This window comes from Vombatus ursinus, unplaced genomic scaffold, assembly GCF_900497805.2.
Source record: "Vombatus ursinus unplaced genomic scaffold, bare-nosed wombat genome assembly UNPS02014170.1, whole genome shotgun sequence".
Lineage (NCBI taxonomy): Eukaryota > Metazoa > Chordata > Mammalia > Diprotodontia > Vombatidae > Vombatus > Vombatus ursinus.
This window is the reverse complement of record NW_020953948.1, coordinates 320,010-392,098: the sequence shown is the minus strand read 5'-3', so window position 1 is coordinate 392,098 and position 72,089 is coordinate 320,010.

Genomic DNA, 72,089 nt, shown 5'->3' with positions numbered 1-72,089 from the left:
GATTGAAAACATCAAGGAATATAGTAGCCAAATTCCAAAATTGCTAGGTCAAAGAGAAAATACTGCAAGCAGCCAGAAAGAAACAATTTAAATATCATGGAATCACAGTCAGGATTATACAGGAGATCAAAGCTTCTACATTAAAAGATCTTAGGGCGTGGAATACAATGTTCAATAAGGCAAAGGAGCTTGGATTACAATCAAGGATCAACTACCCAGTGAAAATGAGCATAATCTTTCAGGGGAGAAGATGGATATTCAATGAAATAGGGGACTTCCAACCCTTCCAAATAAAAAGACCAGAGCTCAACAGAAAATTTGGTCTTCAAATACAAGACTCAAGAGAGACATCAAAAGGCAAACAGGATAGGGAAAAAAATGAAACATTATTAATAAGGGCAAACTGTTTACATCCCTACAAGGAAAGATGACAGTTCTTGAGAACTGTATTGTTATTACACCATTTTAAAGGAGTATACATAAAGTGGGTGGATATAAGTTGACTTTGATGTAATGACAAAAAAATTCTAATCAAGTGGGTCAAATGGAAAAAAAAAGAATCAAAGGAGATAATGGCGTGTTTAGCATGCTGTCTGAGACATAATATTCTCTATATAAATGCTAGCTATTTTATTATAGTTAATCTTATATTATAATACTTACTACTAATTCACAGCTCCATGAAAAACATATTAATGTTCCTGCCTTTCTACAATCCTTCTAACACAAATACACCCATATTAGGCATGAGAGTTTCTAGCAGATTCACTCTTGATCAGGGCAGCCAAAAGTAGAGGAACAGAAACAAAGTGAAGGGTTATTTAATTACTTTATTCTTCTCAAGGGGTTGCTGATAATGGGAGCGCCAACTCCTACAGCATCCTCTAATTACTCTTCTTGAAGGGGGAAAGGGTGAGAATATACAAAGTAGGAACTCCAACTCCTGCAACATTCCCCTAAGTCTCCATGGTGGCTAATTGAGATACGCATAGCATTCCAACTTGTGCATTCCCCCTAAGCCTCAATGGGGGTCAGTTGAGGAAAGGACAGCATTACATTGTCACATTCTCCACTTACTGACTAGTGCTCACTTGATTTATAGAGGAGCACACAAAGAAGACATTTTGCCATCAATAGCCTCACCAGTTTACATTAACTTTAGCAATATCATGCTGACTTAGCTCAGTGCATGTGCAGTAGGTGTTTACAATTTTAAGCACAAATATTTATATTATGCAAGGTTATATAATAATGCACAGTCACAGTAGAAATTGTTTATAACCATGTATCCTGGGAACTAGTATCTATAAAGAAATAACAAAATTCACCTTACAAACAATCTATAAATGTTATTTTTTATCTTTGCCATTTTTCTGTGTGCTCTGTTTGATCTGTATTATCATTCATATATTTTATGATTGTTTCTATGGTTCTTTTTCTTTAATCCCTTTATTTAGGAAATATTAAGTATCCAAATATAAGTCTTTATCCTTTTTTACTCTTTATATTGTTGTGACATAGTATCTAAAATATGTATTTAACATATCCCTTTTTATATCCATTTGAAATTTTTCTCTCCCCTAGCTTGAAATGAACATAAAATTGTGTCAGAACTTTTTCTCATACATATTTTTTTCTTATTCCTAGTGATTCCTCCTTCATCCTGTACTGATTCAATTAACATTTGTGTAATTTGTAAAAAAGAGATGTAAATAAATTATAGTCTCATTTCATAGAGGAAAAAGTTGACATGTCACACAATTTTCCAATATAAATGTAACTTGTAACTCAAAGGGTCATTTTTGCAAGACTCTCTTCATTGGTGCAGATTGATTATTCAATATACCACGCCTGCTGATGAGAACTACAGAGAAGAGAAAACTTGTTTGTTTGTTTTGGCTTCAAGCTTGGAAAGAAAATCATGTTGTTTCAGACTCTCTTCAGACACTTGAAATGAAAAAGTAACTGGAAGGAAACCAATATGTAACAGAGCTGACACCTTGATAGTATTTCTATACCATTTGGGAAAGGTCTAAAACTCTCTCTCTCTCTCTCTCTCTCTCTCTCTCTCTCTCTCTCTCTCTCTCTCTCTCTTTCAGTTGAGCTGTTATTATGTTCCCAATGACACAGGTCATTCATTCTGTATTGTCTAAATTATAGTCTCATATTTATAGTTTCTCTGATTTCTCAGTTGCTATTGATTTGGTTAAATTGGTTTATTTAGTTTATTGTGAATATTTATTGTGGAACTGGCCCTGGTGGGAAGAAAGTCTAGTCTTGGATACATAATTTCAGACAGTCCTTTCTTATTAAGTTATAACAATCAGAAGGAGAACTTGAACCTAAGAATTACTTCCCCTAGACTAATCAATTTTAAGGGAGTAGACAGATATAATTTTAGCCCTGCACTACCTCTCTGTGAGTAGAGCATATTGGCCAACCTCTGACCTCAACCTCCTGCTTCTCTTTAGGAAGGGAATCACAGTCTCCTTTGAGAAGGACAGAGGAAAGAGACTAGATTTATGTATTCTTGCTTCCCTGCAAGCCACAATTTGATTCATGTGGACACAGATAATCCATATGTCAAAATAATTCAATACACACATACACACACACATGCACACACACATGCACACACACATGCATTACTTAAGAGATAAGCCTATATGAAAAGGCCCACAAACTAATCATTCTTTTGACTGAATTATAATGTCTTTCAGAAAAAAAAAACTTTATCAGAGATTGAAGAAAATTGAACCCTTACTGAGTTGTGTGTAACTTTCCCTACTGACAATAAAGTGTATTTCTTGATGGTGATCATTGTAAGGGAGGGGAAGGTCAGGTAATCAGACCCTGGGAATTTGGACAGAATAAATGTAAAGGCACAAAAAAGGAACCACTACCATACTTAGGAATATCAGCTTTATGCAGGAATTCCTATTCAGAGACTGCATTAGGAGGCTGAGAACTGGAATGAAAAAGAGTGAGGATGCAGAACCTAGAATCCCTCAAAACAAGCCCAAAGTCTAAGCCAGGCCAAGGCTATTAATGGAAGAACCGATAAGGTTTAGTTCTCCTCCCTCTACCTGTAACAACCTCTTTAACAGATACAACCCTAGTCTCTTGGAGCCCAGCAAAGTTTCTCTCCTCTTTGAGTTGAGTTAATGATTTGGTATTCATTAGTAATTGCAGATGGGGAATTCTTAATCAGTAGGAATCCTTGAAGATATTTTCATCTAGGGTAAAACTTTAGTCTTTTAGACATCCCTTTTTCCCTTGGCAGACTAATGTCACTGGTGCTGCCCATGACATGATAATCACAGATCTGGAGGCAGGTGTGCTTATAACTAGTATCTGCCTATGCCATCACACATACACACACACTTATAAAGGGACATATTCTGTTTTGTGTGTCCCTTTCCTCCATCTAGAAGCAGAGAACAATCAGGTGAGTATCTCTTCCTATAACTCAATTTTACATCTAGGGGCTTAGAAGCAGAAAATTTCTTCCAGGAAAGTTAGAGTGTTGTTCAGGCCCTGTCAGCCTGGGGACAGGAAAGGGACCTTAGAAAGACTGTGGAACAGGCCTTGGAATTTTTCTTTGGTGTCTTAGTGCGTCCTTGTCTTTATCGCAATTCCCTCTCCTATGGCCCATGACCTCATCACCTGTCACAGGTGATTTTTCAACATTGATTAACCGTTGTCCCTGGCTTGAAAGCTTCTGAGATGTTTATTCAGCACATGTTGTGCAAGGGCATTTTCCCAAACCCCACTCTCCTGATCACTTCTCTGGTCTTTTTGGCTTCTACAATCTCTGTTCCTACTTTCTTTCATTCTGACTGTTATGTTAACCCTTTTCTTTCCTGGGAAACAGAACCTTTTGTTTTTCTCCTTCCTTACACTCTTTCCCCTCCTCTCCCCTTCCATGCTCTATTCTTTCTTCTTTTAGGCTATCTCTTTGCTCTGAATCACTGTAATGTCTATCGCTTCTCTCTCTTATTCCTTCTTTGACGAACCTCTGAGACCTCTGTCTTTTTTCCTGTTGACGCTCTCCTTTCCTCTCTTTTATTTCCTACCTCTGATCACTGACCTTTTAGATCTCTAATTGCTTTCCCCTCTTTTCTCTTTTATGTGTCTGGGATCATTTCTTCCTTATCTTTTCCTTTCCTTTTTATGAGACCCCTGATCTTTCTGACGTACATACTTCCCATACCATCTGAGATCTCCTTTCTTATCTCTTACTTCTTTGCGTGCAATTAAGGACTCTTTTCTCCTCATCTTTTTCTAACCACTCCTAGAGCTGGGTTGGCCTAAGGAATGTACAGAAAAGGAGAAAGCTGAAGGACAAGGTGATGATTTAATATTTTCACAGTCCTAGCGTTAACCTCTCTAATCATATTGTCACATTCTATGTCATAAACCCAGAAATCTTGGACTATGCTCAAAGAATGGAAATCCTTCAGCTTTTTTCCAGGCTTTTCTTTTTAGTGAGTAAGGGAAGCTGCCCATTTTATTCCTGCCTGTGCAGAATAGAAATTAGGATGCAGAACATAGCACACAGTTTGGCGATGAGTCTGGAATACTCCGTTAGGATTCAGTTCTTTTGCATACACCAGTGGGAATCTTTCTTAATTGCTTTCATTTGAATTTGGGTTCATTTTCTGGGAACAGTTTGTACAATGGTTTTTACAAGAACCCACAGTGCAAAAATGAGGTATCAATTTGCATCATTGAGCAGAAGGAAAGTGAATTATTGGGGGAAATGCAGTAATACCTTTAGATCACACACACACACACACACACACACACACACACATATGCCCTGCCTACTCAGTTCAAAATGTTTATTAAGGGGCCAGTAGGTAAAAGGCAGTGTGGTATGTGCTAGGGATTCAAAGAAAGGTAAAAGAGCATCCCTGCTCTCAAGTGGCTAACAGTGTAATGGGAGAGAAAACATAAAAACAAAAATATACAAACATACTATAGACAGGACAAAACTTCCTAATATTGCAATATTTATTTCTCTTTTCCCAGTAGCGAATATTTTTGAGGGTATCAACATCTTCCTAGTCATCCTGGTTCACAAACAAGTTCTCATCTTTATACCTATACTCTCTCACTCCTCATATCCAATCTCTTGCCAAGACATCTCCCCAGTCAGACTGAGAGGTGTTGGAGAGCATGGACTATCTTTTTCCTTTCTTTGCATCACCAGCTTTTAGCACTGTGTTTGGCACATAATAAATGCTGAATAAATATTTATTGAATGACTGATTGACTAAATGGCCTGTATGGGTATGGTCCATTTGACCTCTAAATATATGATAAAAGATGATCCTTGGTAGCTGGTGCACAAGCTCCAATTACTTTTCATGGTGGTCTTATTGCTTGTATATATTGAAGATGATAATATGTGCCATGAGCTGATGTTTCCTGTCCCTGGATATACTTTGTCACCTACTTCATTTATATCATCATAGAGCACCTTTGACCCAGTCTTTTATTTAGCTCCAATTTCCTTTTTGTCTTTTGGCTTAATTTATAGGAATAATAGCTTTATTAATACAATCCAGTTCTATTAATACTGAACCTTTTTTTCTGGTTGCTGCTTAACCATCTCACATTTAGAGTAATAAGATATAAGTTAATGGGTCCAAGTTGTCTAAAACCTTTGTAATTTTTAACACATGTAGCCCCACTGTCCCTCACTTTCTTGGTGTCATCATTGCCACAGAAATTATTTGACAATGATGAGGGACACTTTGTATTTTCTTCTTTTATGGGTTTCCATGACCAAAGAAAGATTCATTCTATTTCTAGGACATTATGTGAAGATTTTTCAGTGTAGTAGAATCAACTAGAAAATATGTTCCTTTTTCAAAGACCTGGAGAATTCAGTCTTACTTCTACACCACAATGAAAATGAGCAATTTAAAAGTAATTATATACACAACAATAATGGAATGCTATATATGTATAAGCTATGCACTTGCTCAGTACTCTATGAGATAATATTTGAGAAGCACTTAGCGGAGTGGTAGGCACTGTTTAAATGTTACTGTTATTATTATTGGTGGTGGTGATGCACTGCTATTTTTATTATTGCTCTTCCATCTCTTCTGCCCTTTTTGTTTCTGTCTTTCAAAAAATAGACACCATTTTTATGCTACTATGATTCTCATATGTATCACTTTTCTTATATTTCTCTATTCTTGTTAGACCTTAAACTAATTGAGAGTAGGAATTATCTTTTTTGTTATTTGCATCCCTAGCACCTTGGACATTACCTGGTATATAATTTGCATCTAACAAATGCTTGCTTGTTAACTCCTTGATTCTTTATATTTTTCTTGTTTATAGAACATTGATATTTTTATATGAATATATCAAAATTTACAAAACACTACTAAAAAGATGAACTTGGTTTTTGTTTTGGGATTTAAATAAAATTAATCAACGATTAATATTTTGGGGGATGATAACATTTCCTGTTTTTAAAGACATTTTATTTGATTCAATTGTTAAATGATTTATATGATTTCTAAAGTAATTTCAACTGAGGGTGCAAAATATTTCTCACAATCTTTATTGCAACAAAAATGAAATAGATTGTCTTTTTCCCCACATCCCAGCTTAACATTTTCATATTTTTTGCTGAATATAAGTTGCTAGGTTATAGCTAATAAAGATAATGCTTATTAATGAATAATTAGAAATGAATATAATTTGTAATGTTTTAAAGCTTGTAAACCACTTGTCATATTACCTCATTTGATCCCCACAGCTTGCCAAATACCTACTATTATAATTGTATTGAATGGGAAAGGAAACTGAGGACGGGAAAACTTGATTGTCTTGCCCCAGGTTACCTGATTTTCTGTGGTAATTTCTCATTTTCAGCTGTCATTTTTTATCTTATTTTTTATTGATCACATTTCAGTAATTCATCGTCAAAACATTTCTACAATCTAGCATTTTGGAAGTAAACTTGTGAATTCATTCTTCTACCATGACAGTCACCAAAAGAAAAAAAAAGGCAAGGCTCTGGGTTGCAAGATGGACTTCTGGCATCATATCTGTGTTATTTCTGAATAATTTGGTAACTTTCACATCCTGGATACCAAGGGAAAATACAGGAAATACAACCAATTTCAGTGGTTTAAGATCAATTATATCAGAATTCAGCTCAACACAGAGGCTGTCCTAATGTTGCCCAAATGGAACTGCATCCCATTCAGTACCAACATTTATAAATTTTACAAATCTCTCTTTTTTCCCTAGGATTTGTCAGCACTGACCAAAGTTATCGTTCTCAGGACTTGGAGAAAATGATGCTTAGTGACTTGGTGTTGGGCATTCTCTTCCTAATTCAGATGGGAGTTGGGATTCTTGGAAATTTCTTCCTCCTGGGCTTGTATTGCCTTATTTTACTCAACGGCCATAGGCTGAGGCCCATAGAGTGCCTTTTTGCCAACTTAGCCTTGGCCAACTCAGAAGTACTTCTCTCCAAGGGAATTCCTCTAATGATTGCCTGTTGGGGCATCAAAAATTTCTTGGATCTTGTTGGGTGTAAACTTGTCATTTATCTTTACAATGTGGCCCGGAGTGTTTCCCTCAACATCACCTGCCTCGTGAGTGGTTTTCAGGTCATCACCATCAGTCCCAGTAACTCCAGGTGGGCAGAACTCAAAACCAAAGCCCCAAATTGTATTGTCCTTTCCAGCTTCTTCTGCTGGTGCTTCTACCTGCTGGTAAATTTCACTTTGCTTGGGACTATGCATAACTCAAGATATCTGACTAATAACACAGAGATGTGGAATCTAGGCTATTGTTTGGTTTTAGCTCCTGCCTCTTTTAATGCCATATTTTTTGCAATTGTCTTTTCTATTCCTGATATTATGTGTGTGGGATTCATGATCTGTTCCAATGCCTATTTAGTGCTTCTCCTACACAGACATCACCAGCAAGTGAAACATATTCATAATCTTCATCTCTCTCCCAGAACTTTGCCTGAGAAAAGAGCCACCCAGGCTGTCCTCCTACTCGTGAGTACATATGTCTCCTTCTATTCTATTCATTCCATCTTATCATTTTACCTCTTTAAAATTGACAAACACCACCCCCAGCTCCTGACTATCTCAGATCTTATGGCAGCATGGTTCCCAGTCATCAGCCCTTTTGTGCTTATTTTTTATGATTCTCAAGTCCATAAGTATTGGTATGCTTTTTGGCAGAAGAGAAGTTTCTGCCTCCAGTGTGACACTTTCCCCAACTGTACACCCTTCCAACATTCTGCCCTAACACTATAATAAACAAATATCTTTCAGAAGCAGGTAGGAGAGGGGAAAGTACACTGGAATCTAAGCATTATAGGACCATTAGGTCCCATTGGAAAGGATATCTGTGATCATGTATTCAAACTCTTTCTTCTCTTAGAATAGACTGTTCTAGTCTAGACATTGTATGTTCTGCTCTTAGTGACACATATTATAAGTGACATATACAATTCTTAAACTCATGTCTCATGATTTCAAATCCTCTTTTCTTTCCGTTAGAATAGCAATGTCAAACTCTGATAGAAACAGAGGCAAATGAGGCAAATATAAGTTTCCCTATGGGTCACATAATAATTTTGTTTTAAAATGTGATATTATCTGTATTTTATTTTAGTTTTACTAATTTTGTTAAATATTTCTCAATAATGCTTTAATCCAGTTAAGTAATACCCAAGAGTGTCAAGACTCACAATGTGACACTCTGGCAGTGTTTTTGAAACTTCTGTATAAGATCATATCAGTGCTCATTTTGTATGAACAATATTTTTCATTTCTTTGCAAATCAAAACAACTCTGAGGTACCACATCATACCCATCAGATTGTCCAACATGACAAAACAGGAAAGTGATAAATGTTGGAGAAGATGTGGGAAAATTGGAACACTAATGCATTGTTGGTGGAGTTGTGAAATGATCCAACCATTTTGGAGAGCAGTTTGGAACTATGCCAAAAGGGCTATAAAAATGTGTATACCCTTTGACCCAGTGATAGCACTTCTAGGGCTATATCCCAAAGATATCATACAAATGGGAAAAGGACCCGCATGTACAAAAATATTCATAGCAGCTCTTTCTGTGGTGGCAAAGAATTGGAAATTGAGAGGATGCCCATCAGTTCAGGAATGGCTGAGCAAGTTCTAGTATATGAACGTAATGGAATACTATTGTGCTATAAGAAATGATGAACAGGCTGACTTCAGAAAAACCTAGAAAGACTTGTATGGTCTGATGCTGAGTGAAGTGAGCGGAACCAAAGAACATCATACACATTAACAGTCACATTGTGCAATGACTAATATTGACAAACTTAACCTTTCCCGGCAATACAAGGATTGAAGACATCTCCAGAGGCCTTGTGATGGAAAATGCTATCCACATCCAAAGAAAGAACTATGGAAGTTGAATTGCTATATTTTTTCTCTTCTGTTGAGTTTTGTTTCCTTTTTCTGATGGTTCCCCCTATTGGTTTTAATTTTTACTTACAACATCACTAATGTGAATATATGTCTAATATGAATGTAAATGTATAGCCTATATCAGATTGTGTGCTGTCTTGGGGAGGGTGGTGGGGAGGAAGGGGGAGAAAAATTTTAAACTCAAAAGCATATGGAAGTGATTATTGATAAATCAAAAAAATTAATTAAAAAATACATAAAAAGTAATAAAAAAGGGAAAAAATATTTTTCATTTCTTTCTCCTCATCTTGAGCTCTCTAGGTTGCAAAGGTGTCTAAATATTTTGGGAGACAATATGATATTGAAAATAAGGTACTGAAATTAGAGATAGGAATGCTTGGGATTTAATGCTGACTGTCTTTTAGGAACACTTATATAACATTTTTAAAGTCTTGAACTTCCTGAATCTCAGTTTTCTCATCTATATAATTGTAATAATAACACTTTTTGTAATGTCATTGCAAGGTTACTTTTGAGGCCAAAAAGGCCTTACTTAAAAAAACAAAAACAAAAACTTGAAAATTAAAAAAACTAAGTAATTATTCATTATCATTATTATTATTAAAAATAATAATTTTAGTTGGATTTTGCATTTTCAACTTCCCTTGAACTCAATTTTTAGTCTGTTGTAATGTCAACCTCATGTTATACATATGTGAGAATCATGCTAAACAGCTTTTTACTGAGAGGAGAGAGATTGCAAATACAAAATTATATAATAGAGATAGATTGATACATACATACATATTTACATAGACACACATTAAGAGTTAGATAGACATGTAGATCTTGATATTTGTGCTCATATATAGGTATAAGATACATATACATATAAATAGATCCATAATTAATACATATAAATATATTAACAAGATTTAGGTATTTCTCTAAATCTACTTATTATGAAAAGATCAAAATTAATAATACCTCTGATTTCCTCTCTATTGATTCATTCTCTATTGATTCTACAATGTAACTTAATTTTATGTCATATTGATTTTATAATTGGGTTTTCATATATCTGGCTGGTATTAAACTCAGGAATCCAGCTGAGCTAATTCAAAGATAGTTTAGTTTAAAAAGAAAAATTATTATCTCTCATTCTGGTATCCCCTAGGATTCTTTATGGATATCCATTTCTTTAGCCTCACAAAAATCATCGTCCTCAAAAGATATATTGTCTGTTTTTTCCTTTTTTTTGTGTAGCTAAGGGACTTTGTATCTCTTCCAAGGAGATCCCAAGTCTGTTAGTTGTGATCCATCTATAAGATATAGATGGGCCCTCTAAAACAATTAACATTCCTTAGTTGTTAGAGAGGGTCATGATTAGCCTTACCTGAATGCCAAGATACCTTAACTGAATGCCAGCCACCTTTCTCAGTAGAGCCAATCATAATGTTCCTGCCCCAACCCTAAAACCCAGAACTTTTTTCAGTGCCTACCAAAACTATTCTTTGTTTTGTGCTAATGAAAAGTGTCCCTTCCTTCTCTGGGAATCACTGGCTTTGCTGAGGTTTCCAGAGTGATCCACTTTGTTAAAGTTAAACACATCACCACCAAGAAACAGATCTAGCCCAGAGGCTGTACCTCAGTCTACCTTTACTGCATTTACTTACCACAATATCTATATATAAATCTCTACATAGTTATCTCTAACATCTGGCCATCATTTATTTAGATGAGCAATGCAGGAAACTTTTGGACATTACTTTGTATACTTTTATGAGTGTTTTCTGATGGAGCAGAGAAGGAAAAAATAATTTTAATTGAAAAAAGAAATAGTATTAATATAGGGAATATATAATAATATTAATATAATAATAATAATATAAAAATAAGGAGTACAAGTGAAAAAAGTTAGCCCTATGAAATGGTCTTGGTTTCATTTACACTTGAGCTTCAGTAACATAGCCAGAGAATTATGGTATTGGTGGGGATGAGGGGATAATAAATGCTTGGGAAGAGGTGTCAAAATGGATTATTTTTATTTATTTGGCACTGTACTCAGACTGGTAGTATAAGGGAATGACATTCTACAAAATTTTCAGATTGTTGCTGGCTATCAAATATTATTTTCTTTTAAAATTGTTTTCTTTTTTTAAATAAACCTTAGGAATTGAAGATACAATTCTGGGAAGGTGGCAGAGTGGTAGATAATCTGGACAGAGTCATTCCCTTAACCCCCACCGATAATATTAAAAACACCTTGCCCCCCAAAATTGTGAAGTAAAGGACTTTAGGAAGAGGGAGATTTAAACAATCCTCTACAAGGTAATTAATAGAGGACAAATAACTGAAACCTAAGTTACCAGAATAGTGATCTTTATGCTCCCACCTCCACCTACCCCTTTATAAATAACCTGTGTCCATTTTAAAAAAAGTTTGTTATACTTAGTTCACATGTTGTAGAGTTAAAAAAAAAAACCAAGAATCTTATTTTCTCTTTTTTAAAATTAATTAATTGATTTTTAGTTGTCAACATTCATTTCCATAAGCTTTTGAGTTTTAAATTTTCTCCCCTTCCCACCCTGCATCCCTCCCCAAGACAGCATGCAATCTGATATAGGCTCTCTCTCTATAAATATACATTCCTATTAACCATATTTTCACGTTAGTCACGTTGTAAAGCAGAATTAGAACCAGTAGGAGGAACCACAAGAAAAAAAGAAACAAAACAAAACAGAAGAAAGAAAAGATCAAATAGTATGCTTGGATCTGCATTCAGACTCGATAGTTCTTTCTTTGGATGTGGATAGCCATTTTCTATCATGAGACTTTTGGAGATGTCTTAGATCCTTGCATTGCTGAGAAGAGCTAAGTCTATCAAAATTAATGATCTTACAAGGTGGTTGTTACTATGTACAATGTTTCCCTGGTTCTACTCGCTTCACTCAGCATCAGTCCATACAAGTCTTTCCAGGTTTTTCTGAAGTCCATTTGATCATCATTTCTTATAGCATAATAATATCCCATTACATTCATATACCACAACTTGTTCAGCCATTCCCTAATGGATAGGCATCTCCTCAATTTCCAATTCTTTGCCACCACAGAAAGAGCTGCTTATAAATATTTTTGTACGTGTGAATCCTTTTTCCCATTTTTATGATCTCTTTGGGATACAAGCCTAGAAGTGCTATTGCTGGGTCAAAGAGTATACACATTTTTATAGCCCTTTTGGCATAGTTCCAAATTGCTCTCCAAAATGGTTGGATCAGTTCACAATTGCACCAAAAATGTATTAATGTTCTAATTTTCCCACATCTTCTCCAACATTGATCATTTTCTTGTTTTGTCATGTTAGCCAACCTGATAGGTGTGATGTGGTACCTCAGAGTTGTTTTGATTTGCATTTCTTTAAGTAACAGTGATTTAGAGCATTTTTTCATATGACTATAGATAGCTTTAATTTCTTCATCTGAAAACTACCTGTTTGTATCCTTTGACCATTTCTCAACTGGGGAATGACTTATATTCTTATAAATTTGACTTAATTCTCAATATATTTTAGAAATGAGGATGTTATCAGAGATATTGGTTGTAAATATTCTTTCCTAGTTTTCTGCTTCCATCCTAATCTTGGTTGCATTGGTTTTGTTTGTGCAAAAACTTTTCCACTTAATGTAATCAAATTTATCCAATTTGGCATCTCATAATGTTCTCTATCTCTTCTTGGGTCATAAATTCTTCTGTTCTCCATAAATCTGACAGGTAAACTCTCCCTTGTTCTCCCAGTTTGCTTATAGTATCAGCCTTTATATCTAAATCATGTACCTATTTTAACTTCATTTTGGTATATAGTGTAACATTTTGGTCTATGATTAGTTTCTGTCATACTCTTCCAGTTTTCCCAGAACCTTTTTTTGTCAAATAGTGAGTTCTTATCCCAGAAGCTGGGGTCGTTGGGTTTATCAAATAGTAGATTACTACAGTTATTGACTACTGTGTCTTGTGTACCTAACCTATTCCACTGATTCTCTACTCTATTTCTTAGCCAACACCAAGTAGTTTTTTATTGTTGCTGCTTTATAATACAATTTAAGATCTGGTATTTCTAGGCCACCTTCCCTAGCATTTCTTTTCATTAGTTCCCCGGATATTCTGGAACTTTTGTTCTTCCAAATGAATCTTATTATTATTTTTTCTAGCTCTATAAAATATTTTTGGTAGTTTGATTGGTATGGCACTGAATAAGTAAATTCATTTAGGTAGAGTTGTCATTTTATTATATTAGCTAGGCCTACCCATGAACAACTGATGTTTTTCCAATTATTTAGATCTAACTTTATTTGTGTGAAAAGTGCTTTGTAATTGTGTTCATACAGTTCCTCGGTTTGTTTCAGCAGGTAGACTCTCAAATATTTTGTAATATCTACAGTAACTTTAAATGGGATTTCTCTTTCTATCTCTTGCTGTTGGGCTTTGTTAGTAATATGTAGAAATGATGATGATTTATGTGGGTTTATTTTATGGTCTGCAACTTTGCTAAAGTTGTTTATTATTTCAAGTCATTTTTCTTTTTACTTGATTCTCTAGAATTCTCTAAATATACCCTCATGTCATCTGCAAAGAGTGGTAGCTTTGTTTCTTCTTTGTCAATTCTAATACCTTCAATTTCTTTTTCTTCCCTTATTGCTAAAGTTAATATTTCTGGTACCATATTGAACAACAGTGGTGATAACGGACATCCTTGTTTCACCACTGTTCTTATTGGAAATTCTTCTTGTTTATCCTCATTATATATAGTATTTGCTGCAGGTTTTAGGTAGATGCTACTTATCATTTTAAGGAAGACTCCATTTATTCCTATGCTTTCTAGTGTTTTAATAGGAATGGATATTGTATTTTGTTAAAAGCTTTTTCTGCATCTATTGAGATAATCATGTGGTTTCTGTTAGTTTTGTTGTTGATGTGATCAATTGCGCTGATAGTTTTCCTAATATTGGACCAGACCTATTTTCCTGGTATAAATCCTACCTGGTCATAGTGTATTATTCTTGTGATAAGTTGCTGCAATCTTTTTGCTAGTATTTTATTTAAAATTTCTGCATTTATATACATTAGGGAAATTGGTTTATAATGAATCTTATTTATTCTTAATGTAAAAAGTAATAAAGAAGAAGCCCTAGCACTACCAGATCTCAAATGATACTAGAATGGAGTAATCATTAAAAGCAAAGTGCTACAGATGAATAAACATGGAGACTTATCATTATAATGAATTAAGTACAAACTGTACAGAAGCAAATGAACTTTTTAATATAGTGTTTGATACATCTAGAGATCACAATTACTTGGCTAAAGATTAGACTAAAAAAAGAAAATTAGAAAGCTGTTTGGAAAAAAATCAGGTATATATGAACATATCAAATCAAAAACTAGAATAAATAGCTAAAATATGTACAACTTAGATTTAGAAGGAGATATATAAACAACGGGAACAAGGAATAAAGAAACTTTTAAGTACGTTGATAAGGTATGAATTCATGTCTAAATAGAGAGCATTATTACAGAGAAAGGATACATTTATGATTTCATAACATGTGAAAGGTCTTATATAAAAAATAATGTAATTAAATTCAGGAGAGAAATGAGTAACTGGAGAAACAGTCTCTGCTGGGAAGTCTGTTTTATTTTAGAACAGTATAATATAAAATTTGCATAAGAAACTGATTACAATTTAAAGTGATATAGTGCTCTAAAGTTTCCAAAGAACTTCACAAATAATATTTTACTTGATTCTCACAAAATATTCTGGGAAGTAGGTGTTATTGTTATCTCAGTTTTATGAAGGAGAATACTGAGACACATATAGGTTAAGTGACTTGCACTGGAATCATACAGCCCTTAGTGTCCAATGCTGGATTGTAACTCAGGATTTGCTGATGTTCAATCCACCTCTCTATCCTCTGCACCACCTAACTTCCTAAGATAACAGATACTGGTGGGGAATCAGAAAAATCAGGCACCTCAGTGACTATGGTGGAGCTCTGGTGCAGCACAGAAGAAAGTAGTTTGAAACCCTCTTCCAGAAGTTGCTTAACAATTCACATGCTTTGAGCCAACAATGTCACTAATAGGTCTAGATAAACACTAAAATGATCAAAAAAGAAGAATATGACTGATATTTTCAAAAAACCTTCACTGCAGTTCTTTTTGCATTATTCTAAAACTAGAAAATTAGACCTATAAGAAAATGGCTCTTTTTTTGGTATAAGGATATAATGGGATATTGTTATATCATAAAAATTATGAAATGGATAAATTCACGGAGAATTAGAAAGATTTTCATGAATTGGATCAGAGTTTCAGTGAGCAGAGCAAGAGGGTTCATGTATATACAGTAACATAAAGAAAATAACTTTGAAAGACTTTAGAATTCTGAACAGTGCAATTAAAGCATAATGCCCAAGGATTCAAGATGAAGCAAAATGCCCACTTCCTGAGAGAGGATGGACTTCAAATGCATAAAGTGACACATTTTGGATGTGGTCATTGTAGAATTTTTTGATGGACTTTTAATATTTCTTATGAGTATTTTTTTTGTTGTTTAATTGGTGGGGAAAGTGGGAAAGTCTGATAATAATAATGATATGAAACAAATCAATTAACCAACAAAAAGAGAAATAACAATAAAAATAAAGATTAAATATATGTATGTGTTTTGGGTAGTTGGGAATGAAAAGTTTTCATACTTTATTTGCTAGGAGATTGATTGGTTGGTTGGTTAGTGGTTGCCCTTCATGCCTGAAAAGAACAAAAATGACATTACTATATTTGGATCAAGGAAGAGTGTGTCCAACTATGGAAGATTAAACCAACTTGAGTTCAAAAGACTCGACCACAAGTCATGCACAAATAGTCCATGTGAACATATTGAGTGCAGATGTCTTTAAATTGGCACTTGTCATATTTCTTTTGAGTCACTGAAATTCTGCTATGCTTATAGAGCACAGTGCCTTCTTTGATGCAGACATTCCACATTGACTAGTCCAGTGCCAGTGTTTCCCATGTCTCATAAAGACTGCAAAGTTCTTCGGGGAGACTTTGAGAGCGTTCTTGTATTGCTTCTTCTGATCTCTCTGTGAGCTCTTGCCTTGTGCTCATTGTCTCCAATTTATCTAATATGTAGCCTTTTTGTACATAATCGTATGCATGATGTCTCCCCCATCAGACTGCAAGCTCCTTGAGAGCAAGGACTGTCTGTTGCCTTTCTTTGTATCACCAGCTTTTAGCACAGTGTCTGGCACATGATATGTGCTGAATAAATGTTTATTGAATGACTCACTGCCTAAAAGGTCTCTAAGCTCCATTCCATTTCTAAATCTATGATACAAGATTATCCTCAGTAACTGGTGTACAAGCTCCAATAATTTTTTCATGGTGGTCTTATTGCCAATACATATCATGAGTACTGCCATGCAAAATGGTGACATGTGCCATGATGTGATGTTTCCTGTCCTTGGATACACTATGTCACCAACTTCACTTGTATCTTTATGAAGAACCTTTGAATCAGTCTTTCAATTAGCTCCAATTTCCTTTTTGTCTTCTTGTTAATTTTATAGCAAGAATGTCAAGATTGATACAATCCATTTCTATTAGCATTGAACCCCTTTTCTGGTCACCCTTGCTCATCACCCATTTAGAGTAGCAAGATGGAAGTTGATGGTTCTAAGTTGTCTAAAACTCTGTGATTTTTTAACATATGTAGCTGTACTGTCCCTCACTTTCTTGTTGTCACCATAAAAATGGAAGTTATTGGACAATGAGGAGGGGCAGATTTTATTTTCTTTATTTTCTGGGTTGCTATAAACAAAAACAACAACAAAAATTCATTCTATTTCTAGGACCCTATTTGAATTTTGGTCACAGGGGTCAAATCAACTAGAAGATGAGTTCCCCTTGCAAAGACCTGGGAAAGCTAGAGTTACTTCTACAACAGAATGAATTAAAATAGTTATATAGAGAAAAATGATAGAATGTTATATATGTATAAATAATACATTTGCTCAGTGCTATATGAGAAAAAAGTTATGAAGTATTTAGTGCAGTGACCAACTGGTAAATGGTAGGCACTTTTTAAATGCTAGCTCATATTATTCTCATTAATATTATTTTTATTGTTGTATTACTTTTTATTATTACCTTTCCACATCTTCTGACCTTCTATTTCTGTCTTTTATATATGTGATAAATATAATAATATATAATAAATAAATATATATAATATATAATGTATACTGCTGTGATTCTCATTTACATCAATTTTCATATAGTCCTGTATCCTTGACAGACCTTAACCTAAATGAGGGTAGGAATTATCTCTTGTATTTGCATTCCTAGAAACTTGTAAATTATCTGGCATATTTTGCATTTAACAAATGCTTGCATATTAACTATTTGGTTCTTTGTATTTGTCTTTTTATAAAACTATGATATTATTTTACATTAATATACCAAAATTTACAGAACAATACTAAATTAATAGACTAATAGACTTGTTAGTTGTTTGGAGATATAATTAAGATGAATCAACTACTAATATTTTGGGAGGGAGATAGGACATTTCCTTTTTAAAATATATTGTTTGTTAAAAATTTACATTTTTACATTGTTACAATTTTACATTTACATTGTTAAAAGTTTGCATGAGCTTTATGATTCCTAAAATATTTTCAACTTAAGGTTGAAGATATTCCTGACAATCTTTATTAAAGCAAAAAATATAACAGAATGTATTTTGCCCCACATTTCAGCTCTTAAATTTCTTCATTTTTCTAAGCTTAAGTTCCTAAACTAGCATTCATAAAGATAATAATAAATAATAATTATAAAGTGATATTTTTATGATACCTTCAAGCTTTCAAAATATTTGTCTAATTATCTCATGTAATTTCCACAAACACCTTGTAAAATAGATACTGCTATTCCATTTTAGGACAGAGGCAACAGGATGAGAGAAGTTGATTATTTTGAAAAAGATCACATGATTTTCTATGGTAATTTCTCATTATAAGCTGTCATTTTTATTATCTTATTTTTATTCATCATATTTTAATAAATGCATTTTGAAACCTGTGGATTCATTCTTCCATCAGCAGGTGAATACCACCAAGAAAAAAATCTCCTACTTACAAGGTGAATTTTCAGTGTTATATTTGTGTTCTTTCCTAATATTTTGCTAACTTTCAAATCTTGACTACCAAGGAAAAATACATGAAATGCAAACCAGTACCACTGCCACTTCCCCCCAAGTAGCTCAATTATATCAAAATTAAATCCAATACTAGAGTTACTCCAATGTTCCATAAATGGAGCCCCATTCCCTTCAATAACAAAACTCTAATTTTCCTCTAAGATTTGCCAGCACTGACCACAATTCTTTTTAGCTAGACTTGGAGGAAAAAATATGATGCTGAGTTACCTGGTATTGTGCTTGCTTATTCAGATGGGAGTTTGGATTCTTGGAAATTCCTTTCTCCTTACTCTATACCATTTCACTTTATTCACTGGCCATAGGCTGAGGTCCACAGAGTGCATTTATGTCCACTTAGTCTTGGCCAACTCAAAAGGGCTTCTGTGCAAGGAAACCCCTTGTACAATTGTCACTTTGGGTATAAAAAATTTCTTGGATGTTGTTTGGTATAAATTTTTCATTTGTCTTCAAAATGTGGTCCAGAGTGTTTCGCTCAGCATCAGCTGCCTCTTAAGTGGTTTTCAGCTCATCACAATAAGCAGCAGTAACTCCAGGTGGGCAGAACTCAAAATTCAAGCCCTAAAGTGTATCATTCCCTCCTGGTTCCTCTGCTCATGCTTCTTCTTGCTGATAAATTTAACTTTGCTTGGGACTATGCATAATTCAAGATACATGATTAATAATACAAAGATGTGGCATCTGGGATATTGTTAAATTTTAACTTTTGGCTCTTTTAATGCTTAATTTTTTGTTCCGATTATATTTTCTATTCCTGATGATATGTTTGTGGGATTCATGACCGAGGCCAGTGCCTTCCTAGTGATTCTCCTATACAGACACCATCAACAGGTCCAACATATTCACAGTCACCATCTCTTTCCCAGAACTTTCTCCGATAAAAGAGCCATCCATGCTATCCTCTTACTGGGAGCACATTTCTCCTTTTATCCCATCAATTCTACCTTGTCATTTTACCTCTTTAAAATGGACGATCATACCCAGCAAAACTGAGCATAATTTTTCAGGAGAAGAGATGGACATTCAACAAAATACAGGATTTCCAAACCTTCTGGATGAAAAGACCAGAGCTCAACAGAAAATTAGACCTTCAAATACAAGATTCAAAAGAAGCATAAAAAGGTAAACAGGAAAATAAAAGTATTTTTAATAAGGGCAAATTATTTACATCCCTACATGGGAAGATGACACTTCTAACTGTTAATAATTGTAATGTCAGGAGAAGAGCCAAGATGGCAGAGTAAAAGTACTAACTTGTTTGAGTTCTCCCCCAAACCCCTCCAAATGCCTCTAAAAATGATTCTAAACAAATTCTAGAGCAGCAGAGCCCACAAAAATACAGAGTGAAACAATTTTCCAGCTAAGACAACCTGGATAGTTGATTGGAAAGATCTATTGCACTGGGCTGGGAGAGGAACACAGTTCATCATGGGTGGACAGGCAAAGACCAGGCCTCAGCAAACCTGGAGCAGACCTCAGAGGACTGAATCCCAGGCAGCTGTGGTAGTTTCCAGACTTCTCAGAAAATAAACACCAAAGATAACTTGGAAGGTCAGTAGGAAAAGTCTGTGACTCCATTGAGAAAGAAGTTCAGTCCCAGCCCCAGTCCTGCCACAGCCCCTGCTTCTGCAGCTGTGGCCCATAGATACAGAGGGAGGTCAAGTGACTGATCAGAGGGGGATTGCAGGGATCTCTTTGATGGTGGTGAGGAAGGATACTCTTGCTTTGCCTGTGCTTGGATCTGGCTCACAGTTCTGGTGATCCTGCAGCAAGGAGGAGCACTAGCATGGTGGAGTTTATAGTGACAGTACAGAGAAAATCCTCCTCACAGTTCCAACACAGAAAAGAGTACTTGTGGTCACTAACAGACCAAAGCACAGTCCAGGAAAGGAGTAAACACCTCATCCCTTATCATATCACCTTGAAAGAACTGAAAATTTACACATCCTAGAAGTATCTCTGAAAACAACTGCACAAAACCCCCAAAGCTTGAGACAGTACATTATACACACTGGAAACAGACCCTTACCTTCACAAAGAGTTTAAAACTCAAGTAATTGGCCGGGATTATGAGAAAACTGCATAAAAAAGTCAGACCACATAATCTTTCTTTGGTGACAAAGAAGATCAAAATATACAAACAGAAGAAGACAACAAAGTCAAAGCTCCTACATCCAAAGTCTCCAAGAAAAATGTGAATCAGTGCCAGGTCATGGAAGAGCTCCAAAAGGATTTTGAGAAGCAAGTAAGAGAAGCAGAGCAAAAACTGGGAAGAGAAATGAGAGTGATGCAAGAAAATCATGAAAAACAAGTCAACGGCTTGCTAAAGGAGATTCAAAAAAAATACTGAAGAAAATAACATCTTACAAAATAGACTAACCCAAATGGCAAAAGAGGTCCAAAAAGCCAATGAGGAGAAGAATGCTTTCAAAAGCAGAATTGGCCAAATGGAAAAGGAAGTCCAAAACCTCACTGAAGAAAATACTTCCTTAAAATAAGAATGGAGCAACAAGAAGCTAGTGACTTTATGAGAAGTCAAGACATTGTAAAACAAAATCAAAAGAATGAAAAAAGTAGAAGACAATGTGAAATATCTCATTGGAAAAACAACTGACCTGGAAAATAGGTACAGGAGAGATTATTTAAAAATTGTTGGACTATCTGAAAGCCATGATAAAAAAAGAGCCTAGATTTAATCTTTCAAGAAATTATCAAGAAAAACTGCCCTGATATTCTAGAACCAGAGGGTAAAATAGAAATGGAAAGAATCTACCAATTTCCTCATGAAAGAGTTCCCCAAAGGAAAACTCCTATTGCAAGCAGCTGGAAATAAACAATTCGAGTATTGTGGAAACACAATCAGGATAACATAAGATTTAGCAGCTTCTTCAATAAAGGACTGGAAGGCTTGGAATATGATATTCTGGATTACAGCCAAGAATCACCTACCCAGCAAAACTGAGTATAATCCTTCGGGGGGAAAAATGGACATTCAGTGAAATAGAGAACTTTCAAGCATTCTTGATGAAAAGACCAGAGCTGAATAGAAAATTTGATTTTCAAATACAAGACTCAAGAGAAACATGAAGAGGTAAACAGGAAAGAGAATCATAAGGGACTTATTAAGGTTGAGCTGTTTACATTCTTACATGGAAAGATGATACTTGTTACTCATGTGACCTTTGTCAGTATCAGGGTAGTTGGAGGAGATAGATAGATAGATAGATAGATAGATAGATAGATAGATAGATAGAGGGCATATGGGGAGTTGAAGATGAAGGGGTGAATCCGGAGAATAAAATTAAGGGGTGAGAGAGGATTATACTGGGAGAAAGAGAAAGAGAGAGGTAGAATGGGGTAAATCATCTCACACAAAACAAGAAAATAGAGAGGAAGGGAATAAGGGAACAGGGGGATGATAGAAAGGAGGGCAGATTAGGGAGGGGGTAATCAGGAGCAAACACTTCTAAGGAGGGACAGAGTCAAAAGAGAGAATAGAATAAATGGGGGGGTGGAATAGACTAAAGAGAAATATACTTAGTTTTTCACAACATGACTACTATAGAAGTATTTTCCATGACTATACATGTATAACCTGTATCAAGTTGCTTGCCTTCTCAATGAGGATGGATAGAGAGGGAGGAAGGGAGAAAATTTGGAACTCAAAGTTTTAAAAACAAATGTTAAAAATCATTTTCACATGCAACTGGGAAATAAAATATACATGCAATGGGGCATAGAAATCTATCCTGCCCTACAGGAAAATAGAAGGCAAAGAGGATAAGAGAAGGGGAGAGGAGATAGAAGGGAGGGTTGATTAGGGGAAGAGGTATTTAGAATGTGCTCCATCTTGGGGTGGAGAGAAGGAACAAAATGGGGAGAAAATTTGGAACTCAGTATCTTCTGGAAGTGAATGTTGAAAACTAAAAATAAATAATTAATAAAATTACAGAAAAAGAAGAATTGTTATGTCTATGGCATTTAAAAGGAATATACTTAGACAGAGGACATAGGTTTTAGTTGACTTTGATGTGATGGTAAAAAAAACTTAATTAAGTGGTGAAAAGGGATTGTACTGAGTGAAGAAGAAAGGAGGAAGGAGACAAGGGTAAATTATATCACATGAAAAGGCAAAAAAAACAAATATAGTAGAAGGAAAGAAGGGAGAGAGATGAGCATTGTTTGAACCTCACAACACATTTGTTTCAAAGAGGGAATAACATAATCAGTTAAGTATTGAAATCTAACTTACCCTGTAGGAAGCAGAAAGTGTAAAGGGAAAAGAAAAGGGAGGGGTCTAATAGAAGGAAGGGCAGACTGAAGGAGGAGGTGGTTGAAAGCAAAATTCTACTGAGGAGAGAAAGGGAAAAAGGAATTAAAAAAACTATAAATGAGGGTGGAGGGGAATAGGATGGAGAGGAAGACAGAGATAGCAATCATAACTGTGAATGTGAATGGAATGTACTCTCCCATAAAACCAAAATGGATAGCAGAGTGGATTAAGAATCGTAATTCTGCAATATGTTGTTTACAAGAAACATATCTGAAGCAGAGGGCTAAACGCAGAGTAAAGATAAAAGGCTAGAGTAGAATATATTATGCTTTAACTGAAGTAAAAAAAAAAGCAGAGGTAGCAATCCTGATTTCAGACAAAGGAAAAGCAAAAATATTCCTCATCAAAAGAGATAAGGAGGTCAACTACATCTTGCTAAAATGCACCACAGACAATGAAGTAATACCCTTACTAAACACATATGCACCAAATGGTATAGCATCAAAATTCTTAGAGAAGTTCAGGGAGTTACAGGAAGAAATAGACAACAAAACTATACTAGTGGGGACCTCAATCTCCCCCTCTCAGAATTACCTAAATGTAACCACAAAATAAACAAGAAAGAAGTTAAGGAGGTGAAAAGAATCTTAGAAAAGTTAAATATGGTTGACTTTTGGAGAAAACTGAGTGGGGACAGAAATGAATATACCTTTTTCTTGGCAGTACATGGCACTTACTCAAAAAATTGACTAAGTACTAGGGCATAAAAACCTCACAATCCAATGCAGAAAGGCAGAAATATTAAATGCATCCTTTTCAAATCATGATGCAATAAAAATTACATGTAATAAAGGGCCATGGAAAGAACAAAACTTAATTGGAAACTAAATAATCTAATCCTAAAGAATGAGTGGGTCAAACAACAAATCATAGAAACAATCGGTAACTTCATCCAAGAGAATGACAATAATGAGACAACATACCAAAACTTATGGGATTTAGTAAAAGCAGTCCTTAGGGGAAGTTTTATATCTCCAAATGTTTATATGAATAAAATAGAGAAATAAGAGATCAATGAATTGGGCATACAGCTAAAAAAAAACTAGAAAAAGAACAAATTGGAAATCCCCAATTAAATATCAAATTAGAAATTCTGAAAACCAAAGGAGATATTAATAAAATTGAAATTAGGAAAACTATTGAACTAATAAATAAAACTAAAAACTGGTTTTATGGAAAAAATAATAAAACAGATAAACCTTCGGTTAATTTGATTAAAAAAAAGAAAGAAGAAAACCAAATTATCCCTATCAAAGAAGAAAAGGGTTAATTCACCACCAATGAAGAGAAAATCAAAACAATAATGCGGAGCTATTTTGCCCAACTGTATGCCAATAAATTTGACAATCTTAGTGAAATGGATGAATATTTACAAAAAATATATATAAATTACCCAGATTAACAGAAGAGGAAATAAAATTCTTATCCCCATTTCAGAAAAATAAATTGAACAAGCCATCAATGAACTCTGTAAAACAAAAATCTCCAGGGTCAGATAGATGTACAAGTGAATAATTATCAAACAATTAAAGAATATGTAATTCCAATACTATATAAATTATTTGGGAAAATATATGGAGTCTTACCAAATTATTTTTATGATATCAATGTGGTGCTGATACCTAAACTAGTTATAGTCAAAACAGAGAAAGAAAATTACAGACCAATTTCCCTAATGAATACAGATGGAAAATTTTTAAATAAAATATTAGCAAAGAGATTACAACAACTTATCTTAAGGATAATATACTATGATCAGGTAGGATTAATACTAGGAATGTAGGGCTGGTTCAATATTAGAAAAACTATCAGCATAGCTGACCATATCAACAAGGAAAATAACAGAAATCATATGTTATCTCAATAAATGCAGGAAAAATAATTTGACAAAATACAAAACCTGTTCCTATTAAAAATACAAGAGAGCATAGGAATAAATGGAATCTTCCTTAAAATGATAGATAGCATCTATCAAAAACAATCAGCAAGCATTATATGCAATGGGGATAAGCTAAAAACATTTTCAATAAGATTGGGGGTGAAACAAGGACGTCCGTTATCACCACTGTTATTCAATATTACGCTAGAAATGTTAGCTGTAGCAATTAGAGAAGAAAAGAAATTGAAGGCATTAGAATAGGCAAAGAAGAAACAAGAAGTTGAAGTAATTAGAATAAGCAAAGAAGAACCAAAGCTATCAGTTTTTGCAGATGATATGTTGATATATTTAGAGAATCCTAGAGAATCAAGTAAAAAATATGCTTGAAATAATAAACAAATTTAGCAAAGTTGCAGGATATAAAATAAACCCACACAAATCATTGGCATTGCTATGTATTACTAACAAAGCCCAGAAGCAAGAGACAGAAAAACAAATTCCATTTAAAATTACTGTAGACACTACAAAATATTTGGGAGTCTACCTGCGAAAACAAAACCAGAATCTATATGAACACAATTCTAATTACATATTACAAATTGTAATTACAAAACACTTTTCACACAAATAAAGTCAGATCTAAATAATTGGAAAAATATCAGTTGCTCATGGGTAGGCCGAGCTAATATAATGAAAATGACAATTCTACCTAAGCTAATTTACTTATTCAATGCCATCTCAATCAAACTGACAAAAATTAATTTATAGAACTAGAAAAAAATAACAAAATTCATCTGGGAGAACAAAAAGTTCAGAATATCAAGGGAACAAATGAAAAGAATTGCCAGGGAGAGTGAACTGGCTGTACCTGATCTTAAATTGTATTGTAATGCAGCTATCATCAGAACTGCTTGGTACTGACTAAGAAACAGAATGATGGCTAAGTGGAATAGATTAGGTATGCAAGACACAACAGTCAATGACTATACAAATTCACTATTTAATAAATCCAAGGACCCCAGCTTTTGGGATAATAAATCACTATTTCGCAAAAACTGCTGGGAAAACTGGAAAAAATGCATGGCAGAAACTGGGCATAGACCAACATCTTATACCCCATACTAAGATAAAGTCAAAATGGGTACATGATTTAGATATAAAGACTGATACTATAAGCAAAATAGAAGAACAAAGTATAGATTACCTGTCAGATCCATGGAGAAGGGAAGAATTTATGACCAAACAAGAGATAGAAAACATTATGGAATGCAAAATGGACAATTTTGATTACATTCAATTGAAAAGTATTTTTCACAAATAAAGACAATGTGACCAAAATGAGGAGGGAAGCAGAAAACTAGGAAAGAATTTTTACAACCAACATCTCTGATGAAAGCCTCATTTCTAAAATGTTTAGAGAACTGAGTCAAATTTATAAGAATACAAGTCATTCCTCAATTGATAAATGGTCAAAGAATATGAATAGGCAGTTTTCAAAGGAAGAATTTAAAGATATCTATAGTCATATGAAAAAAATGTTCTAAATCACTATTGATTAGAGAAATGCAAATTAAAATTACCCTGAGGTACCACATCACACCTATCAGATTGGCTAACATGATAAAACAGGACAATGATAAATGTTGGAGAAGATGTGGGAAAATTAAAACACTAATACATTGTTGGTGTCGTTGTGAAATGATCCAATCATTCTTGAGAGCAATTTGGAACTATGCCCAAAGGGCTATAAAATTGTGCATACCATTTGACACAGAAATACCACTTACAGGTCTGTATCCCAAAGAGATCACAAAAATGGGGGGAGGGAAGACACACATGTACAAAAATATATATCAGCTCTTTTTGTGGTGGCAAAGAATTGGAAATTGGGGGAATGCCCATCAATTGGGGAATGGCTGAACAAGTTGTGGTATATGAATGTAATGGAATACTATTGTGCTATAAAAAATGATGAGGAGGCAGACTTCAACAAAACTTATAAAGACTTACATGAACTGATGCAGAATGAAATGAGCAGAACCAGGAGAACATTGTACACAGTTACACATTATGGGATGACTAACTTTTATAGACTTGTCTCTTCACAGCAACACAAGAATCTAAGACAACTCTAAAAGATTTGTGATGGAAATTGCTATCCACACCCAGAGAAAGAAATATGGAGACTGAATGCAAATGGAAGCATACTATTTGCTCTCTTTTTTGTTTTGTTTTATTGATTCATTCTTGTGGTTCCTCCCATTAGTTCTAATTGTTCTTTACATCATGACTAATGGGAAAATATGCTTAACATGAATGTATATGTAGAGCCTATATCAGATTATACACCTTCTCAGGGGTGGAGGGGAAAGATGTGGGAGGTGGAGAAAATTTAAACCTCAGAATCTTATGGAAGTGAATGTTGAAAACTAAAAATAAATAAATTAAACAGATTTTAAAAAATAAAAAAAAATGGGAAATCATCAGCCCTGGTTGGTGGCCACCTTAGATTTCCCAGCACCATGTTTTCTAGGTTTTATGCCGATCTTCTGAGACTCCCAAGTTCTCAAATATTGGTGTGTCACACTTTTCCCGACTATACTCCCTCCCAGAATTCTTCCCTAACATTACGACAAAAAAGTATCTTTCAAAAGCTTGTTGGGGCAAGGTCACTGGAACCTAAGGGTAATAGGAACTAATGCTAGAAAAGACCTCTGTGATCATAAATTCAAACTCTTTCATCATTTAGAAAAGAGGGCTCTGGTACAGACTTTGTGTGTCTTGCTTTTAGTGACACAGATTAAAAGTCTAATAGTCTGTTCTTGAATTCATGTCTCCTGATTGCAAATCTACTTTTCCTTCCACTAGACCAATGATGTCAGACTCAAATAGAAACAGAGGCCACTGAGACATACATAAAGATCCCTGTGGGTTGCGTAATGATTTTATTTTACTATGTAATATATCTGTGTTTTAGAGATAGCTCATGGCTCAGTGGATAGAGCACTGGGCCTGCAGTCAGGATAGACCTAAGTTCAAACACAGCCTCAGACTCTTTCTAGCTATGTAACCCTGGGGAAGTCATTTAACCCCTGATTGCCTGACAAAATGCATTCACTGTATCCACTAGAATCTGAAATGCAAAACCACTTGAGTATCCTTGCCACAGAAACACCAAATGGCTTCACAAAGGGACAGACACCACTGAAATGACTGAAAAACAACATTATCTATCTTTAAGTGTACTTTTTATTAATTTTGTTAAATATTTCCCAATTAAATGTTAGTCCAGTACAAGTCAAACTTAGGAATGTCATAGGCTGCAATGTGGTCTGCTGGCAGCATGTTTCATGCCTCTGCCTTAGACCATACCAGTGCTCATGTTGGATGAACAAGCTTTCCCATTTCCGCAACCTCATCTTGAGTTCTCTAGGTTGAAAAGGTCTCTAAATATTATGTGAGGAACTATGGTGTAGAAAATAAGGTGTTGAATTTAGAAAAAGGACTACTTGGGATCTAATACTGTCTCTGTCATTTAGGAGCACCATGTCACTTTTAAAGTCTTAAATTAACTTGAGTCTCAGTTTTCTCATCTGTATAATTTTGATAATATTATTTGTTATAATGTTTTTGGCACAGTTATTTTTGAGGCCAAAAGGGCCTTACATAAAAATCTTTGAAAAATTGAAAACATAAAATAAATATTCATTATCATTTTTAATTACAACAATAGTTTTGCTTTGCTCTGACATCTTCAATTTCTCTCAGACTCATCCTTTAATGTATTATTAATTCAGCCTCATGCTGAAAAGCAAGACACATGCAATTTACCTTCCAACAGAGATGAGATAGGCTAAAATTGCAAAATTATATAATATAGATGGATAGATGCATTTAAAGGTAGATTTAGATAGATATGTAGATCTTGACATATGCTCATATATATGTATATATTAGAAATGCATATTATACACACACACAAATATAGTTACATAAGTAACAAGATCTAGGTATTTGTCTATATATATCTATTGTCTAAAGATTAAAATTAATATTACTTCTGATTTCTTCTATATTGATTGCTAATATATTGGTTCTACAATGAAACTTAATGCCATGTTAATTTTATAATTGGATCTGCAACCACGTGACTGAAGTTGAACTTGAGAATCCAGCTGAGCTAGTTCAAAGATCCTTTAGTTTAAAGGAAAGATCATCTGTCATTGTTATATCCCCTAGGATTCTTCATGGATAACCATTTGGTTAGCCACACAAAAATTATTATCTTTAAAAGATATGTTGTCTGTCTTTTCTTGTTTTTGTATATTAAGAGAGTTTTAATCTCTTTCAAGGAGATCCCGAGTCTGTTAGTTGTGATATAGCAAAGACAACAAGATACAGATGGATCCCCTAAAACAATTAACATTCTTTAATTGCTAGAGAGGGTAGTGATTAGGTTTACCTGAATTCCAGCCACTTTTCTCAGTATAGTCAATTGTAATACTCCTGCCCCATCCCTACAATCTATTAACTTCTTTTCCAGATCTGTCAAGAACCCTTCTTCATTGTGTGTTAATGAAGAGGGTCCTTTCCTTTTCTGGGGTTCTCTGGATTTGCTGACAAGAGTGACTTACTTTGTTAACAGTTATACAAATCACTATCAATAAACTCATCTAGCTTGGGAGCTGTACCTCAGTCTACTTTCATTACATTTACTTAGCATACTATCTACATATCAATATTTATATATTTATCTCTACCATTTATTTTTATGGGCAATGCAGGAAATGTTTTTGCATTACTTTTTCATAATTTTATGAGTTTTTTTTTCCAATGAGGAAGAGAAGGAAAAATAATTTTATTTTTTGAAAAAAGGAAATAGTATGAATAGAGGGAGTATATAATAATATTAATATAATAATATTGAAATAAGGAATAGAGGTGAAAAAGCTCACCTCATGAAGTGGTCCTAGTTTCATTTACACTTGAGTGTCGGTAAAGTAGCCAGTGAATCACAGAGCTGGTGGTAATATAGAGATAATAAATGGTTCGGAGGAGATATCAAAATGGATTACATTTACTCATTTGGTACTCTACTCAGACCAAAAAGTAAATGACACTCCACAGAATTTTCAGATGGTTGCTTGATATCATATATTATGTTTTTTTAAAATTGTGTGTTTTTTTAAAATTTAGAAACTGAGGGGATAATCCTCCAAAAATGACAGAGTGATAGATAATCTGGAAAGAGTCATTCCCTTAACCCCCACAAATAACATTAAAAGCAACTTGCCCCCTAAAATTGTGAAATAAGGGATTTTGGAAAGAAGGAGATTTAAGGAATTCTCCACAACGTAATTACTAGAGGACAAATAACTGAAGTCCAACTCATCAGCATAGTGATTGTGGTGATCCTCTCCCTCCATCCATCCCTAAACCAATGACCCACACAAGCCTTGAAAAGTTTGTGATGGTTATTTCACATTTTGTAGAAGTTTTTTTTTTAAATGAACAAGAACAGATATTTTTTCTCAATGAAAAAAAGTGGTAAAGTAGAGGGCCTAACACTATCAGATATCAAAGAAAACCAGAAATCAGTAATCATTAAGACAAACTAGCACAGTTGTAAACTTGATAGCCATATCATTTACCCTTTTATACAAGCAATTGATAAAAATGTTCCATAGCACAACGTCAAGTGTACATCTCTAGGGTACACCAGTAGAGACCTCCTTCCCAATTGATATTGAGTCACTAATGATTATTCTTTGGCTCCGGCCAATCAACAAGTTTTGAACCAAATGTGTGTGCTATGAGGTTGTACAGTAGTCCATGTGTAGCCCATTCATCTCCATCTTTTCCATAAGAATAGCATGAGAGATCCAATGCTTTGTGAAAACAGAAGTAAATTATATCCAAAACCATCCACTGATCTGCCAGTCTAGTACTCCATAAAAAAAAGTGATGTTAATCTGTCACAACCCATTCTAAATGAAATTATACCAACTATTTACAACCACCAGTTCTTTTTCTAACAGTTCATTAATCAGCATTTTGATAATAAGTTCTAGAATTTTGCCAAGATATGAAATCAAGCTTCTTGGCCTAGTTTGAAGATTTTCCTTCTTCCTTTTTTCTGAATGTCAGGACAACAGTTATTTTTCTTCTTTCCTATAGCAACTCTTCCATTCACCATAAATTTTATTTTTAAAGAAATGCAACTGTGAACTTCTGTTACAGTTTTTTAAGTGCATATTAAATTGAACAAGTTAGTAACAACACCAAAAAAATAAAAGACAAACGTCTACAGAAGAATAAACGTAGAGACTTATTGGAATGGATTAAGTACATAATAAACAGGAGCAAATGAACATTGTAAGACAGTATCTGACACAGTGAAAGATCCCAATTACTTGGCTAAGAACTTAAAAACAAAAGCTAAGAAATTGGAAAAGTGTCTGGAAGAAATCAGGTTTAGATGAACATCTCAAATGAAATACTAAAATAAACAGCAAAATGACATGCAATTTAGATGTAGAAGGACATATAAGCAAATAAAAGGAGCAAGGCACAAAGTACCGTTAGGTCTATGGATATGGGGTAATTTTACAACCAAAGGATAAAGAGCATTGTAGCAGAGAAAAGGAACGATTGTGATTTTATAACATTTACAAAGGTTTTATACAAACAAAACTAATGCAATTAAATTAAGAAGAAAAATGAGTAACTTGAGGAAAAGTCTTTGATAGGCATTTTTTTTGTTTGCTTTTTTGTTTTTAGAAAAGTTTGTTACAAAAATATACATAAGAAACTAATTAAAATGTATAATACTGTGAGACATTTCCCAATAGATAAATAGATAACAATACATACAAGAAGTTTTTAAAGAATGATATAAAAGTAATCAACAGCTATATGAAAAAATACTCCAAATATCAATAGAAGTAATTGAGTTTTCACCTCATACTTTTAAATAAGATAAGGAGGCAAAAGATGAAAATAAGCATCATAATAAAAGCTAGCATTGATATAATTGTCTAAGATTTCCAAAGTATTTAAAAATAATATTTTATTATATTCTCATAAAAAATCTTGGGAAATAGGTGCTATTGTTACCTCAGTTGTACAGAGGGGGAACCTGAGGCACAGATAGATTGTGGGACATGCACTAGAGTCACACAGTTATTGTGTCTTAGCATTTCTTTTGCTGCCAAGTCCACTTCTCTATCCCCTGCACCACCTAACTTCCTAAGAACACAAATGTTGCAGGGGATTCAGGAAAATAGGCACCTCAGTGCACTGCTGGTGGAGCTGTGAATTGGTCCAGTCATGAAGGAAGGTAATTTGGAACTCTTTTCCAGTAGTTATTAAACTATTCATGTGCTTTGAGCCAGCAATGCTACTTAATAGGTCTAAAAACTAAAAAAGATCAAAGGAAAAAGAATATGATTGATATTTTTGAAAATCTTTGCAGTAGTTCATTGCACATTAGCCTAAAACTAGAAACTCAGAGCTGCTTACCTACAAGAAACTAGCTTTAAAAATGTGTGTATATGAATGGAATGGAATATTATTACACCATAAAGATTATGAAATGGACAAATTCTTTGGAAATTGGAAGGATTTTCATGAATTAATTCAAAGTGAAGTGAGCAAAGGAGGCAGCATAATGATATACAAAAATATAAAGAAAAACAACAACTTTGAAAGACTTTAGAATTCTGAACAATACAAAGATAAAGCATAATGCACAAGAATTCAAGATGAAGCCCAATGTCGACCTCCTGAGAGATGATAAACTTCAAATACGGAGACACATTTTTGGACGTGGCCAATGTGGAAATTTGTTCTGGTAGACTATTTATATTTGTTATGAGTATTATGTTATTTATTGTTAAATCAATGGGGGAAATGGGAAGATTGGTAATAATTATGTGAAACAAACCACCTAACCAACCGAAAGAAAAATAAAAACAAAAATAAAGATAAATGTGTATGTGTGTCTTTAGGGCAGTTGCAGATGGAAAGCTTTCACATCTAATTCACTCATTTGGCTGGTTGGTTGCTTGTTACCCTCAATACTGGAAGAGGACCAAAATGACATCAGTATGTTGGGGTCAAGGTACGCACAGTATATCTAAGTATGACTGATCAGACCAATAAGAGCTCAGAAGTTTCTACCACAAGTTTACTCCTCCTTTTATGATACCTATTCTTTCTCTTTTTTAAAACCTCTCAACATAACCAATTCACCCCAATTCCTCTATTTTATTATTTAGATCTATGGGCCTCAATGTTCTCTGAAGATATTAAAGTTCTGGAAATTTGTTGTAACCCTTATTAGATTATTATCACTATATCATTCAAGTCCTGCCAATAGTACAAATAAATTTACTGTTTCACTCCATTCTTGTATTTGTTTTTAAAAGTTTCTACTCAAGAGCACATATCAGATTGCACACTGCCTTGGGGAGGGGGGAGGAGAGAGAGAGGGAGAAAATTTAAAACTCAAAATCTTATGGAAATGAATGTCAAAAACTAAAAACAAATTATTAAAAAAATAAAAGTTTCTACTCAGTTATAGTCTTTTCATTAAAAATACTTGGAAGTCAAGATAGCAGACCAGGCATTTTCTCTGATCCCCTGACAGCTCAAACCTCTCCCAAACAGAAATTATACTTCAAAGATAAAACAACTTCAGCTGGCTCCATGATCTAGGACACCAGGAATACAAAAGAAGGTTAAAACACTCCCAGGTGCTGATGTTTGCTGACCTTCAGATCATTCAGTCTGCTTCCCCCACCTCCCATGCTGCTGGCAGCAAGGCTGCACCAGCAGACCCAAGGATAAGACACAGGCTGTCATCAAAACTCACTCCTGCATCCAATTGTCCCTTCCTTCTTTACAGTAGTGTAGACCATGGCTCCAAGCTACAGAAGTTTGCTTGGGTCTCAACAGCCAGCTTGGCCAAAGCCCTCAGGAGCAAAAGCCTGCTGGGGTCTGAATCCTTAGGAGCTGTTTGCCCTGGAACAAATTACCCTCTGTTTGCTCCAGTTTCCTCAGTTATAAAATGGTAATAATAAGAGTCCCGACCTTCCAGCATTGTTTTTAAAATCAAAGGAGATAATGTAAAGTGTTTAGCATGCTGTCTGACACTTAAAATTCTACATATAAATTCAAGCTATTATTATAACTAACACTATACTATTATTGTTACTAAGTCATAACTATACCAACAATGCATTAATGTTCATGCCTTTATGCAACCTTTCCAACACTGACTAACCCAATAAATGTTATTTTTTTGTCTTTCTCATTTTTCTCTGTGCTCTGTCAGATCTGTATGACCATTCACACATTTTGTTGTTGTTTCTATGTTTGTTTGTTTGTTTGTTTGTTTGTTTTTTAGCCCACTCCTTATTTAGGAAATATTAAGTATCCAGATTTGGATTTTTATCTTTTTTTTTCTATTTATATTACTGTCATATTGTATGTAAAGTAAATATTTACCATATCTCTCTTTTTACATTAATTTATAATTTCTTTGTGCCATAGTTTGAAATGAAAATAAAATTATATCTGAACATTTTCTTGTACATTTTTTTTCTTTCTCCTAGTGTTTCCTCCTTTATCCTGTACTGGTTCCATTGATATTTGGCTAATGTGTAAAAAATTGTAAACAAAATATAATTATAATTTTATAGAGGACAAAACTGACATACCACAAAGCTTTCCAATATAAATGTAACCAATGATTCAAAGGGCCATTTTTGCAAAACTTTTTTCATTGGTAGAGATTGATTACCAAAACACCATGTCTGTATGACGTGAGGAGTTGATGAGAACTGAAGAGCAGAGAGATTCTGTTTTTTGTTTTTAGCATTGTTTTGTTTTGTTTTGTTTTTGCTTTCCAGCTTGGAGAAAAAACTGTTTCACACTCTCTTCGGACACTTCAAAGGAGAAAGTGACTGGGAGGAAACCAACATGTAGAAGATCTGACCCCTTGATCATATCTCTATTCCCTTTGGCAAAGATCTAAGACTTCCCCCTTCTGTTGGGTGAGCTGAGCTATCTTGCTCCCAATGGGACAGATCATTCACTTTTCATCATTTGATATATAGTTTCATGTATACTTTCTCTGATTTTTGTTCTGTTTTTGATTTGGATAAATGGGTTTACTTGCTGTTGAGGAAGGGTATTCATTGTGGAACTGGCATCTGGTGAGAGGGGAGTCCAGTCTTGAATATGTAGCTTAGCAAAGTCCTTTCTTGTCAATGGAGAAGAACCAAAAGAACAAATTGAACATAAAAATTGATATAATTCTAGCCCAGTAGGCCCTCTCTCTGAGTAAAGCAGAGTAGCCAAACTCTGGCCTCAACCTCCTGCTACCCTTTAGCAAAAGGATGAAAGTCTCCTTAAAGAAGGATGGAGGAAGGGTCAGCTAGGTGGCGCAGTGGATAGAGCACCAGCCCTGAAGTCAGGAGGACCTGAGTTCAAATCCAGTCTCAGACCAACCACTTGACATTTACTAGCTGTGTGACCTTGGGCAAGTCAGTTAACCCCAATTGCCTTAAAAAAAAAAGGATGGAGAAAGGTGATTTTGGAGCAGGCTGGTACAACCTGTGGCCTATGGGCCACTTGCAGCATGCCTAAGGATTTTGAGTGGCTAATCAAAAGTGTAGAGGATTTTTGTGGATCACCTGAAATCCTTTGGCATGCTATAAGTGTCCTGTAGGCCACAGGTTGTGTAGGCCTGCTCTAGAGATATGTATTTTTGCTTCCCTGCAAGACACATTCTTATTAATATGGACATAGATAAGCCATATGGCAATACAACTCAACATAGTATACACACACACACACACACACATTACATAAGACATAAGACTAACAAAGAGCCCCCAGCTTCATTATTCTTTTAATAATAAAAGTATTATTTTGTCTTCCAGAAATAAAAACTTGATCAGGAATTGAAAAAAATTGGGCCCTTATGGAATTGTATGTTACTGTTGTGACTTGGGTTGTTGGGAATCCCAAAATATAAGGGTACAAGGGATGTCTGACTCAAGAGAATTTAACCACTCAAGCCTTCTTACAGTCAAAGCAGTGATGTTTTATTGTAACACCAATAGAAGCCAGCAAGATTCTTAGACAGCCTGGACCACAATGGGGATAAACTGATATTTATATACTAGAAAAGGCATTGAGAAGATCTGGATGGGATTAAGGAGTGGCAGGTACCCTGGAGTAGGCCAGGAGCAGACAATGAAAAGAGTTAAGTGCTCTGGGCTGGGTTGAAGAGCCACAGGGAGCGGGTAGTTAAAAGGATTAACCAGTATCTAGGTAGGCCAAATACCTCATATGAAATGCCAATATGGGAAAGTTCAAGGCAAAGACAAGGTCTTATGCCAGTGTGGGAAAGTTCAGGTCCCAAAGACATGGTCTTTTCCTTTTAGGAGTTCTGGTCTCATAAACCCATCATAACCTTCCCTCCTGACAATAAAGTCCATTTCTTGCTGTAGATAATTGTAAGGGAGGTGAGGGGATTAGACACCAGGAATAAAATGGAAAAAGCATAATGGCACAAAAAAGGCAACACTGCCATACTTAGCAATATTAGCATTATAGAGGAATTCACATTCAGAGACTGCTTAGGAGACTGGTAACTTGAATGAAAAAGAGTGCAGATGCAAGGCCTGGGATCCTTCAGGACCATCCCAAAGCCCAATCCAGGCCAATATTATTAATGGAAGTGCCTACAGTGTGTTAGTTCTTCCTCTGCCTGTGAAAATGTCTTTAACAGCGGCTCCTCTGGTCTCTCAGAGCCCAGGAAAGTTTCTCTCCTCTTTGTATTTAGTTGATGACTTAAACGTTGTCATTATTCACTAGTAATTGCAGATGGGGACTTCTGAATTGGTGGGAATCTTTGAAGGTATTTTCACGTGGGACAAAAGTTCCCTCTTTTAGACGTGTCCCTTTTTCCCTTGGCAGCTCATGACATAATAATCATGGCTCTGGAGGCAGATATGCTCAGACAACCCAGTCCTTATAACTAGGATTCGCCTATGCCATTACACATGAAAACACACACATGTACAAAGGGGCATATTCTGTTTGGTGCAGCACTTTCCCCCATTCTAGAAGCAGGGCACAATCAGGTGAGCATCTTTTTATATCACAGGTTTACATTTAGGAGTTTAGAAGCAGAAAGTCTCTTCCAGGAGACAATTAGAGACTAAGTGTTCCCTGTCTGACTAGAGACACAAAAGGGACCTTGAAAAGGCTGTGACACAGGCCCTGGAATTTTTCCTTGGTATCTTAGTGCATCCCCATCTTTATTCAGATTCTGTCTCCTACTCCATAACCTCATCACCTCTCATTGGCAATGATTCACCATAGCTGTTGTCCCTGGCTTGAGAGCTCTCTAGATATTTATTCAATATGTATTGTCAGGGGTATTTTACTAAACCCCACTCTCCTTACATCATCCTTCAAATTTTTTGGCTTTTAAAATCTCTGTTCCTATCTTTTCTGAATTTTGACTATTATGTCAACTCTTTTCTTTCCTTTTGTTTTCTTCTCCCTGTTATTCCCTGCCAGTCACTGCTCTTCCCTTTCAGGTCACTAATTGTTTTCTTCTCTTTACTCTTTATATATCTGAGATAATTTCTTCCTGATATTTTCCTTTCTTTCTTTCTTGTTATTTATTTTTTTTTTGACTCAAAGCCCTTTCCATACTGTGGCATCCTCTTACTTCTTTGCTCAAGTCAAAGATCTTCTTTCTTTTCAGCCTTTTCGAACTGCTCAGAGTTAGATTGGCCTAGGAGAATATAGAAAGGGAGGGAGCTCAAAGGCAGGGTGCTGATTTAACATTCTCATAGTCCTCATCTAAGCCTTCCTGTTCTTAAGTAATTGTCATATCCTGTGTCATAAATGTGAAAATCTTAGGCTACACTCAGGGAATGGAAACTCCTCAGTTATTTTCCCGGCTTTCCTTTTCAGTGACTAAGAGGAAGTTACCCACTTCTCCTGCCAGTACAGAGCACAACTCAGGGTGCAGAACATAGGACAGAGGTTGGGGACCAGAATGGTAGTCTGGAATACTAGTTTAGGGTCATGTTCTTTTACATGCACCAGTGGGACCCTTTCCTAATTGCCTTCATTTGCATTAATCTGGGGTAGTTGTCTGGGAACACTTCATAGACTGGTTTCAGTAAGATGCCATGATCCAAGATTGGGGTGTCTTGTGCCTTTGGGCAAAATAAAAGTCAATTATGGAGGCCACACCAGCAACACATTTGTATCACCACTCATTTAGTCAGTCAGTTCAGAAATATTTATTAAATGTGTGTTAATGTGAATTTTAAATGAAAACAGTCTATACAACAACTTTCTCTTTAATCAGAGAAAGTGAGATGCAACCAGGGGTGCCATACAACAAGTGCTAACGTGTCCCTGAAGTGGGCTGGGTATAAGGTTTCTATAGGCTACTAAGGCAGAGAGAATGGCTAAACTGCAGGTGGGAGGTGTTAGGCATCTCAGCTTCACTAGGCAAGTTGTTTTACATAACAAGCAAGAGTCCTTAAAGAAAGTTGGGGAATCTGGGTAGAGTTTGGGGGAATCTACAAAACAATCAGAGTAATCAGGAAGCCTAAATCTAGCCCTGGCTATTAACCTGATGGGAGGCTTTGGATCAGTCATATCTGTCCACCTCAGTTTCCTCAACTCTAAAACAAAGTGATTAGCCTAAAAGAACCCTTTAACCTCTATCTAGTGTTCTATGATTCTAACTACTTACCAAGCACATACTTTATACCAGGAACTATGCCATGCAGAACAAGGGTTCGAAAGGAGAAAACGTAGACTTGACCTGCAAATCTAAGAAATCTGTTTAGGTGAATGAGGAATAGAAATTAAGGGTTTAATTTTGAATTTGAGCATATTTGCCATAATTTGAAGGTAGACAAAGAGGATCATATAAACCAATGTCATTTTGCCAAGACCCTTTTAATTTATCAAGGCAGAAGCATCACACAGCAAAGTGAATATAAGAAGATGGATAATACAACTAATAAAATTGTTTTCTGTTAAATTAAAGCCTAAGGTAAACTGTACTTATGAAATGAAAACAAACAAACAAACAATCAGAGGCTGGAAGCGACAAAGTCTGGTCAGCCCCAGGCAATTCATTGGCTTGAGAGTGAAGACCAGGGCAGCTTTAGTGAGTTCTTAGTCACCTGTGTTTGTCAAGTGCTCTAGGTACCAGGCGTAGTGCTGAATTCTGGGGTTACCCAGAAAGATAAAAGACTGTCCTTGCTCCTAAGGAGCTCACATTCCAATGGGCAACACAACTTAAAAGTAACAATATACAAACAAGCCATATACAAGATGAGTTGAAAATAGTCAACATAGGAAAGGCATTCAAATTAAGACTGATCAGGAAAGGTTTCCTTGTAATGTCTGAAGGTGTAGAGAACAGGATGGAGATTAATAACTTCAACAACAATGGTGGTGATGATAATCAGAGTAACTACAATAAATTCCTCAGTAGCTACAGTGCCAGGCCCTGTGCTAAGCATTAGGGATAAAAAAAAAAAAAAAAAAGGCAAAAGAAAGTACTTCTGCTTCAAAAGCTCTTAAGAGGAGAATAACATACAAGCAAATATGTGCAAACAAGCTAGGAGGATGATAAATAGTTTTGTTGTTCAGCCACATACACTGGTCACATTGGGGTCCCGGGTAGGGACCTTTTCCAGCTCCTTTTACAGATGAGGAACTGAGGCAAACAGGGCTAAATGACTTGCTGAGGGTCACACAACTAGTAAATATCTGAGGCCTGATTTGATGAATCTTCCTGATGTCAACAGGGAAATCTATCTACTGAACAACTATTTACCTGCCCTAGAGAATAAATGAAAAATAAGTAAGAGAGGGGAGTTGCTAGAATTAAGAGTGGTTGGGAAAGCCTTCCTGTAGATGATGGGATTTTGATTGGGACTAAAAAGAAACCAGGGGAGTCAGTAGGTAGAGTTGAGGAAGAAAAGGAATTCTGGCAAGTGAGACAGTCAGAAACATTGCCTGTATCTAAGAAGAATGTCTCGTTTTTGGAAGAACAATCAGGCCTGTGTCAATGAATCAGAGCTAGGAAAAGCATGCGGGGAGCAAAAAGACTAGAAAAGTAGAAACAGGCTAGGTTATGAAAGGCTTTGAATGCCAGAGAATGTTGTGTTTGATCTTGGTTGTGAGAGGAAACCAATGGAGTTCATTGAGTAGGAAGACATATATTTTATTTTAGAATTTTATAAAATCATTTTGGTGAATGAATGAAGGATTCAGACTCTGGAAACTGAATGGAGGGAAAGACTGGAGGCAAGAAAACTCAACCACAGGCTATTAAAATATTCCAGGCATGAGTGGTGGCAGTTTTAGAGGAGACAAGGCAGTATACTAAGAGACACTACAAAAATGAAGTTGATGAGCCTTGGCAACAGATTGGTTATGGTGATGGTGGTGTTGGGGTTTAGGGATGCTAGGTCCCCAAAATTCAAGGGCAACCAACACAGGTCCTGCTTTGAATGAATTTGACCCAAGCCTTCTTTCAGCCAAAGATAAGGTTTATTAAAACACTGGTCAGGGTGGGTGAGATTTCAAGAATCCTCACATTTGTGACACTTGTATGGGCCAGAATGTTAAGGAAACTGAGCAGTTGTATCAGTAATACAAATGGGCCAGATTCTTAAGGAATTTGAACAATTTAAAAAGGAGCAAGATGGACCTTATATACGGAAAGACTGTGGGAAGGATCTAGAAGTGGCCAGGTAGTCTGGGGTGACTGGGAGGTAAAAGAGAAGGACCCAGAAGGGCCGATTGCCCCAGGCAAATGCCAGGGACCTGAGTCTAGGGGAAGGGGTCTAAATGGAATCCAGGAGTGAAGGTCTAGGGTGAGGCCAGGTACAGACAATAAGGACCACTATGAAAGGATTATTAACTGGGAAGGGCCAGGTGCCCCAGACTGAACACCAGGGACCTGAGCCACATGGGGAAGTTCAGGGGCTTTTCCTTCTTGGGGTCAGATCCCAAAGACATGGTCTTTTCCTTTTAGGGGTTCAGATCCCATCCCCATCTTTGGGAGGTTAGAGATAGTGAGGAATCAATGATGGAATCTAGTCCGTGAGCATAAGAAACTGGCAGAATGATATTATTCTCTATCTATCACATATATCACTTTAAGATTTGCAACGCGTTTGACATATATTATTTAATTTGACAAACTCTAAGAACCAGAATGAGGACTATTTGAGTTCTAATCTAGCTTCAGACACACTTAACAGCTGTGTGATCCTGGTTAATAAATTTAACATATTTCTGTGTTAGGTTCTTCATCTCTAAAAGGGGGATATTAATAGCACCTGTCTCATACTGTTGTGAGGATAAAATGAGAAGAAAATTAAGTGTTTTACACACCGACAAGCACCAGATGAGCATTATTATTGTTGTTATTGTTATTGTTGGTGTTATAACTGAATATTATCTCTGCCCTCTCTGAAATTTTACTGTAAGTATCATAGAATGATAGGATCTCAAACCTAGAGAAGCCTCAGAGGATCTCCTAGCCTCCCAAAAGCTACTCTCTTAGTTGAGTAAGAATCTTCTCTACAATATCCCACCAGAATACAAGGGGTTCTGATACTGATCATCTAGCTTCTGCATGAATCCCTGCAGTGATAGAGTGCTTCCTAGTCTTTGAATCACTTCATTCCTATGTTGGATATCTCTTTGTGATTTTTTTTTCCTTTACCTTGACCAGAAACCTGACTGCCTTCAATATATAGATTGCTTTGAGACACTTTGACTACAGTATTGTGAAACTCCTGAATTTTAAAACTGAGATAGTTGAGGTTCAGAGGTGAAAACATTCCTTGATGTCACAGGAAGGGTAGTTTCAGGACTCGAATTCAAAATTTATCACTTCCAGGACTCTGCTCTTATTAGACCTTAGACCTTAGACATTAGATTATTAGACATTAGACCACTCCTTGCATTGCTTGCAACATTATGGAGATAAGAGGAATAGGTTCATAGCACACACGTTCAACAATATTTCAAAATCTTGAAGATAGTTATAGTATTCTTTGTAAACTTTCTCTTCTCTAGACTAATTCTTTTTTCTTTAACCAGTACTTACCCCATTATTTTTAGTCCCCTCCCCATACTGGTTGCTCGCCACTGGATATACTCTTGCTTATCAGTATCATTCTGGGGTTGGAATCATGGTTCCGAGAGTATCAGACTCTGCCCTTGGTGTTTTCTGACCAATGAAGGTTTTAATATTAAGGATATCTGCATATTTATAGCAACCCTTTCTCCAATATTTCAGTACTTCTCCCAGTTTTCATATTCTTTCACGTCATAAACTTCCAGTGAAAGTGATTTAATGATCATAATCACCACATTCTGCATCTGAAACTATAATTATCTTGGGTCAAATGAGTTGTATTCATGAGGGCAACTAGGTCATTTCTTAAATAGCCTTAATTTTCTTTGATATCAGCTCCATGTAAAGCATTTTTCTTTTGGCATTTTCAGTGCAAATGTCATATTCTTTTGAAGAGAAAACAGAAGCCAAATAATGGCTAATAATAAATTTGTTTTCTTTCCATTGTCTATTAACTTTACCACTTATAACCTAATCAAAGGACCCATTCATTTTTCATTCCTTTGATTTCTACCAGTACTGATGAAAAGGCTTTTTGCTGTTCGTAGCATCTTTCACCAATCTCAGCTCATGCTGAGTGTTAGCACTATTGACGCTACTTTTTATAACAATATGCTATCCACTTACATTCTACTCTCTTTGCCTGCTGCATTATCCATCTGTATGTATTTCTTTAAAATTCTGTATTAGTAATAAAATTCTCTGTGTATTCACATTGGTCTCTTTACATTTCTTATTGTTCCTCTTAATTAGAAATGTTAAGTTCTATGCATTAACAACTTCATTCTAGAGAGTTTATCATTCCTTGTTCAACTTTCCCTTAATTTCAGTCCTTGGCATCCTTCTTATCTTTCCTCTGACCTCTTGGAAATCTGTTTCCTGCATTTCTAGTATGTCAGCTATAATTGGATTTCCTTTGGTGACTTTAACAGGGAATGGTCACTCCCTCCAAGATTCCTCATATTTTTTACCCTGAGCATCAATCTTCACCTGTTAATTAAAAATGAGATCCAGAATAGGATTTCCATTCTTTGATTCTTTTGATTTTCAAGACTAAATTCATCCTTACAACAGGTCAAAAATGTATTTGTTGTTATGTCATAGCAGAAAGAGTCCTCCAGCAGAAGTTTAGATATTGAAAACATCCATTATTATGAAGCTATTCCTTGGTGTCAAGGTTGTGGTTTATTTACCAAGCTACTCACATACTGTGTGTGTGTGTGTGTGTGTGTGTTCTCTTTTCTTCTTTTTTTTTTGAGTAAAATTATTTTTACTAGATTTGCAGGAAATCCAGTGTACATATTCTGACGATCTTTTGAGAAAATAAAGGAAGGAAGGAAGGAAGCAAAGAAGGAAGGAGGGAAGAAAAGATAAATTAAATATATTCTGTGTCAAGTATTATGCTAGTATTGCCTATGTAAGCTCTGAAATTCTATATTCTTAGGCTGCCATAAATGTCTAATTATGGTGAAAACTCATGGTCTGTAAGTGTGAGTGGTGAAGAATGGCTTAATGCATTCCAGACAGGGACTGTCAAATAAAAATCTGTTATACCCATATGGTAAAACATGGTCTAGAAGTCCTAATTCAGGGTTGGGCAACCTCAAGGCTACATGTGGCCCTCTAGGTCCTCAAGCCCCACCCTTTGACTGAATCCAAACTTCACAGAATAAATCCCCTTAATAAAAGCATTTGTTCTCTCGAAGTTGGACTCAGTCAAAAGGCCACACCCAAGGACCTAGGAGGCCACATGTGGCCTTGAGGCAGCAGGTTCCTCACCCCTAGATGGGATTAGAACCTAGTCCCACTGTGTGATATCACATTCTTGAATAATCATTCACTTTCCAAATTAAAATTTCTCTTCTCTATCATTTGCCTTAAATAAGCAACAGAGAGGAAAATAATCTTTGCCCTGGGGCCTTCAGTTTCTTCCCCAAAACTTCATATTTGCAGCACTTATTTCCCTTGTCCCAGACTCAATTGTCCTGATAAGACTGAATGACATTATTCTCCATTGCTTACCTGTTGGGAAAAACCACTACCAAAAGGAAGGAAGGAATGTCACTGTCAGTACCCATGAGTTAGGACTCCCCAACCACCACTATTCCTTGTTTCTCTTTTAACCCTCCACGGATGATCATTTACCTCAAGATTTTAGTTGCTCTACGGCTCCGTATCATTCCATTGAGGACGTACGTCCACTTCTTTTTTCAGATAATCTGCTTCCATTCTCCTTAGTAAGAAGGTCATCTATCATTAGCATGATTAGCCCAACATATGTCCATAAAATATCAAGATAAGAAAAAGTCTCATTATTCAAGATAGTGTCCAATTTAAGCCATCCTGCCCTAGACGGTCATAAACAGAAGAATACTTATGATCAGCTTCATCTGGCCTTGTAGTTGATGACACAAGAAGGTGAATTTGGGGTTCACTCAGAGAGCAAAGCAAAGCATGTCTAATATGCAAGAACATGCAAAGCATTATGGTAGGTTAAGCTCAGAGTGGTTCAAAATACCACTTTCCTGATTGGCCAATCCAACTTTTAGGCCTTTCTCAGGTCTTGGGATTTCAAAATTATTTCAGGAGGGATTCATAACATGAAAAGTAAAGATCTCATTACAACCTTCCCTCCTTTTGGCCAAAAGCCAGAATGGCCCTGCAGACTAAGGGGGGATGACCACCTGGAACATGATTTTATACAGGATATAAGTGGATAGGTGAGAAATAAGGCCCACAGAAAATGCCAAGATGGACAGCAAGGCTAATAAGGAGGAAAGTCATTAGACCAAAGGGGACCGAGCAGAGAATGTTGCTAAGGTTTTCAGGTAGCCAGGAGAACAAATTTTAAAGAAAAGTGATAAAGAGAAATATTTAAGGATGTCTTGACCCCATTCCATAAATCTTCAGCTTGTTTGTTTAGAGCAATAAAACCTCATCTGTGAGGCAGGATTGGTTGACATAGAAACAGCATTCCTGTCCAATGAAGGTGAATGTCCCACCCTGCTCAGCAGTTAAGGCATCCAGTACCCAGTGATTTTGCAATGCCATGAGGGCAAGACAATTAACCTACCTTTGGAGGCCTAATGATTAACCTTTCAGTTTGCTCCAGGCCCATGGTTAACTTTTCTGAGAGGTTCCCAACAGATGGGTACAGTGTGCCAAAAGTGGCTTCAGTGCCAGTCAAGGATCTGATGGCAGCCATTAGAGCCACAATGGGCAGGAAAGTGATCCTCCAATGTTGGTGAAGGGACAACCTTAACCAGAGAGGAATTTCAGTGGAGTGATTCCCTGTAAATAGGGATAACTTGGGGAAGTTACAGACAAGGGTGTGGAAACTGTCCCTAAAAGGAGGGAAGCTATGATATAAAGAGTTGCATCAGAAGAACAGTCTAGTGGAGGAGGTTACTTCAATTTCAAACATGTGGGTGTCAAATGATGATTCCAAGGCAGAGCGAGTGAGATTCATGGAGAAGTGGGGCTGAAGGCAAGGGTAGTCAGTGCTGTAGTATTATTATGGAACAAGAGCCCATTCTGGGAATCCCACACTACCCCACAAATAGATCGGATGCCTTTATAATTGCCTTGATTCGGGACAAAGGTCAAGGGTCTGACGCCCAATTTGACAAGGTTAAACAGAGTGTGAGGGTTTGGGACAACAGACTTGGAGAGCATGCACAATTCACCAGCCCTGTTCAGCAGGCTTGCAGACTAGAAAGACGAGCATGTTTATGGGGGAAAGCACAGGGAATAATAAGGCCCTCGGACAAATGGACATTGATAAGGGACCAAACCCCCTCAACTGCCTCAGTGCTAAATGAATTAATACCTGTATGGAATATGTATGGAAGGCAAGATTTAGAGGGCTCCAACTGCACAACAATAGGTGGAACACTACTGACTGATCCTATATCTGCACCATCTGAAGCCCACAAGCTGGAGGGGATTTGGTCAAGAGCAGGATGGTCAGAAGGGCTTAAGGGTAAAAAGACGTAAAGGAATGGGGACAGTCCTAGAGGTTGTCAACAATTTACCAAAGGTTTGGTCCAAATAAACAAAAGGAATCAGTTTCCACCTTAACCAAAGGTTTGTCCAAAGAACAAACAGAATGGGATTCCCCCTTACCAAGGATTTGTTCAAGAACAAATAGAATGGGGTTCACCTTACCAAAGATTTGACCAAGGAACAAACAGAATTATACTGTACATGTGCTATAATATGCTTATTTATTCTTAGTAAGCCAAAGAATCATGCATGATGGAGTCAGAAAATAATTCTGAACTCTGAGGTAAGCAAGTCAAAGGAGACTCATTATACACTGAGAGCAATCCCAACTCAGGATACCTGTGTTAGCTAAAATTATAATCTCTATATGTGTTAATCATAATACGAGAAAGGAATTTCTTAATAGGATAGATTACAAATGCAATAAGATAAGTGCCAAAGTATCAATTGAAATTATAGATCTAGGGGTCTATCATTTTATCATTAACATGACAAAATGTGTAGCATAATATGCATTCATAAACTACCAAGATAAGAAAAAGTCCCATTGTTCAAGATAGTGTCCGGTTCAAGATGTCTTGCCCTGGACGGTCATAAACAGAAGAATGCTAATGATCAACTTCATTGGGCCTTGTAGTTGCTGACACAGGAAGGGACATTTTGGGGTCACTCAGAGAACAAAGCATGTCTGTTATGGCAGAGCAGGCAAAGCATTATGATAGGTTAAGCTCAGAGTGGGCCAAAAATGCCTTTCTCCTGATTGGACAATTCATATTTTAGGCCTTTCTCAAGTGATGGGGGAGGTACTCAAAATAATTCACAAAGTACAGGGTGTCTGGGAGAAGAGGCACAAGGAAGGAGTTCCTTTGAGATCAAAAGAAATAATGGTCTATAATTTATGGAGCAGATTATACCCTGGCAAATGACTAGGGGCATCAGGGACAAGGATGAAGGGATGAAAGGAGTTAATCTCTCCAATAAAAATGAAAAGAGGCTCAGAGACATGGACTGCAATGGTCTTGTAAGCAATCCCCACAGATAAGATACACTCATGACTCCCCAAGAGAGGGGAGTAGGGAAGGCAGACGAGTTCAAAACTGAAAGTGTGGCTCCAATGTCAACAAGGGCAGACAGCTTTTGCCCTTCTATGAACAATGAGACGTTCTAATAAGAGACATGGGGATGACAGGCATGGTTTGATTATCCCCCTCCATGTACCACCCCTCCTTTTTTAAAAATTTATATATTTTTAGTTTTCAACTTTCACTTCCACAAGATTTTGAGATCCAAATTTTCTCCCCATCTCTTCCCTCCCCCACCCCAAGATGGCATGCATTCTGAATACCCCTTCCCCTAATCTGCCATGCCTTCTATCTCTCCCCCCTTTCTCTTACTCCCTTCCCCTTCTATTTTCCTGTAGGGCAGGATAGATTTCTATACCCCATTTCCCATATTTCTTATTTCCCAGTTCCATGTGAAAACAATTTTTTTGACATCTGTTTTTAAAACTTTGTGTTCCAAATTTCCTCCCTTTCTCCCTCCCCACCCACCCTCATTGAAAAGGAAAACAACTGGATACAGATTATACATGTGTTGTCATGCTAAACATTTCCATAGTAATCATGTTGTGAAAAACTAAATATATTTCCCTTCATCCCATCCTACCCCCCCATTTATTCTATTCTCTCTTTTGACCCTGTCCCTTCTTAGAAGTGTTTGCTTCTGATTACCCCCTCCTCCAATCTGCCTTCCCCTTTATCATCTCCATGCTCTCTTGTCCCCTTCCTCCCTATTTTCCTGTAGGATAAGATAGATTTCCATACCCAATTGAGTGTGTATATTATTCCATCCTTACGCCAAATTCTGTGAGAATAAGATTCACTCATTCCTTCTCACCGTCCCCCATTTCCCCTCCACTGTGAAAGCCTTTTCTTTGTTTTATGTCAGATAATTTACCCCATTCTACCTCTCCCTTCCTCCTTCTCCCAGTATAATCCTCTCTCACCTCTTAATTTTATTTTCCAGATATCGCCCCTTCATCTTCAACTCACCCTGTGCCCTCTATCTATCTATTTATATACATACATATAATTTTTTTCCCTCCAACTACCCTAATACTGACAAAGGTCTCATGAGTTACAAATATCATCTTTCTATGCAGGAATGTAAACAGTTCAACCTTAATATGTCTCTTATGATTTCTCTTTCCTGTTTACCTCTTCATGTTTCACTTGAGTCTTGTACTTGAAAGTCAAATTTTCTATTCAGCTTTGGTCTTTTCATCAAGAATGCTTGAAAGTCCCCTATGTCACTGAAAGACCATTTTTCCCCCTGAAGGATTATACTCAGTTTTGTTGGGTAGGTGATTCTTGGTTGTAATCCTATCTCCTTTGCCCTTCAGAATATTCTATTCCAAGCCCTACGGTCCCTTAATGTACAAGTTGCTAAATCTTGTGTTATCCTGATTGTGTTTTCACAATACTTGAATTGTTTCTTTCTGGCTGCTTGCAATAATTTCTCCCTGACCTGAGAACTCTGGAATTTGGCAACAATATTCCTAGGAGTTTTCTTTGGGGATCTCTTTCGGAAGGTGATTGGTGGATTCTTCCAATTTCTATTTTGCCCTCTGGTTCTAAAATATCAGGGCAGTTTGGCTTGATCATTTCTTGAAAGATGATGTCTAGGCTCTTTTTTTGATCATGGCTTTCAGATAGTCCAATAATTTTTAAATTTGCTCTCCTGGATCTATTTTCCATGTCAGTTGTTTCTGCAATGAGATATTTCACATTGTTTTCTATTTTTTTTTCATTCTTTTAGATTTACTTTACATTGTCTTGATTTCTTATAAAGTTACCAGCTTCCAATTTCTCCATTCTAATTTTTGAGGAAATATTTTCTTCTGTAAGCTTTTGTACTTCCTTTTCCATTTGGTCAATTTTGTTTTTTAGGACATTTGTCTCCTCTTTGGCTTTTTAGACCTCTTTTGCCATTTGGGTTAGGCTATTTTTTAAGGTGTTATTTTCTTCAGTATTTTTTGGGGTCTCCTTTAGCAAGCTGTTGACATGTTTTTCATGATTTTCTTCTATCACTCTCATTTCTCTTCTCAGTTTTTCCTTTATTTCCCTTACTTGTTTCTCAAACTCCTTTTTAAGCTCTTCCATGGCCTGGGACTGATTCATATTTTTCTTCAAGCCTTTGGATGTAGGAGCTTTGACTTTGTTGTCTTCTTCTGGTTGTATGTTTTGATTTTCTTTGTTACCGAAGAAAGATTCTATGGTCTGACTTTTTTTCTGGGGTTTCATCATGATCTCAATCAATTACTTGAGTATTAAGCTCTTTGTTAAGGTAGGGGTCTGCTTCCAGTGTGGAGAATGTACTGTCCCAAGCTTTGGGGGTTTTGTGCAGCTGTTTTCAGAGATACTTCTAGGGACCTGTAAATTTTCAGTTCTTCCAAGGTGGTATGATAAGGGATGAGGTGTTTGCTCCTTTCCTGGCCTGTGCTCTGGTCTATGAGTGACCACAAGCACTCTTTTCTGCCTTGGAACAATGAGGAGGATTTCCTCTCCACCACCACTACAAGCTCCACCAAGCCAGCACTCCTCCTCACCCTAGGACCACCACCCATAACTGTCACCAAATCCAAGCACGGGCAAAGCAAGAGAATCCTGTACCATCAGAGAGATCCCTGTAATCCCCCTCTGATCATCCACTTGGCTCCCCCTCAATCTGTGGGCTGGAAGCTCTGGAAGCAGCTGCCACACCAGGGCTGAGCTCAGGGACTGGGGGTGGGACTGTACTTCTCTCTCACCATAGTCACAGACTTTTCCCACTGACCTCCTAAGTTGTCTTTGGCATTCATGGGTTGAGAAGTCTGGAAACCACCCCAGCTGCCCATGATTCAGTTCCCTGAGGCCTGCTCCAGGTTTGCTGAGGCCTCTTTTGCCTGTGCGCACATGCTGAACTGAGCTGCTCTCCCCGTCCTGCTCGATATACCTTTCTGATCAACAATCCAGGCTGTCTTGGGCTGTAAATTTGTTTCACTCTGTCTTTTTGTGGCTTCTGCTCCTTTAGAATTTATTTAGAGTCATTTTTTACAGGTATTTGGAGGGGTTTAGGGAAGAATTCAAGCAAGTCACTGCTTTTACTCTGCCGTCTAGGCTCCTCCCTTCCACCCCTCCTTTTGCCACCCTTCCCCAGAGCCCTGTCATGCTGAATGACCAGGACTGGGAGGGGTCCCTTGATACTTTCTGGGTTGCTTTCCCCTTTTTGACATCTACCCTAACCTTCATTCTATATTCTGTCATCTAGTGGCCAGGTTTTTTACATTAATAACAGACTCCTAGTTTGTGCCTCTTGTTAATTAAAGGGAAAACACTTTCCTTTTCTGAGGGTACAGAAGGGACACAAGAAGAAACAGGATATTGCAATTGCATGGGACTTGCAAGAAAAAAAATATTTTTAACATCTCTAAGTTCTTTCCTACTGACTTCATCCTCCTCTGACAGAGTGGCAGACAGTCGTGTTGTAGTCTTGACATTGCCAATGTCAGAATGTTGCCAATCAAATAGCCAGCTTAATTTGTTTAGAGATGGGTAGATGGAAATTATTAACAAAATAGTATAGAAACTGAACTTGCCTCGCTGCATCATTGTGCTAGAGACCAGAGTTGGCATCAAAAGATATCACAAAACTGAGTCTGTTATGAAATTGACAGTTAGATTTCCCTGGACCCTGCTTAGTGTCTTGGCCTTTTGTTAAATCAATGGTTCCAGGGAACACTAAGGGTATGGCCTCAAAGAGTTTATCATCCATAATTTGGGAGAGTTGGTAATGCTTCTGACTCTGGCCCTACAAATCCCTATCTATCTTAAGGTTTTCCTCTGCTTCTTTCCAGCAAGCTTTTTGGCACTAGTTTTTCGTCTCCACTTTCCTGACCAGGGCATCCACAATGATACAAATCTGAATACCCCAGCTTGTACAAATACAGGGTGAGTTGGAACTGCTTGGCAAAGCCTATGGGATCCTCCCTGGGATTGGGATACTTCTTGACAATACCTTGAAGTTTCTCCACACTGCTAGGGCTTGAAACCTTGAAACCATAGGTGAGTATGCTAGCATCCTCAGTGTTGAGGTTTAGAGTTGAGAGAGCTGGTTCAGGTGTGAAAGAATTCACTTAGAACTTCTCTGTAGCCATTGGGAGCTTTACTACGTGAAGTGCACAGGCCTGAGATTAGCAAATAGCTAAACAAAGGCCCCAATATAGGAAAAGACCCATTCTTATATAGACAGAAAGCTATACAGCCTGTAGGATAATGGTATATTTTTAGAGTTTCATATGGGAGTAGGAGATTAGGATAAGAACAAACTAAGTGAGGAAGATGATTGTACACAGGATGAGGAAGATAAATGACAGGATAAGGAACACAGGATAAGGGAGGCAATGGAAATTCTTTTGGTGCAAGTTGTATGGCATTTCAAGATGAAAGGAAAAGGACCTGGGAAGTTTTCAAGTTCCAGGACCTCAAGGTAAAGGATGGGCTACAGAATGACTCAAACCCCCTCAGGGGCCTGGGAAAGTAACCCTTAATATTATTTTTAATCCTAGGGCACTCTTTGCCCCCACATCACTCAGGGCTTGTTCCCAGGGCAATGTTGGACTACTTGTTCAAGGGGAAGACAGAAACTGGGCAGTGGGTGGAGTCTTTTGGTAAAGATGGGTATATTTTAGGTGGCTGGGTTTTTAGGCCAGAAGTGAGAGATTTTTTCAAATAATTTGATCTGTTCCTTCATTAACTCTAGTTTAAATTTATGCCCTCTCTCTTTTGAATCTGAGCACTATTTGTTGAAAATATCCTTTTCAAGAGACTGAATTTTCTTATTCATCAGTTTCTGCCTCAAATATTCTAACTTGATCATATCAAAACTGCCCCTACAGGAACAGGAGAATTTAGAACCACCCTTAGTTAAATTCTTCCAAGCCTGGCAATATTAGGGACAGTAGAGGCCATATTTCTTTAACAGTTGAAAAGCCTAAACTGGGAGAAGGCTAACACAACTTCCAACCCCATCTCCAGCCTTAGAGCATGCCAGTCCCACACACAAAGGTGCAATAGCACAAAGACTATGATACCACGTAAGCACCACTCTACTGGCGAGTACGAGCAATTCACAAAGATAAGGATACCACTTAAATAAAAATATAAGCATTCTACAACTCAACCCTAATAAAACAACCTAATTTCAACTGGGAGATGGCTGAAGTCCACTGTTACGCAGGCATACATTGAAGAGGATCAGAGGCATGAAATTGCAGTTTTACAGAGGTGTACAGTTTTAAAATAATAGAAGCAGGCAGAGAGGTCAATTAAAAGAGGTGTGCAGTTTAAAAAATGATGTCCTTAGCAGAGTGATCCAAATCCAGTCCCTGGAGAGGCCCTGGAAAATGGCAAGTTCAGCCTAGCTTTTTATTTATTTATTTATTTTATTTCATTTTTATTGAAATAAAAATGTAACAAAATGCCTTTCCCCCCACAACCTAGATGTTAAATTTCATCATTTTTCTAACTTAATTTGCTGAGGTTTTATTAATAAAGATAATAATACTCATCAACAAATAATGATGAATTAATATATTTGTAGTGGCTTATATTCTCTCATTTCATCTCCACAAACACCTTACAAAGTAGCAACTATTATTTAATTTAATGAGTGAGGCAACTAAGGATGAGAGAAGTTGATTGTCTTGCCATGAGTGACATGATTTTCAATGGCAATTTCTCATTTTAAATTGTAATTTTTAATTATTTAAGTTGGAATTTTTATTTATCTCATTTTAGTAATACATTGTGTAAATATTGCAGCCTATCTAGTCTTTTGAAATTGAACTGGTGAATTTATTCTCCCAGCATTAGGGTCAAAAGCATGAAAAGAAAAATATTCTCCACATTAGAAGATGGACTTCTGGTATCATAACTATGTTATTTCCTCTTCTTTTGCTAACTTTCATATCTTGGCTACCTGAAAAATGATTTTTCTTGTTAATCTGTGTCTTGGAGACAGAGTTCCACCTTGTCAGGATTCCTACCAAAGATTAAAGTTTTTCAGGACATCTCTGATAATGAGATTGCCTTGAATTTTCTTCTCTTGGTCAAACTCCAATCCAGGCCTGAATTGATTTTATCCTACTCAGGTTTGGGTGGAAACAGACTCTCAATACTGGGGGTGGTATTTCTTTTGATGGCTGGCAATATTGATATGGGACCCTGTAGACTAAGTGATTTAAAGCATGTACTCAAGACCTCATTTTAATATGCCCCACTTGCTGGTATGTAGACCAATCACAGTTGATTGGCACCCCTTGGGAACACCTAATCTTTGAAGGGCATATAAGGCTGTACCCCAAAATCCCAAACCAAGCCAGTTCTGAACTGACCCTCTTAGGGGAGCCCAGTTTTAGACTGAATTTCCATGCAATGCATGTCAAGCCAGCTTGAGAGAAATTAAATCGTGAACACATGTACCCTAATTTCATTTGTCTCTTTCTAGAGCAGACTCTGTTTCAAATTGGGGTTCATGATATTCAGCGTTCACAGCTATCAAGGGAAAATGCAGGAAATAAAAACCAGTTTCAGTGGTTTAAGCTCAAATTAAACCCAACACACAGGTTATCCCAAAGTTCCCCAAATGAACCTCCATTCTCTTCAGTAGTGATCTTTAGAAATTAAATAAACCTCTCAATTTCTCATAGGATTTGCCAGCACTGACCACAGTTCTTCTTCACAAGACTTGGAGAAAATGATGCTTAGTAACTTGGTGTTGGGCATTCTCTTCATTATTCAGATAGGAATTGGAATTCTTGGAAATTTCTTTCTCCTAGGCCTCTACAGCTTCACTTTACTCATTGGCCAAAGCCTGAGGCCCATAGGGTGCATTTTTGCCCATTTAGCCTTGGCCAACTCAGAAGTGCTTTTCTCCAAGGGAATTTCTCTAATGATTGTCTGTTTGGGCATCAAAAATTTCTTGGATCTTGTTGGGTGTAAACTTGTTGTTTATCTCCATAATGTGGCCCAGAGTGTTTCCCTCAACATCACCTGCCTCTTGAGTGGTTTTCAAGTGATCACCATCAGTCCGAGTAACTCCAGGTGGGTGGAACTCAAAATCAAAGCCCCAGAGTATATTGTCCCTGCCTGCTTCTTCTGCTGGTGCTTCTATCTGCTGATAAATTTCACTTTGCTTGGGAGTATGCATAACTCAATAATGATACAAGGATGTGGCATCTGGGATATTGTTCAACTTTCACTCCTGCCTCTTTTAATACTGTACTTTTTGCAACTGTCTTTTCTATTCTTGATGTTATGTGTGTGGGATTCATGATCTGGGCCAGTGCCTGCTTAGTGTTTTCTCTGCACAGACACCATCAGAAAGTCCAACATATTCACAGTCCATTTAGGTCTTCCAAAACTTTCCCTGAGAAAAAAGCCACCCCTGCTATCCTCCTACTAGTGAGCACGTATGTCTTCTTTTATTCCATTAATTCTAGCCTGTCACTGTACCTCTTTAAGATTGACAGACATCACCCTGGGCTCTTGGCCACCTCAAACTTCTTAGCAGCATGGTTCCCAACCATTAGCCCCTTTGTGCTGATTTTCTCTGACTCCCAAGTCCTCAGATACTGGTACGCTTTGTGGCACGGGAAATGTTTCTGTCTCTTTTGCAACAATGGCCCCAACCATATCCCACCCCAGCATTCTGGCCTAACACTGACAAAAAATATTTTTCCAAAAGACCTCTATGATCATGTATTAAAACTCTTTCATCTTTGAGAACAGACCATACTAGTCCGATTTTGCATGTTCTGTTTGTAGTGTTACAGATTATAAGTGACACAGTTCTTAAACTCATGTTTCCTGATTTCAAATTTACTTTTCTTTCCATTAGACCAATGATGTCAATCTCAATTAGAAACAGAGGCCACTAAGTTATATGTAAGGGTCCCTGTGGTCACATAATGACTTTGTTTTAAATTTTAAATGTATTTTAAAATTTTATTATTATTTAATTATTTAATTATTAATTATCCTTATTTAATAGCACACAACACATATTATATATGATATAATATTTTAGAATAACTAATTATTCATAATTAAAATAAATTTTAAATGTGGTCACATAATGACTTTGTTTAAAATTTTAAATGTAATATTATTTGTGTATTATTGTATTTTTACTAATTTTGTTAAATATTTCCTACTTATATTTTGATCCAGTTCAAGTCATATTCAGGAGTGTTATGGACCGCAATGTAGTCCACTGGCTGGGTATCTGATCGTTCTGCATTAGAACACATCAGTGCTCAGGTTTTCTTTTCTTTTCTTTTTCTTTTTCTTTTCTCACTTCTTTCTCCTCATCTTGAGTTCTCCTGGTTGAAAATGGTCTCTATTTTGTAAGGAGATATGGTGTGGAAAATTAGGTGGTGAACTAAAAGACAGGAATGCTTGGGATCTAATAATGCCTGTTATTTCAGCACACCATAACATTTTTAAAATCTTGAAAAGAAAAAGAAAAAAGAAAGTGTTTGAGACATGAGAGAAGAAATGGTCAGAAAGGGCCTCTGGGTGGCCTTTGTATTGATTGATGCCAGTCGTATTTAATCAAAATATTTATTCACATTTTGGTTATTAATCAACATCATAAACTAATATCTTTAAATAATATGTCAATATAATTATTTATAGAAGTACTGGTTCACTAATGAACATGAGATATAAACAAGTTCTTCAATCTTTTAAAAAAAATGTATGTAACTACCTCTACCTTCCTCTGGAATAATGCCATTAGACCATATGTGTATGTGTGTATGTATATATGTGTATATATATATATATATATATATTCACATATACATATATACACACATATATAAATACATGTGTGTGTGTGTGTGTGTGTGTGTGTGTGTATGCTCACAGGTTCAATGAGGCTCTTGCATTTTCAGGTCAGACTAAAGTGATTAAGAGTTTCACATCTTTTCTCCCTACAGTGTACACCTGCTTAATAACCAGAAGATATTTTCCTTGAGAAACCCTCAGCTACTCGGTTTTTTAATGTCCATATGAATCTGGAAATAGAGAACCAGAACATTGCTCACAAAATGTTTCCTAGAGGTGCTACCTTTGTGTTATTCTGAAATGTCTATATCTGCCCAGATTTGTACTGTCTACAATATGGTTTATTCTGTGGTCTGGGTTGTCCTTTTAATGCACCTGACTAGATATGAAATGGGATCTACGGAAGAAAGAGACAACCTAGGTACTTAAACCTGGAAAGTAAGTTCTGAGGGAATTGTGAAAATTGTGTGAGTTGAACTCACTCAATCTAATGACAACTCTATATCTCATCTAGTTTCCTTTCTATTCAATTATGAGTCTACTCCAATTTCTGTCTTGAGGAAAACAAACAAACAAACAAACAAACAAACGTCATTCAGCTATTTGATTCATGACCAAACTCTATTGCATTGTTTGGATGTAGTCCTGTGTGTCTGACAAGCTAACTCACCTCTTCCTGTTGATTACAGAGCTTTAACTAAGACCAAGGTTACACTGACCAGAAACCCAGCCATGTCCAATGCAAGGAGTTTTTTCACAATGATAAATCTCACGCAACCCGTATTCCTCATCCAAAAACTGTACCTGTACTGGTTAATAACTTACTGTTTCCATGTTCCTTTGAATGAATACAGACACTTGTGGCAAGTGGGACGCTTTTTTCTTCTGATTTTAGGGAACTGAACCTCTTCTCTTTCTCCCTCCAAGCTCTCAAAACTCACTTATCCCACTCCTCACTGTGAAAGCCCCTAATCTTTACATCAAATAGAAATCAGATTACCTCATCTTGTATACTGGTTTGTATCCTGTTAATTGTTTACTTTTAATGCATAAAAGTCTATCTCCCTCAGTATTTAGAGTCCCAGACCAAGCTGAGCAGGCCTGGTCTTGATTTGGTATGCAATTGGGATGCATTGCTTAATAAATTGATACACTCAGAAGATCAAAAACTTGTTTCCTCAGTCATTTCAGATTCCATCTGCCACATTTTCCATTTGTAAAGCTAGAAAATCCAGGTGCCCCAAATTCTATAACATCCTTAGCCAAGAATAATATTTCCAGAAAGTAGGAAAATGTCAATTTAGCTGTATTTGCTGCTGATTTCAGTATCCCTTAAGCACAAGATTGAGCATAACAATATAAATTTTGGCTGTTTTAGCATTATGGATACAAGATCAGGACCATGACATTCTCCTATATTCAATAGGAGGTTAAAACACATGCTATTTTATATTATATAGCTTAGTTTATATTCACATGCACATTTATACATGGACACAAACTCATGTGCCTGTATGCATACAATCACATTTGTACATATATATTCTTATATACAGATGTATACATGCATATATGTACACATTAATGATGATGATTATGATAATCAAGAAGATGATGATGATGATGACAGTTAGTACATAGCTATTACTATGTTCCTGATGCTGTTCTAATCATTAAAAATTATAAAATCATTTTATCCTCACAATAAACCCAGGAGGTAGGTGCTGTTATTATCCCCATTTTATAGATGAGGAAACTGAATCAAACAAAGGTTAAATGACTTTGCCAGGTTCAAAATATTAGCAAGTGTCTGAGACTGGATTTGAACTCAAGTCTTCCTGACTTCAGGCCTGGAACTCTTTTTGTGCAACAAGTTGTCTCCAATGCAAGTATAGAAATACATGTACTTGTATTGTGGTTATGTCCTTGGTAATGTATTTATTACCACTTCTTTAGCTCAAGTCATGTTTGTAGTATCAGGGGTCATCTAACTTTGATTCTTAACTTCAAAACAAAAAATGAGAGTTTATATATTCACAGCAGGATGTAAGAAGAGAATGACATATGACATGGTGAATCTCCATTTCATTGCACTTATTTATAATACCTATATACACATCACTGCACATATGTTTACATAAGTTAGTATATGCATATATACATGCAACTTTTTATATACCTGTAGATATATTGAATGTGTGCACATAAGCTTGCATAATATAAATATATTTAGTTCTACATGGCAAATTAGAGAAATTTATATGATATATAATTAAACATGTATGTGCACATGCACACACATACATATGTATACAAATAATGCACCTATATAGGAATATATACATGTGTGCACACACATATATACATATATATTTCCAACACTGCATTTGATTGAATTGCGTGTCTGTTTCCTTCTGACCTTTCTTTTTTTTCCTCTGTATATTAAAAGTAGCTCAATAACCCAGATTTTTGCCATCACTATTATTAATGTTTCAAACCTCGCCATTAAAAACTAACTTTAAAATGTCTTCTAATAAATTAGTACACTCAAGCAAAATCAATTTCACTCAGTGTATATGTCCAAAATTACACAACTGTTTCTGTATCTGATTTCATCACCTATCCATCAAGTGGTGGATAACACACTTCATCCTAGGACATCTCAAGATAAGTTTAATCACTGATTTAATCAACATGGTTAGGAGTTTTGAAAGTTTTTTGTGTTTTTTTTTATAAAATATTTGTCATTATATAAAGTTCTCTGGTTCTCACTTCACTCTGCTTCATTTCATTCTATCTAGGACTTTCTGAAGCAATTCCTTTTGCTATTTTTTTTACATGCAATATTATTCCATTCTGTTCTTTTTACTTTTTGGTGAGGCAATCACGGTTAAGTGACTTGCCCAGGGTCACACAGCTAATAAGTGTTAAGTGTCTGAGGCTGGATTTGAACTCAGGTCCTCCTGAATCCAGGGCTGGTACTCTATCCACTGCACCATGTAGCTGCCCCTTAAATGTCAAGTTTAAAGCCAGCTTTTACACTTTCCTCTTTCACTCTCATCAAGACGCTTCTTCATTCTTCTTCACATTCTGCTATCAGAGTAGTATCACCCGCCTATGTGAGATTACTGATGTCCCAGCAACCTTAATTCTGGCTTTTGAGTCATACAACCTGGCATTTTGGATGATGTCATCTGCATATAAGCTAAATAAATGAGGTGACAATATAAAGCCTTGTACTTTTCTCCCAATCTTCAACCAACTAGTTGTTTCATGTTCAGTCCTACTGTTTCTTCTTGACTCTCATAAAGGTTCTTCAGAAAACAAGTAAGATGATCTGGCACTACCATCTTTTTGAGGACAGGCCACATTTTTTTTGGTGATCCTTCAAAAGACTTTAGTGTAGTCAAGGAAGTAAAAGTGGATTTTTTTTTTTCCTGGAAGTCTCTAACTTTCTCTGAAATCCAGTGAATGTTGGCAAATTGCCCTCTAGTTTCTCTGTGTCTTCAGAAAAGAGACTACACTTCTGGTAATTCTAGGTTCACATATTGCTGAAGGCTAGCTTGAAGAATCTTCAGCATAATTTTGATGGGATTTAGAATGAATAAGATTTGTTTGGCACTTTGAACATTCTTTGGCATCACCCTTGTTAAGGAGAAGAACATAAATTGATCTTTTCCATTGTTTTAACTACTGCTGAATTTTTCAAATTTGCTTCCCTATTGACTAGAATACTGTAACAACATCATTGCCAAGGATTTTAAATGGCTGAGCTGAATTCCCATCACCTTCACTAACGTTATTGTTTGTAATGATCTCTCAGGTCCACTTGACATCAGTCTCCAGGGTGTACAGCACTAGACGAGTAACTAAATCATCATGGTTATCAGGGATGTTAAAATCTTTCTTGTATAGTTCTGCTGAGTATCCTTGCCACTTTTTCTTTATCTCTTCTTCTCTTAAGATCCTTTCCTTTTTTGTCTTTTCTCAGGCACATTTTTGCTCTTCTTTTTCTTTGGAATTTCTTTTGTTTATATTCTGCCCTCCTGTATAATAGTGCAAACCTCTATCCATATTACTTCAGGCACTCTATCTACCAGATCAAATCCCTTAAATTCATTCATCACCTCCACTTCATTTTCATAAGGAATGTTCCTTAGGTCATACTTAGAGTCTATATTCTAAACATTAAAACTTTAAAACATTAGAGTCTAATGTTTTCCCTATTTCCTTCAATTTATATAAGATGCTCATGATCTTAGCCACAGACAGCCCCAGGTCATGTTCTCCCTGACTGTATCAATATTCTCCAATTTTGGTTGCAAAGTATGCTACCAATCTGATTTTGATATTTACCATCTGGTGATGTCTGTAGTGAGTCAACTTTTGGGTTGAGTGTTTGCCATGACCAGTGAGTTATCTTGACAGAACTCTGATATTCTCTGCTTTATTCTACATACCAAGGCCACCTTTGGTAATTATTCCAATCTATGTATTTATATTGAGATATATACAAGTCATTTTTGAGATTATTTCTAGGAGTGATTTTTTCCCCTTTCCTTGATGATTCCATTTATTCTAACACATTCTTATAGTACTCTGTTATGATCATCTGAATTAAATTCACCAATTATCCTCTGTTTAAGTTCAATGACACTTAAGATGTTGATATTTACTCTTTACTCCTCTGGTTTGATCATATCCAGCTTACATTTGCTCATAGTGATTTTCATATCATCAGACTTTATTTTGTCATGCAACTCATCTGCTGCTGAACGTCCTTTTGGTTTTTGCTTAGCTGTTTCATTCTTTCTGAAACTACTTATAATTGTCCTCCACTTTTCACCAGTATTGTGTTGGACACCTTCTCACCTGAGGAGCTCATCATCTGGTCTTATAATTTTTGTTATTTTAATACTATGCATAGCAATATTAGTATTTAATTTTGTCAATGGCATGTTTTCTTGGCAAAGGTACGGAAGTGGTTTTCCATGTCCTTCTCCAGTGGATCTCATTTTATCAGAACTCTCCACTATGACCTGTCAGTCTTGACACAATACATGACATATCTCATAGATTCATTAAACTAAACAAGCTCTTCCATCATAACATGGAAGTAATCCAGGAAGGTCTCCTGGAGTGTAGTATGTGATTTTATATTTTTAAGGCAATCATCTACTGATTACATTTTCTCAGTTTTGTTGACATACATTTAAAGGAACTACATTTTAGAGGTGGCCCAAGATGGCCAACCTCTATTTATTTCCCAATGGTGGTCCTGATTTCTGGACATCAAAAACATGCTAAAGCTGCAATCTAACCCAGGAACTTCAGCTTATCACAAATCATTGAATCATTTGAAATGATTCAAAATTATTTGAATATATTTTAAAATTCAGGAAAATATTGGCTTGTTAGGAAATTATCTACATATATAGAGACCACCAACTTGTTAGATAGGATATTATAAAACCAATACCAAACAAGAATGATTTTTAAAAAGTGGAAATGAGAATGGAATTGGACAAATTAAACCTGAGTAATTTCATGAAGTAATTCATACTAAATGAAAGCTTTGTAAAATGTGAAAATATGCTTCTTATGAATGTCTAAGTAGAACCTATATCAGACTTCATAATGTCCAGGGGAAGGGATGAGAGGGGAGGAAAATTCAAAACTCAAAATCTCATGGAAGTAAATGTTGAAAATTTAAAATAAATTAATTAACTATAAATAAAAAATGATAAAACTAGAAAAATAGAAGACAATCTGAAACATCTCTTTAGAAAAACAGAATTGTCAGACTACCTGAATGTTATGGTAAAAAAAAAAATAACAATCTGGATACAATAGTGCAAGAAGGTATTAAGGAAGATCATCTTGAAATTCTATAACCAGATAGGAAAGTAGAAATTGAAAGAATTCACCAATCACCAACTGAAAGAGATACTAGGAAGAAAATTTATAAGAATGCCATAGCCAAGCTTCAAAATTCACACATTAAAGCCCTAATATTAGTAGTGGAAAAAAAGTCAGAACTTCACAAGACCTAGCAGCTTTTACATTGAAAGAAAATTAATCATAGAACACTATACTTTAAGCAGCAAAAGAGCTGATGTTGCATTCAAGAATAAAATATCCAGCAAAGTTGAGTATAATCCTGAATGGAAAAAGAAATGGACATTTAATGAACTGAAAGACTTTCAGGTATTTGAAGCAAAAAGACCAGAACTCAATGGAAAATTTGACATAGGATATCTAGAAGAAATATCAAGAAATTATTAAAGATCAATTGGAAGGCACTGATAAACTGTTAATGATATATGAACTGCTGAACTGTTTATTTATAATATATGAAAATGTTATCAGTATTCTTCAGACTTATCATTAATAATGTAGTTTGGGAGAAAGGTTGTGGCTAAGTTGTGTATGATAGGATGATTCTAAAAAAACAAAATTGGGTAGGAAAAAATAAAAAGGAACAATTTTTTAATGAAAATGGGATGTGAAAGTAATAACTAATACAGAAGAAACAGCTGGATATGGAGGACTGGTAATGGAATCTTACTCTTATCTGGGTTGAAAAGGGAACCAAATGTACATCTGAAAGGATTTAGAAGTCTTTTAAACTTCTAGAGAGGTGAGACAACTGGGGATAGGCTAATGGAAGGATTTTTAATAGAGTATCTTGAATAAGATTAGGAGGGTAAGGGAGAAGATAAGGGAGAGAGTTTTAGAGGGGATGGTAAAATAAGGAACAAGAAGGTAAGGACAAATATAAGGCAACAGTGATAGGGTAAAAAGAGAGTGAAGGAAAATAATGAGTAAAAATAAAATGAAGGTAAATTCACAAATAGTAATTAGAACTTTGTCAAATCTATAAGAATGAGTCATTCTCCGGTTGATTAATAGTCAAAGGATATGAACAAGCAGTTTTCCAATGAAGAAATGAAAATAATTTACAGTCATTAAAATGCTCTACATCATTATGTATTAGAAAAATAAAGATTAAAGCAACCTTGAGATATCATTTTACACCTAACAAATTGTCTTTTTTGGAGAAAGACCTCATTCTCAAATATATGGAGAACTGAGTCAAATTTACAGAAATAAGAGCCATTGCTCAATTGCTACATAGTCAAAAGATATGAACCAGCAGTTTTCAGATGAAGGAATCAAAGTTACCTACAGTCAAAAAAATGTTTTGAAACACTGTTGATTAGAGAAATACAAAATAAAACAGCCCTAAGATACCATCCCAAATTAATGAGATAAGTTAATATTACACAAAATGATAATGCTGAATGTTGGAAGGGATGTGGGAAAACTGAGACGCTAGTGTACTGTTGGTGAAGTGGATACCAATTCCACCATTCTGGAGAGCAATCTGGAAGTATTCCCAAAGGGCTATAAAATCATGCATATGCTTTGACCAAGTAATACCACTGGTGGGTCTGTATCCCAAAGAGATTAAAAACATAAGTGAAAATGACCTGTATGAACTAAAATATTTATGGTAGCTCTTTTAGTGGTGTGAAAGAAATCAAAATTGAGGAGATTCCCATGTATTGGGGAATGACTAAACAAATTGTTGCACAAGATTACAATGGGATAAAATTATGCTATCAGAAATGATGAGCAGGACACTCTCAGAAAAAAACCTGGAAAGATTTACATAAACTAAGGCAAAGTGAAAAGAGCAGGACCAAGAGAACACTGTAAACAGTTTCAGAAATTTTGTATGATTATCTATTGTGAATGATTTAGCCACGCTCAGCTATACTATGATTCAAAGAATTCTAAAGGATTAGTGATTAAAAATGCTATCCATCTCCAGAGAAAGAAGTGATGGAGTTTAAATGCAGATCAAATAATGTTTTTTTCTTTACTTCATTTTTCTTGATTTTTTTGCTTCTGTTTTCTTTTACAGCATGACTAACATAGAAAAATGTTTTGCATAAGTTTGCATATATAACCTACAACAAATTGATTGCCTTTTCAATAAGGGGGAGAGGATAAAAACGGTGGGAGAGACTATAGAACTCAAAATTTTTTAAATGAATTTTACAAATGGTATATCTAATTGGAAAAATATAAAGAATATATATATATATACATGTGGGTGAGTGTGTGTATATGTGTGTAGATACAAATATGAATTTTTCATATTTCATATATATATTTCATATATACACATATTTCATATATATATCACCAGGAAACAAAAGGAGAAAACAAAATTCCCATTAGTTGACTGTCATACCTATACCTTCTTAAAAACCACTATGTGAGTTTCTACTAACCTTTACATAAAATTCATTCCAAATTGTGACATTCTCATTATTGGAAAAATCTTCATGAAAAGGAACATGAGATATAAACTCTCCCACTTTCACCAGAACATCTGTACCATTATGAAAGGCCACAGAACTTATAATATCATAGTTTGCCATGGGAATCTTTTTCTGATCGATGAACACCTGGTCACCGGCATTGTTGTTAAACTCCATGTTTCTAAGAAAGGAATGAAGCTGAATGGGAAGAGAAGTAGAAGTGATTCTTCAATGCAGGAAAACCCAAACGATTTTGAACTGTCAATATTTTTTCCTTCCCTTCAGCCAAACATAGAGATAATCATAATTTGCATCTCATCCTTATGAGCCCCCAAATATTCCACTTTCTTATTTAAACCCTTTCATTTCATTCATTTAATCAAAACTTTCAATTGGTTTGTTTCTCACCATCACTCATCTTCTTAATCCTTTTTCATGAGCTTTAGGAGGTCTTCTAATTGCTTCATCGCTCCCTATCTTTTCAAGATATTGGAGGTGTGATGATTATTGTCCTTTCTGGACTTTCCAATCTTGCCTCCATTGTTAGTCTTTTCAACTTTTCCTCATTTTATGCCCTCAAATCCTTTGGTCACGTCTAGGATTGCTACTCATCTTCTGCAAGCCTCATCTATGAATATTCACCCCATAAACTTTATTCAGTCCAACTCACCCTCTGGTGATCACAGGTGAAGGCAGTCACACAAACCACTGAAATAAGTATATTATAGATTGATAGCAGCAAACTACAATGCATCCAGGAAATCCTTTAATTCATCTATAATTAATTTGCTGTCTCACTGCCCACATTAGTTTTCTGTTCTCCTTAAGCCTTTCATATCTCCTTATCCAAATTTCCTAAGCTCAAAACCTCAACTCTTTCCTTCGAATGTTGAACACATAAAATGTGAAATGTTTCTTCTCAAAAAATGAGAATATCATAGGGGTATATGTCAAAAAGGCTTGCAGACTACCCATTTCAACATCAACATTTTGCTGCTTTCAAGGGTAAGGGTCCAAAACTAAAGTGACTTACCCATGTCTGCACAGCTAGCAAGTTTCCGAGGGAAGACTTAAACTTGGGTCTTCCTGACCTCAAGTCTAGTGCTCTATTTCCTATAACATCTAGCTTTACCTTAAAACACTTGACATCACACCCTTCTTTCTCCTCATTTTCTCCTGTCTTGGAGAACAAAGTGACTCTTTTTTTTTTGATGTACTCTTCTATTTTATGTCAATAAAAACAATATTTGCCATTCTCAAATGCCAATTCTCCTCTGTTATTCTCAGTTATTTCAGAGATCACAGAAAGCAGCACAGAAACTAAATTCATTACCTCTTTCAGGTTCATTTTCCCAGAACATTGTTCTTATAACCAAATTGTGAGATGTGTGTCACAGCACTCTACTCTATATTTTGCAAATGAAATAACTGATGTTCAAAATGATTTAGTAGTAATCACAATGAGAATGAGAATGATAATCATGATAACTATTACTTTTCAATCACTGGAATCCATTTATGCCACAGAATTATAAAACTTGGAACTAAGAAGGGACCTCATAGGCCATCAAGTAATACCATATATGAGAGTCATTCTCAGTACAACACTCAAGAAATCATTGTCCAGTTTCTCCTTGAAGACCTCCAAGGAAAGAAACCCCATCATCTGATGAAGCAGCTCATTACATTTTTGTCCAAATTGAATTTTCACAAAGTTGCTGTTGCTGTCATTCATTTAATTATTCATTCATCTATTTATAATTGTTTTCTCTTGATATCAAAACTAATTTTTTTCGCTTTTCAACTTCTAGCCATGGCTCCTTACTCTGCCCTCTGTCCTCAAATGGGACATTTCTATCTCTCTATAACATGGTAGACAACCAGATACTTGAACATCATGCATCTTTCCATGAGTCCTCTCCTGCCCCTCCCAAGCTGAAAATGCCCAGTCCATCCATCTGAACCTCATATGTCATGAATTCAAGACCCTTCTTTTCTCTGGGTACACTCCTCTTGACAACAACATCCAACACGTCAATGTTCGTCTTGACTTATGATTACCAGAACTGAACCCTATGTACTCTTTCTTAGCCTGCTGACTGAACAAATAGCAGGTTTAGGGCCAGATAAGCCCCTGGAATTTTAGTGGGCCAACACTGCCTAAACTAGGTCTTCCCAAATCATTTATTTATCCTTAATCCCTCAGCTGCATCCTGCATCTATCACTGTCAGGCAATTATTGTGTCAAAGACCATTTTGTGCCAAACATCCCTTTGACAGTCTGGTGAAGCCTAGGGTCCTACTCAGGGTGGATGAGCAACATATGATGGATAGGAAGTAGCTACATTGTCAGTCTTCAGACTTTTGTCATTCCTCACTTTTGGAAAAGGTAGAAGAGAATGCATATGGACAGGTTTTAGTATCATTTTTCAGATACTCATAGCTCACTTTTCAGTCTCTCTGGTCAGTCTAGAACTACAAACCAAAGATATGATACCTACTGTTGATGTCACGCGTAAGCTCCCTTGAGTTGGAGAGAAAGTTCTGAATATGACTGAAAGAGATTTTTGAAAGAGCTACTACTTGCATCACTGAATCAGAAAAATGTAGGTGTGGTTCTTTGACAAAATAGTTGACCAGCCACTTACCTAAGTAACTAACTCTTTGTTTTCTAGAGATAGCAGCTCTTTTTCAATCCTATGAATCAGATACAAGTTTGGACATGTAGACTCTCTATTGCTATAAATTGAAACTTACCTTCCAGAGATATCGAACTAGTCCGTCTTCATCTCTCAGGGATTCCATTTCTGATCTAGTTAAGAGCATTTGATGGAGAGCCCAGGCCACAGCATAGACAACATTGTAGATATTGTAACTCCAACTAGACATAGACATGTCAAAATAATGCGAAGGCAGCATCTCTAAAGAAGAATTTTGTGAACAATTCTCTCTCTCCCATATTTTTTTTATTACGTGGACATTGAAAAACTGAGTTCCAAAATGTTTTAAGGAAAATATTTTCTGGGTATCAGGCAGGTTTAAGTGCTCTCAGGAAAGGTTTGTAACTTGGAATCTCTTTTCTCTGACTTGAAAATATCAGACTTTTGCTGAAATTGTCAACAAACAGGCCTTTGGGTATCATGCTAAAATCCCATTGAGAGGTTGTATTATTAAATTTAAACTCCATAAAGCATCAGAGGAGGGGACTCCAGGGATCTGCGATATCATTACATTATCTCCAGATTTAAAAAAAAAAGATGATTGTTGTTACAGAGTATGGCAATTAAAAGCTGAGAGACAAAGCAATAGAAAGGAGAGGGCAGGAATGATTACCAGCCTGACAACTATGCCTTCCAAAGCAAGACCTGTAACCACCAGCTTTACATTCTATCAAGAGGAAACAACATGGAAACAGAGAAGAGGGACAGTGTGGTACAGAAGAAAGATGGAAAGATCTGGAGGCAGAGGACCTGGGTTCCAATCCTATGTGGTCATTAAGTTTTAGAGACAGCATTTGAACCTGGGTGTTTCTGACTCTCCCTACTATGCCATACTGCCTCTCCAGGCTAGCATTTCTGACACCTTATGGGGATCCCTGGACTGTTGGTCAGTTTCTAGGTCCTGTTCAGCCAGACTAGCCTTCTGGTTGTTCCTCTCACATGACTTGACATTTCCCATCTCAATGCCTTTGCACGGGCCATCTGTCATATCTGGAATGTGCTCCCTCCTCTTAGAACCCATTTGTTGTTGTTATTCAGTTATTTTTCAGTTGTGTCTGACACTTCGCAACCCCATTTAGGATTTTCTTGGCAAAAATACTGGAGTAGTTTTCCATTACCCTCTCCAGCTCATTTTACAGATGAGAAAACTGAGGCAAACAGGGTTAAGTGACTTGCTCAGGGTCACACAGCTAGTAAGTGTCTGAGGCCAGATTGGGACTCACAAAGATGAGTCTTCCTGACTCCAGGCCTGGTACTCTATTTGCTGTGCCACCTAAGTGCCCAAAAGAGGCTAGTGAAGCTCCGTGGCCTAATGGGAAGAGTAGTGAACTTAGATCCACAAAGCCTGGGACACATTCCAGTTCTGCCATTTACCAGCTATGTGACTGTGTTTAGTTCAATTTGTCCCTTTAATCCTCAGTTTTCTCATCTGTGACATGGGGCTAAACATAAATGACCATAGACTTGGAGCTGGAAGGGAATTCACAGCTACTTAGTCCAATTCCTTAACCTCACGTATGAGAAAACTGAGCCCCAGGGAGACTGAGCAATTTTCCAACAGGTTCACAGGTAGTAAATCCTTTGAATGAGTTCTCTGGCTCACAATGCCACGTGCCAGAAAAAGTCTCCTTCTGAACATTGTTGAGAAGAAAGTGCTGAACAAACTGTAAAATGCAACAGAAATGTGAATTCTTATAATAAAATAACAAGGATGATGGTTATTATAATTATTATGTATTTATTATATATTATTATGTATTTATTATATTATTATATTATATATAACATATTATATATTATATGTTATTATTATATTATTATAAGTATAATTATATTTATTTATATTTATATTATTATTATATTATATATAATATATATTATATTACATTACATATATTATATACTATATTATTATATTATATAATATATATGTTATATATAATTATATTATATATAATTATATAATTATATATTATTTATATAATTATATATAATATTATATTATATATAATTATAATTATATTTATTTATAAATATAAATATAAATATAATTATATTATATTATATTATATATAATTATATTTATATTTATTTATAATTATAATTATAAATATAAATATAATTATATTATATTATATATTATATATTATTATTTATTTATTTATTCAACAATGTTTATTTACCTCTATAATAGTTCATAGACGATTAAATAGAAAAGAATGATAATTATAAACCATTTAACATTAATGAAATCCAACCTTCATCATTTTAAGAGACTTATAGAAAAAATCAACATGTCCTCACCAGGACCCATGAGGAAGATTGAGAGATATTCTCAAAGAACATGATGAACAAGGCAAAAATCTACAGACATACTTTTGGTCTAAGCAGAAATCATTTTACCAAGCAATATTGGTGGAAAACAGGTAGAGATCATCAGATTTGTCAAATATAACTGAAAAGGTTTACCTGCAGATGGAGTCAAGAAAATCTATTAGCCAATCGACAATGAACAAAAAACCTTCATTAAGCATTTATTATGTACCAGGCTCTGTGCTCGATACTAGGGACACAAATATAAATGACTAGGATCCAAGAGTGGAATTAAAAGGCTCTCTGTGGGTGACATCCACATGAACTAAGCTAACAATATGTATACGAAGAAGTGTCAAACGGTTTCTTGAGTCATACACATTTGGATTTAGAATCAGAGGGATGTGTAATGACAATTTAGGACCAGGTCATTGCTACCAGTAATTACAGAAGGATAACCCTAAAGATACCAGACTTAGTGATTAATACAGATCAGGTTGGGAAATGGTAGAAACTGAGTAATCTACCACTGCAGGTCGTAACAATTCAGCACCTTCTGAATGCCTAAAAAGTCACGATCAATTCAAAGCTTCAAAAATGAATAGAAGATTAACAGATAAATTAACAATGCTTAGAGAATTGCCTGGGGCACTAAGATATATTCAACGACTTTTTCATGGGTTACTCCTGAAACCCCAAATTAGCATTTTTGAATTCAGCAGATAAACTGGATCCACAGGATTAGAGTAGAAATAACCATTACCCATAGCGAACCCTGCATAATATTCATCCATAAAAATTTAATAACAACATTTTGAACAGATAGAACCATACTGAAAACTTATACTTTCCAAACTACATGGAGCAAAATATTTCTGAAATAGAGAGATCTAGTGGAAAAAATTGAAATGATATGGGAAGAAGACGATGGACACACACATCGCCAGTAAAAGTTAACTTTTATCGATCTTCAATATCCCGATCTTCGTATTATATTGTGCACAGAGTTTTTTTCTTCACATCAATGGTTGGAAGCTGTTATTACAGGTTGGTCTCACTGTCCTTTCAATTTCAAGAAGCCTATGCTTCTTTCCATAGAAGAATCAGTAAAACTTCTTCCAGCTGCCAGGTCTCCCAGAAGGCCTTTGCTTGTTTTCTGAGGATTATAAGAGCTTTGACTTTTGCACGTTACTTTAATTAGTATCCATTTTTAAAAATAACAGAATTAAAAATGCAACAAAAAAGTGAAGAAACATGAATATGGAACCAAATTCAACACTTGACTAACCAAGAATGAACAAAAGGTAGAGAAATAAGTGGAATTTGGTTTTTTTTTTTATTTAGTCTAGGTGAGATATTTTGAGTCAATCTAGTGTCAGCTGGAGCACTCACACATAATCATTGCTGACACAAAATAAAACAAACAAAATAAGTACTTGTCTCAAGCATTTTGCACACAAATATGAATATCACCTTGTGCTGGGATGACACAACATGTACACAGATAAGAAAATGAGGAGGGAATAAGGAGTAACAACTAGAAAAAGCAGGAAAGGCCTCCAATAGGCCCCCAAAAGGAGAAAACATCTGAGTTAATCCTCAAAGGAAGCTAAAATATTTAAAAGGCAGAAGGAAGGAGGTAGTATATTTTATGCATGGGGGACAGCTTGTGCAAATGAATGGAGGGGGAGAAATATGGTGTAACGTTTGTGTTTAGTCATATCCCACTCTCTGTGACCCATTTGGGGTTTTCTTGGCAAAGATACTGACTGGAGCAATTTGCCATTTCCTTCTCCAGATCATTTTACTGATGAGGAAAATGAGGTAAACAGGGTTAAGTGACTTGCCCAGGGTCACATAGCTAGTATCAGAGGCCAGATTTGAACTCGGTCCTCTTGATTCCAGGACCAGTACTCTATCCACTGTGCAACCTGACTATCCATCTCAGACATGAACTCTCCATAAAACTCGGTTCATTCTACTCATTGGCTTCCCCAAACATGTCACCTTTACCATCTTAATACCTTTATTCATCGCATTTCCCACTTCTATCCATGTAGCTCATCCTACAAAGCCTAACAGTCACCACCACCACCACCATCATCGCTAGCATTTCTATAGCACCAATGGGGGCCAAATTTGACTGGAATGTAGAGCCTATGAAGGGGAGTGATGTAAACAGTTCTGAGAAGATAGGCTGGATCCAAACTGGAAACAGGTCCTGAGAGATGTAGTAACTCTCCCAAAATCACACAATTAACAAGAGAACTGGGATCTGAACTTAACTCCCTTACAATTCAGTTGACATTTATTGAGCATATTCCCCCACATGATCTCTTGGATTCAGAAAACTTGGGTTAAGTCTTGACACCGACATTCATTAACTGTCACTGGGCATGTCACTTCATAATTCCATGAAGAACTCCCTTGTAAAATCTTATGTGTAAGTGAGCTGGGATTGTTTCTGGGGCTACAGAAATTTCACTGGTAGGGGAATATGGAGTGTAATCTAAAAGCCATTGTTAATAATTTTATTGGCCTAGGCAGTTCAAGAATACCCAAGACTTTTCCTGAAACTCTGGAGGGTATTTGGTCCAACCAGACTCCTTCTGCCAGTCAGGAAAGAAGACTCATAGACTGAAACCATCAGAAAGACTGATGAACTAATGAATG